At 39.1% G+C, this 66,399-nt stretch overlaps 1 protein-coding gene across 1 annotated transcript; it reads right to left on the reverse strand.

Moving 5' to 3' along the window:
* Positions 1-1,215: 1,215 nt before the first annotated feature.
* On the reverse strand, positions 1,216-27,171 carry CHODL (chondrolectin). The gene is made up of 7 exons (XM_088160698.1): positions 27,081-27,171; positions 12,272-12,584; positions 11,425-11,582; positions 7,667-7,714; positions 7,214-7,297; positions 5,809-5,911; positions 1,216-1,760 (listed from the first exon to the last, which is right to left on the reverse strand). The coding sequence occupies exons 1-7, from the start codon at positions 27,169-27,171 to the stop codon at positions 1,676-1,678; spliced, it is 882 nt and encodes a 293-aa protein (XP_088016824.1). The 3' UTR covers positions 1,216-1,675.
* Positions 27,172-66,399: the final 39,228 nt, after the last annotated feature.

Genomic DNA, 66,399 nt, shown 5'->3' on the forward strand with positions numbered 1-66,399 from the left:
TTTTCTCACTGCAAAGGAAACTGAAGTTGGGGACTGAACAAAGTTCCTACTTATTTCCTACCTTAAAATATTAGATTAATATTATAAATAAATCTATAAAACCTATAGAATATTTTAAGTAGGAACAACAATACTTAATCTGAGCTACAGGAGTTTTCTTTGAAAAGGAACCAAAACCACTACATAAGAGCAGCTTTAAGATATTTCCAAAAGTGTTTCAGCAACTAATTGCACAATAAGTATTAATGGCACTGAACTTTCAAATATTTTTTCTGGATTCAGAAAAATTGAGACACATTTGTCTCTGAAGTGATGTGGTCAACACCAGCCAGCACAGTGCAGTCAGCCCTTCAGTTCTGCTTTTCTCAGTCTCTCCCCAGCAAAGACCCAGTGGTAGTTGGGAATCTGTGTTAAAGCCAGCAAGGTTGAACTCAGACTCTTGAACTCTTGCTGCAACAGCAGTAAAATCCCTTAACTTTTTGCTCTGACACCAGATTGCCACCAACAAATCGACAGGAGTGCTGCTGCCACCACCCTGAGCTGCTCCTAATGACTGGCACAACCATTCTTAAGGCACAGAAAGCTCTTAAGGAATCAAAGAGAATGGACATTAATGATGTTAATCATAACTCTAAAAGACAGCTTTAAATGCATCACAGTTACCTCTAAATCTATCCACCAATTAATATAATTAATGTGTTTCTAGATAATAGTCTGAGTAATGTTGGAATCAATCTATGAGTGCCACTTCCAAGAAAAAGCTTTTGTCTTCTTGTTCCAACATTATATTATTCCTAAGAAACTATTAGCTATATTTAAATGACCTTTAATGTCTTTTTTATGTAGACTTACTGAAACAGTAATTTTAGTCTTAAACTCTTGCCCACCGTGATTTTTTTTCTATCAGAAAAATATTTTATTCAAGTAACAACTAATAGCTGCCTTTAAAGGACACACCATTAATGAGGTATCAATTTTCAAGTTACTTGTATTGACCTTGGGCCAATATGACAAAAAGTTATAGTCATTCCCTGGCAAAATATATTCATCCTATGATAGCAAAGGACTTTGATAAATCCTTGAATTTTGCCACATCAGGTTGATGTCACAACACGGCGGCTGTTTCTGTCAGCAACCATGTTAATATTTAATAAAATAATATTTGTTCCCAAGGTTCAAAAACTGTGTTAAGTGTGCAAATAAATACTAAACAAATATTTTGTATCAAACTTTTATGCAAAGATAAATAATTGTTACACTGTAAAATTGTCAGTTCCATTTACTGTACATTGACTACAATACAATGCATGAGAGACTAAAAGAAACAGAGGAGGAGGTTTGTTTAACTACAAACAGTCTTAAAACTGACATACATTGTGGATATTTCCCCATAAAAACTTCAAATGCTCTGTTTGTTTCATTGCTCACAACTAGCTAACTTACATCTCTTAGCAAAATAAACACATACCCTTTATTTCGCATGGCATATTTTGTTACTGAATTAACAAACATTATATAAAAATGATCTGAACATTTGCCTCAAGGGGGAGCTTACAGTTCATTCTTGTAGATCCTGTGCATTTTCAAGCCATTCCAAGCTAATGTTCTTTGACGACATTATAATACAGCCTCACTGCAAAATGTTATTTTTGCTTTGTTTTCAGTCAGTAAATCGTTATACCTCCATGCTACTGTCCTTCCTAGGCGTCTTTGAAATCCATAGTGTGGACTGGTTTGGACTGGTTTTTGTTCTTCCTTTACTGAAAAATAAGAATATAGACTATTTTCAGTGCATGTGTGCCTTTGCAGTCCTGATTCAGCTCTGTGATCAGACCTGAGTGTTTCACCCCCAGATCTCAAGGCCACATTTGGTGCTTTCACACTGTGGGTTCCCCATCCACAGTGGCACTGTTACCAAAATTACCAGACCACCCTGCTTAGCAGTGCTGCTCCCAGGAACTGCATTGAATTGGCCTGTATGGTTTTTAATTTATTTTTTTTCCAGTTCCCATCCAACCACTCCCCTTATACAGAGAAATCTTTTCAGAGAAGGACTCAGATTGACCAAGGCTGGTGGGAGCTGAGCACTTCCCTAGTCTGGGGGGGACCAGAGCACACAAACCCCCCTAAATCCATGCCCAAGGTGCAGCCCACCCACCCCAGTGGGTACCACACCCCTGCCCACCCTGGGTACACCAACAGGGTCACCGTGCACCCCTGAGCCAGCAAGCCTCTTCCCTTCAGGGCTTGACCTGACCTCTAATGACGTGATGGCACATGAATCAGACTCCTAGCAATGAATGACTGGTAGAAAGCTTCCTTAGGGCTGGTTTTCAGTCAAAGCTGTCAATAGTTGGTTTTGTGTTTGGCATTTTTTTCAATTAAAAGTAAAACTGGTTCCAAAAAGTATTGCTCTGTAATAATGCTAAAGTGCTCACTCTGATTTTTCCAGGGAGCCCTGAGGCACACTGAAAGTTTATGGCAGTGTTGCCACATGGCTACAGGTGCCACAATACACCATCTTCCCTCACTTAGATTGGCAGGTGACAGTGCACTGCAGACTACTGAAACAGGAGCCACTTCAGCTGCATTTCAATGAAAATGCTTCAATCTCTGGGCAGAATATTTCACACTAATGGGTTTTTTTTCCCGATTGAATAAGAACCAGAGGAGGAGAAGCAGCCCTACATAACTCTGTAAGGTTGAAGCCTAAGAGTCCCAACAGTCCTATACATTCAGTTTTATGCCTTTCTTGGTGTGCAAGACAGTCTGAGTTGATTTAAAATGTACTTCGAGGGTGCTGAATGCTACAGTAGTTTTCAATCCCTCCAGACTTACCTCTGAAGTCCTACAAAGTAATGCATTATGTACCTGAGCCCATTGGAGTAATTGAAAAGACTCCCTTTGGCTTCAGTGGACTTTAGATCAGGCCACAATGCTATAAACAAAGCAATTTCAGCAAATCGAGTAGTTCCAGCGCTTCCCTCTTAAAGAAACGAAGTCACTACTTCCTTCCAGATTAACCCAGCAAAAACAATCATAAATTAATGATGAGAGGCTGTGAATGGAGAGTCCTTGCCACACAGCAGGAACAATTTCTAAATACCTTGGATCAGAACTTGAGCTGTATCAAATGAGCTTATCTTCAGCAAACCTACGCTGATTTTCACAGCTGGTTCAGGAAACGGATTTTAGTGACAAAGGTAAGATGCAATAAATAGCTCGAGCATATTGGTGTTTTGACCATCAAATGCAATCATAGAAACTGAAAAATATACCAGGTAGGAATTTAAACTTTCTGCAAGGCATTCAGATGATAATGGAGATGGGTCTTTGAAGCAGTTTCTCCTTGCTTCCCTGGAAGAAATGAAAGGGAGAGCATCTAAGCATGAATGAGCTGATCATTTCTGCTAGCTACAGGGACGAGGTGCTGCTTTGCCTTATTACTACCCTTCAAGAGCCCAATGCCAGGCAAAATTAGTCATGACCTTTCAAGCTAGGCATGTCCTGGTTGGCCATGGGTTGTGGCTTTCAGAGGAAAGGTCACCATGTTGTGGAAGCCTAAAAAAGAATGAGAAGTCAGGTTCATGTGGAAAGTTGGGGATCCCTCCTTCCCCAGCAGGACAGAATCCCTTTCCTAAAGATCTACAGTGTCTAGATGATCAGTCCAAATGATTGTCTCTTTTTTTGATTTGTTTTTTGCCCAAGAACAGCAGATTTGTGATAAACTAAAATGGTTTGCAAGGGAAGTCATGAGTGGAAATTGAAAATAGATAGGAAAATATTTTTTTAAAAATGAAGGGTTTTTTTAACAGATAAAATACTGGTGATAGTATTAATTTTTGGTGATATTTTTTTTGATTGGAATGATTTTTAAAAATGGTTTAATTTCTTTAATTAAATGTTTTGATGTAACTCAAAATGGACATTCTGGGAATAAAAAAAATTAAAAAAAAAATAAAAAAAAAAAAACAAACAAACAAAAAAGTGACCCCTTGATTTTTGTATCATTTCATCTATCAAACTAATCAGCTAACAGAAAAAAAGCAATCTTTCAAGGTGAATTTCCAATATCTGTGTCATGCAATTTTGACATCTTGGAAGTTCAGATGAATTACTTCTGGATGAACTGCTATAGCATCAAAGGCCTGATCAAAGCCCACTGAAGTCAACACTACTGTTTCTATTGATTTCAGTGGGCCATGAATCTCTCATTGCTTTCCCAGGAGTATTCAAGGGCTGAAACTTTTCTCAGAAGAGAAAAACCTGCCAGAAAAGGTACAAAGCTATACCATACTTACCAAGAAATCCAGGGCCACTGTAATAAGGGTTCCAGAGTACCATTACTATATAATTGCTATTGTTATACATATTACTCTTTTACTACTCGTTTTTGCTTTGAGCTTCCAGCCTTCTGCAGCCCCGGTGGTGAGGTTTATACATAAATTTCACAGGCTCATATTTGCCTGTCATAAGGCAGGTTGGAAAGAGTATATTTTCCTTCTCTTTGTAGAAAATGCATAAAATAAAAACACAATCAAGTTTGTTATGCAGACCTCATAACATCTGTTTTTTTATGGCTACTTGTTGCAATGAGGCATGGTACTAAGGAGTACTGCAAATATACACTCACTAGTACAGACAGAAACAGTCTTCACATTTAGAGTGTTTTCTCACCTGAAATAAGTTACTGCAGCTAAAAATCATAAGGAAAAATAAAGGCTAAAAAAAAAGAGGATTTTTAAAAATGTCTTAAAACAGTGGTATCATATTCCTTTTAGTTATTCCTGCTCTTCAAGAGGGACAACAGCTTATGAATCTGCTTATTACTCTTGATATTTTACCAAAATAGCATTTTTTTATAAAATATAGAGAAAAAATATATAAAAATATATTTCAGTTTACTCTTCTGGATTATATTAACTTGAAAACACTTCCTGAACTAAAGGATGAAAATTATATTTGAAAGTTTCAGAAATAGTAGTTTAGAAAAAAAAAAAAATTATGTGCTGTCACATCTTTATGTATCTATAGCATATTTTGAGAAAAATGAAAAGTCCAAAGAATTTTAAAGCATGAAGCAAAGTGCTTTGTATTTCAGAGGTTGAAATGTTTCCTTTTTGCATAAAAGTACATCTGCTTGATATCACAGCTATGAATGGATCTATTTATTTTATGCATCCTCTTTAGCATATACATGATGTAAAAAGGATATCACACTGGAGTGTGGCTCAAAGCAAGTTTTTGCTTTTAATTTTCAATTTCTGTGCTCCATGGCCCATCTGTTGTTTGTATGTTAGGTGCAACAGTGGAACAGGATTAAGCAGCTGCTGGCCCCTAGGTCTGTCCTTGGAACAAATTTCTACTTTAGGTTAGAAAGTGAATCCTTGGGTTCACCCTTGGGTGAAACAGATCAGTCCTTGGGTTCACCCTGTATCTGTGAGGGACCCCTCTTCTATTTCCCACAGCCCAGGTACTTTATATATGGTAATCACCATGAAAGAGGTGAAGTAATAGTGCTGACAGCAGCCCTGCCCACCAAGTAGTCTGCAAAGAGACTTTCTTCAGAAACAGGTGGAGTCCCAACAGCAGCATACTTTGAGACCTGGAATTATTTCAGTATGTTGTGGAAAAGCCTGAAGGTGAATGTTCAGCAATGACAGCTGTAAACTACTTGCATTTTAATAGATGAAAAGGCACTTATTTGCATATTTAGGGACAGATGTAAGCAGTCTTTCAGTAGGAAAAGCTTGCCAATGGAAATATGAATTCTGCATTATAAAACAACTATGGATGAGTATATTTTACCTTTTATGAAGCATCTGGAAACAGCAAGTCCCAAAAGCCACCAGTATCAACAGCAGTAGTGGTATAGTGGGTATTACAACATAAATTAAATTCGGAATTATACCTACAAGACAAAAGTTCTCATTAATGTCTCCCATGTTGAAATGCTTTTAACTGTATGAGTAAAAATCTGGAGTAAAATAACAGGAATACATTAACTTACACAAAAGAAGACATACATTCCTTCTATGGGAAGAGCTCCAAAGAGAACTCAGCAGTATCAAGAAAAAAGCAACACTTGAGTTATGTGCAAAATATATCTTAAGGTATTAAATTCTGATATTTTCCAATTTTGTAACTTAAAATTCAAGTATTTTAATGGAGTACATTTCACTGCCTAATTTTTTTGCAGTCCATTTTAACTGTAGACTCGGTTGTCTTGGTATGTGGATTCCCTGCCCCTGCAGGACCACAGGAGGAATGAGCCTGGCTCTCTCATCTTCCCTTTCCCCTTAAAAGACAAATATAGCCTCTCCTTCACTAATGAGGAAAGCTAAAGGCGCTCCTCTGCAGGTCCCTGCACAGAAGGAGTGGGAAATGGTACAGGCTGAGACTCTATTATCTGTCTGCAATAGAGGATGATGTCTGCAGCTTCCAGAGGGGTACTGTTTCCCCATAACTAATGCCCATGTTTTATACTAGTACATGTTTAATGTACAACCATTACCCTATTTTGAAAATATTTTTCTCTAGCAAGAATAAATGTGAATATTCAGGTTGTGTTTGAATTTTAGGGTCTTCGCACAGTTTGTATTAAATGGTGTCCTTGATTTCAAAGTACACTTCATAAAAATAATAATTTCCCTGGAGTTACAAATAATGGAAACACCAGTTAGGAAGCTGGCCTAATCCAGACAACCAGTGGGAGAACAAAGGACCCACTTTCCATAATCCCATGGTGCAATCCTATAAAATCCAGAGCCACTCCTTACATACGTTCATTCCTCGAACTAAAACCATGCTGCAACTCTTCCTGAGCCTCGGGACTCCATTCAGAAGATAAATTGCTGAATGAAGCAGCCAGGGGCATTGCAGAACCTGGGCAGTAAGTATCCACTTCCCAAATATCATGTGTCATCTCTACTGGGAATCTCAGCAAACTACTAAACTCCTCTTAGTATGTAGTTTTCCCAAAAATAGGGTACTTGGGGGAATTATGGACAATGGTGTTTATTCTAAGTTTGGTGAGGCAAGGAAATAATTTGTTTCCACAGCAACTAAGAGGGCTAAGACTCCTGAAATTTTCAGGGCACTTGGCAGGGAAACAGACTGTTTCCTCCTATTGACAAAAATGGAAACTGAAATGTTTACTTAGTTCCACTGTTAATATTTTTAGCAGACCATTACATTCATATGAACACATTACCTGTTTCAGTAGCAATAATATGATACTGATCTTCTGGTTTGCTTGTGTCATAAGGATTTCCTGCTGGCACTGTTGGAAAAATATCTGAAAAAGAGATCAGACACTTTAAGAAAATAGTAAAAAATATGGCCATTATGTTTTTAACTAAATTAATAGTAACTACATTTTAATTTATATTGGGAAAATGAACATTTTAATGATTTGTTAAATATACATGTAAACAAGATTTTATTACAAAATTGAAATTATATATGGAAGAAGAATTACAAGCAGTGTTATTCTGAACAACAGCCATATATTTGTAGCTGTTGGTCTCTGAAGAATTCATTTCTCCTATGTTCCAGTTCTTAACTGTGCCTGTTAAATTTGAGTAATTTTGGAGGTTCTTGTATGTTATCCTTATAATTATGTGGTTAGCAGTGCAATGGAATTTAACGTGTCAAAATTTCTTACCGTATTCTGGCTCTGCTCTGTCTCCTAATTCTTTTTCTAAGACATTATCTGTTAAATCAATATTTGAAATTGATTGTTGAAGAATGAAAAATGTGTGCATAATAAAACAGATGTTTCCATTTTTTTTCATGCAGTATCACAGAAATAGATACATTTCCCCAAACAATAATTGCTTAATTCTTCACCAAAGACTCTTTACAAACTAGTGTCAAATCACCTCTAGTTTATACTTTTTGGTCCTTAGAAGAAGGCTACACTTTAGTCTAATTTCAATTCTTGGTGGCCCCTGATTTAATGGCTGATGGTTAAAGGCTAAGCCTCTGAACATCCTAACTTCTTGTGCTGAATAAAGTGCCTAACATATCCAAAGCTTCATTTGTGCAGACAATTCTAAAACACTATAAGAAATTCTCTCTATCATAAGGTTATGCTAATTTAATAGTGCTATGAGACTACAGTTTTGGGTGTCTTGATAGATGCAAACTGCTGTGAGAAATCAAAACAGCAATAAAACCTACTAGATAAAGGCAATTATTTCACCTACTCTGGTAAAAAATAGCTACATTTGGCCTTATATAAGGAAAGATGCCAAGATACCCCAAAGAACTGAGCTGTTGTCTCTTGACAGCAGAAGAGGAGATGAGTTTTTAATTTGATTGCATAATCAAACCTACAGGAGCTGGACAGGAACTAAATGTGGTTGCAATTACCAACCTATAATTAAATTTAAGATTGCTGAATGATCAATACGATCCAAAGCCAGACTGAACATTGCAACAGTAAATGCTGTCAAGGGAAGGCTTGGAAAAATAAAAGTGTCTACCAGAAATGTAGTTGGTGCTTGAGCAAGGCTGCCTAATGAACACTGTCCTGGACTTGCTGATGATACAATTAGATGCAACTTCATCAAAGTCACCTACAACCTGCTTTGGCCTGTGGCTAGGATCACACACTCTATATTAAATACAGACAGGAGAGATGTGGAAAACAACATACTCAGATAACAAACTGAAATTCAATATGCATGTGGCACTTTGGTACTCCTGGTGAAGTGGATGTATTTTGCATTGCTAAGAGCTGACAGTGAACCCTTTACAGTGATTTGAGGGGGAGAAAAGGTCGTTTGTAAGTCTCACTTGGTTTGAGATAACAAATGCAATTTTCCTAAAAACATTGTTACTTTCTTCAGGCAGTGAAAATAATGTCATATATCTATTTATATACATTTTTGCATCTACTCCTTTCCTCCATGTGACAGAAAAATACATTTCTGGAGAATAGTCTGTTTTGCTAAAGAGCACAATTCCAACAGTTTGAAAAATAAATAGCTACAATTCAGCAGTACTGTATTTTGCTGCATAACAATGTCAGTACTAATAATAATCTACCTATACATTGTTTGCCTTGTATGCCTCATTATAAACTAATAACCCATTTCTACCTAGAGAAAGAAATATAAATGTATTTTCATTGTTACTGTTATCACTTCATTTTCGGAAAATCCAAAATACCTAGCATTTTTTCAGATGGTAAAAGCAATAGAAAAAACAATTCTTTACCATGTCTCAAAAAGAACAGTAAGTAATTCGCTATTACAGAATAATTATCTAATTTAAATTTGCTTACTTTTAAAGCTACAAAATACACCTGAAACCAAACCTTTTTAGTAAAGCCTGCAAATTCTGACATAAAAATGTTGGGGTTTTAACACCATAAAGCATTTTTATTTTGCTACATTATTTCAAAATAATTCGAACAGTTCTAAAAATGATAAAATTGCATATGTTGCATTTCCTTGAAGGACCTATGATGATTACTGATCATCATAAAGTAGTGATATTCACTAAAAATTTCAGATTCAGGGATGACAGTATACCAAAAAATGGTGATACATCAATTCTGCCAAATATTTAATATTTACTTGCAATAGCAATTGCCATTACTACCCTCATTAAGAGACCAGAACGTGAAAAAGTTATGTATCCACCAGGACTAGAGGAACAAAACAGCCTGGATCTCTACAGACAGACAGGTCTCTATCAAGACAGTGATTTTTGTTTGACCAGCAGAGTAAAGAAGGTAGGAAACTACAGAATTATATAGGTCAAACAGCTGCTGAGAGTAGGATTGCATAAAATCATAGAATGGTTTAAGTTAGAAAAGACCTTAAACAATAGGTTTTTTCCAACCCCCTGCAATGGGCAAGGACACCTTCCACTAGATCATGTTGCTCAGAGCCCCATCCAGCCTGGCCTTGAACATTCCCTGGGATGGGGCAGCCACAGCTTCTCTGGGCAACCTGTCCCAGGGTCTCACCACCCTTACAGTAAAGAATTTTTCCTAGTATCTAATCTACACCTACTCTCTGTGTGAAGCCATTTCCCCTTGTCCTGTCACTCCAGACCTTTGTAAATAGTCTCTCTCCATCTGTCCTGTGGGCCCCCTTCAGGTGCTGGAAGGCCACAATCAGGTCACCCCAGAGCCTTCTCTGTTCCAGGCAGAACAATCCCAGTTCTCTCAGCCTTTGCTCACAGCAGAGCTGCTCCATCCCTCTGATGCCCTCGGTGCCTGCTCTGGGCTGGCTCCAGCAGGTCCCTGTCCTTGCTGTGCTGGAGCCCAGAGCTGGATGCAGCCCTGCAGGTGGGGTCTGAGCAGAGCGGGGCAGAGGGGCAGAATCCCCTCCCTGCCCTGCTGCCCACGGGGCTCTGGATGCAGCCCAGCACTCGGGGGGTTCTGGGCTCCCAGAGCACACAGCTGGGGCATGTCCAGCCTCTCACCCACCAGCACCCCCAAATCCTTCTCCAGGGCTGCTCTGGATCTGTTCATGCCCAGCCTGGATTGGTACCAGGGGTTACCCTGACACAGGTGCAGCACCTTGGACTTCATCTTGTCAAACATCATGAGATTCCTATAGGCCACATCTTGAGTTTTGATTAATTTATAAATAAAATAAATCCATAATTTCGTATGCATTATGACTGTTAGCTTAGTTTTGAAAAACATACCAAAAATTGTTTGAAAATTTTTGCATGATCCTGCTAAAAAACACATTTTCATTTACTTTAAGTACCGCCAAGAGCAGAAAATGTTACAGGCTCAAACTGGAAAGTTTGCTTTTCACGTTCTTTCTGGTTTTGCACCTTTTTCTAGTTTATAGTTCACTTTTCCTCTATTGACATATACAGAACTTATGTCATGTCTGAAAGTACAGCCAAATTGCCTAAGATCTGTTTTTTCTGTCACCATCTCAACTAGCATGCATCTGCTTTTCATATCTCTAAGTCTACATGCATGAATACAGAAAATTTTTCATGCTCTTCTGGACTTCATTCTTCAAGCCATAACTTTTTGAAACAACCATCACACATAAGTTGGTATAAAATGGCAGAGCTGCAACTGCAAGGACAGCACAATATTTTTTACAGGAGGACTACCTAGAAAGTAGAAAAAGTACACTTAAAACGCTGTGTGAATTTAGGGAATTAATTAAATTAAAAAAAAAAAAAAACGAGAATGCATGATAGTGAAGCTAACTTTGAAATCACTCTTATTAGATATAAACACGTTTACTTAAATGTATTAAAAATGTATTTTAATAGTTGTTATTGGCATATCACCCCTTAATGCTAGCTCAGGCACACACCAAAGGAACCAGTACCACAGGCCAAAAGATACTTGAAGATTCCCTCAAAAACCAGGAGGCAATTGTCTTTCTGAGACAGTGTCCCACTGGTGAAATATAACTTCATTTTACCTACCTGGGGCATATTTGCAGATGAAATTGTGCTTCATGTTGCATCTATCATCATTCCATTGATAGAGGTATGGCCCTCCCAGACCAGGGTTTGCAGTTGGCTGATGATACATCACCACACAGGCTTCACTTCCACAGGAAGGCTCATCTGTGTACCAATTTCTAGTTTTTGTAGATAAACGTCACCAGGATGACAAAGAAAAGAGTTTGCATCAATGACGAAGTATCAACCCAAACAGTCCCATCCACTTTAAAGACATTCTGCATTTCCCACAACTCTTCTGTGAAAGCAGCTTAAGCTCCAAGCTGCACATCTCTGAATCTTAAAATTCTGCTCAAAACACCTCTGCAGAAATAATACCCTTCTGCTCTGCCTTCCTCCCTATTATACTCTTATCTGCCCCCTTGGCTCGACTTCTGTGAGTTGCTGCTACTCTGGTCTTTGGATTCCTCAGGAAGTTAAAGGCTTTTCAAAAAGGGTAGAAACAAAACAATTTATGCTAAGCACCTCACAGTTGTTTATTTGGTGGTTGGTTCCCTGATTTGAGGTGGCCAGAGCCTTGCAGAATTTACCTGTCTGCTTTCAGACCACACCTGAAAGATTCTATGTGTGGTAGAACAACATCCAAACATCATGCAGAGGCAAACTCTGTGGGTGGGAGCAAATAAATTTGTAGACTGAAGCCACAAAATGCCAACCAGTCGTAGGATTCAAAATTCAAAACCCCAATTGCCAGCTAGCCTTCATCTGGGGAAGTCAAGGGGAGATGCTACAAACTTCATGTCTTCAATCAAGGCTTGGCTGCCTTCCCTTCCATGAAACCTTCCCAAGCAGCAGTTTCACAACTCACCTGAATGGTGATGTGCTTCCATCAGCCCACTGGTAGAGGTCGGGACAAGCACTCGACGTGGCCAGTCCATCTCCACTTCTCCACAGCCCAATCCAGAAATCACCATCAGAAACCCCAGAGCCTGATTTCGTGAGGTTCTGCAGCATGTTTTCTATCAGCTGCTGCTCAGCTTCACTTTCCAAGCTCAGTAAAGCCCCACCATCGATCTCACAAGCCTGGCGAGCCTCCTGGAAGCCCACACGTCTAGACAAGTCCTGGAAATAGGCTAATTTGTAACATGAATGCTTGAAGGCACCATAGCACACCTTCTGGCCTGAAAAACAAAAGCATGGGACTGTTCAGAGTACAATAATGGACAGCAAAGATGCAAGAAAAGAATACAGCACACATGCTGGTGGAGGATGGGAGATTTTCGTCTGAGAAGATTCAGGGTGATAACACTGGCACCACTGAAATCCTTTGTTTTGCTTTAAATTTCAAAGAGCACAGAGTTCATGAGAACTCTATGCCATCTTGTGATGGCCTGTGAAGCTCTCCAAACCACTGAAGATTCCCAATAGGTTCTAAAAAAATATTCTGTACTTCAATGACTGTACCATCTGGCCTCTCTGTTATATCTGTTTGGAGGGTATTTCCTTGACTATTTCACACTAGTGGACCAACTTCACTTCTGTCGTGTAATCAGAGCTATTAATTTTTTTAAAAAAAGTTTCAAATTCACATGTTTAGTGGCAAGAAGGAGCTAGAAATTTTTGGATCTCCTAAGTAAACCTGGAGAGGAACTCATAGTCACTCTTCACTCCATTGTGCCTAAGTACAACCTGTAAAGGTCTACGACAGGAGAGAGTCTGCTCCTTGCAGTTCTTTGTCTGACAAAGACATATGTCTGTTTCCTAAAAAGGAAAAATAATTATAATTTTCCACTACTAAGACACTCTAGCATTTATTCAAAATATACAAGATGAGGAATTAACACTCACTTATCAGCCACAAGTCTGAACTACAGTATGTTTATTTAGGGACAAGAGAAGGCTTCTAAATATAATAATCTCTTAAGCAAAAACAAAATCAAGTTTTTCCAGTATAGAAATTTATCATTGGAGAAGAAAAGTAGGAAAATTTACCTTGTTAAGAATGACTGAAGGATACTAAAGTTACAAAATCAGGCATTATCTAGACTGTTTGGAAATCAACATTATTTTACTGGAAAATTTGACAATCACACAACATGTCGAGCTAAAAGGGATCATTGAGAACCATGGAGTCCAACTCCCAGCCCTGTGAGAAACAGCCCAGGAGTCATACCATGTGTCTGAGAGTGCTGTCCAAATGTTTCTTGAGCTCTGTCAGGTTTGGTGCTGTGACCTCCCTGGGGAGCCTGTTCCAGTGCCCAGCCACTCTCTGGGTGAAGAACATTTTCCTAATATCCAACCTAAACCTCCCCTGACACAGCTTCAGGTCATTCCCTCAAGTCCTGTCACTGGTCACCAGAGAGAAGAGATCATAGCTCTCCTTTGGGCACTCTTTTTTCATATTGAGGCACCCAAAATTGCTCACAGCACTTGAGGTAAAGCCACACTGGCACAAAGTACAGTAGTTTATTGCACTATATAAGATTTGCATTTGAAATTCTTGTATTTAATCTCACTTTTGAGCAAACCCAGATATGTGACTCATATAAATAACACTTGAACAAGATTTATCCTGTTTCACCTTAAAAAAAATTAATTTGTCACTGAGAAATAACAACATCCTCACATAACTTCAGCTATATTTAAGTTTTCCCAGGCAATGTTTTTCTACACACAAAGAGCAAACATGCAGGTAAACAAAAAGCCTTAAAAGCTACAATAAAGTTCATACTTTTTGCATTAGCATTGCTTCGTTTTCATATTTAATAATAGGATACTTCCAATAGCAGATAGCACAAGGTCTAGGATAAAGACATCTCTCTATTTGCACAAAGCATAGTTTCAAGTTTTTGCAGAGGATAAGCAGATTTTATCAAAGATGCATTAATATAGGAATGGAAAAACAGGATCAGCTCTTGACTTTTAATTAAATCTAAAATAATTCTTATTTTTTAGGATCATTTCTGTTGTAGAAAGCTAAATTACAGGGGCAGTAGGGATATACTATTCTTAACTTTCCAGGGTTTCCTACAATTTTTGTAATCTTTCTAGGAAAAAAAAAACAAACTCTGAAACTTTCATTATATAATACCCATTAAAGTTCATCTGGAGAAGGACTACCAGGAAAAAAAATATCTTTTTAATCTCATTCTTACCTTGGCAGACAGACTTCTAAAAATTTAGTTGTTTATCAGTAATTAATCTACCAAAATAACACAGGAACATGAACAGTCTAAAAAAAGGACAAGCTTGTGGCGCAGATACGGAAAAAGCCAGGCTCCAAGATCAGATAGAGAGTGCCAATTTTGACTTTCTCTGATAGTGTCCTGACGACAATATATGCTCCAATTTCCTCCTGATGTTTCCCTTATTCATATAAGTTAGGAGCCTTGCTCTCAATAAATGTAGCAAGGGCCATAGTCCTAGCTGGGCAAGGGTGCTGAAGAAGCAAGGGACAGACCCTTTAAAAGAGTTGTATATGAAATTATGGGATTCTTCCTAGACTTCTTTGAACAAAAGAACTACTACTATCGAAGTAGCAAAGTGATGAGTCTAAATGTTGTAAAGTGGGAAGTGCAAGGATGAAAGCTGCATGTGAAATCCCAGCTCATTCCCTTCCTCTACAATGCTGAAATTCCAATTTTGCTAACGTGATCAATTTTCCCCAGCTCTGTCTCAGTGACAGGCCAGAGTGCACAGGGAAGGAGGAGCTGATCAGCATTCTGACCCTCACTGCTGGGTGAGTGACAGTGGCTTATTGCCAGAGTACACATGTGTACATAACAGCACAAACATCCAAAGCCTAGCACTGAATTATGCAGGACACTAATCACTTCCAAAAGTGACCACGCTTTTCCCTGTAGCTGAAGACTGGATTCAAAGTACATGCAAATTTAGGAAGAGTGTTTTGTCCACTGCCTTGCTCTTTTTATTTTCCCAGACAATCTTTGAAATAAATTCTTCCATGCTTCCTTTCATTCTGTGCACATACTTCTCCTTGACATCAAGTAGTAAGTTATGAGCAAATTCAGGTGTCAAAGTACCCCGGTCACAATTTCAGTCATGCAGGAATGTTCAACCAACTGTGATGAGCAGGCTGACCACTATGGATCATAATTCCTGCACTGCTCCTCCCTCTCATGGGAAAATAGCTAACTTTGCCTTTATAACACACAATCCACTCCCCATCTCTGCACGTTTCTCAGGTGGCTGAGGTGCTCCCCTTACTCCCTGTTCTCATGCACAGCCTCTGCTCTTCTGTGACTCTCCCAAAACCTGAGCCAAACCTTCTAGCAGAAGAAATGGATCCTTGCTGGCTACCAAACTCAGCTTTCTCAGGATGCTCACCTGCCAGTCAGCTGCTGCATGGATGGAGACTCCAGTAGAATCAGAGAATCTTTTAGGCTGGCAAAGACCTTGAAGACCACCGAGTCATAGCAAGTGCTGTTTCTGACCTGCTCCAAGGCTTGTATGCACAAGCTGTGCTGCATTCTTGTCCAACACAGAGGTTGTATCAATGCTCAGCTCCATCATCCACACCAAGGAAACCAGGTGGGGCTGTATGGAGCAGAGCGAGGAGGATGACAAGCATTTGTGATGCACAATGGAAAAGAGCTACTGCAGCCCCTAACACGTGCCCAGCTTGCCACCATCGTGCACTCAAGACCCTGTTGGAGCCATCAGAATACAGATGTGAAGGCCCAATTTCTACCCAAGGGTTTATCTGACAGGGTTTCCAAGTTAAAATCTCGAAGCTTTGTGGCAGACATTTTCTTTCCTCCCTTAAACTGACATGAATAATTTTTAAGGATACTTTTGTTATTGCAGACTTTTGGGCAGGGTTAAGTAACTCTAAAATCAAATTTTATAAAGTGAAAGAATTGAACAAATGAAAATTCGCATGAAAGCCAACTCCTAAATTACTGCTCTTTCATTTATTGCTCTCTACCTGTGGCCAGAAAAAAGAAATTTCCTCCTTACAGGCTGATCATTTCTGCAAGAATATACCTCCAGAAGCCAACAGAGAAAACAGCAAGAAACAAAGAAGTAATTGACATTAAGACCTGTAGACCCAAATAGTGTGAATTAAGTGTGTGAGGCAGAGAAGTAAGCTTTCTGAAAGAAGCTGTGAATTTCTCTTGTTCTAGTTAATTTAATCCCTGTGTTTAGGCAGTGACCTACTCGGAATCTTTTCTTTCTTCTTTTGAAGCGGACTTTGAACCGGTTCCACTACAGCAGATAAATGTGTTAATGGAAATCTGCAGTTTTGCCTTAATAGCTGGCAAATCAGTTGACATTTTAGTGCTCTTCTCGGAACACATTGAGATGTCAGGTTTTAAAGCTTCATTTTTTCTCTCTACTACTAATTTCTGAACTACAAAGCAGAAATAATTTACCACTGAAAAATGACAGAATGGACCACATTGTACAAGAGACAAGATAAGTATGGAAATACCAACTATATGCTATTTTACCTTATTCTAACATCTTCCAGCAGACTCCACAGTTAGTTCTAAAGAAACATTTTGCTATTTCAGCTGCATAAATTGAGTTCCAATTTTTCTGTCACAATTAAATAGAAACTAGATTTGTAAGCAAGACTATTAGAATGAATCGTGCTAAGATACATGCAACGTGAATAACTCTTTTTTTTCTTTTGGTCTCATCATCCCATTAGCTGATGAAAACAAGTGAACACTATTTTCTCCAGAAAGTGCTAGCTACTATTTCTATCCATATGGATCAGTTTTCATCTTTGGATGTTTCACAGAAGGTCCATAGTAGAATGTTTCGACAATAGCCTCAGAACAAAAATATTTTTAAACTAGATTACTCATTAAAATGTTTCTGCAGATAATTGTACAGGGGAAAAAATTTCCTTCAAGGAAAAAAAAAAAAAGCAAATTGCAGCCTGTTATTTCAATCAGTTATATCTCCATTATGTTTTAACAATCATGCTTCATTAAACAAATAATAGGTTTCTTGATTTCTGTCATGACAGAAGTTATAGCAAAGTGTCATTCGGAAGCAAAATTGCTGATAAAATACCCAGATCAAAGACTCCTCTCCCTAAGAGCATCAGGCTTCTTACTAAACTAAACCCCCCAGACCCATGAGGGGCACAAGGGTCATTTTAAGTGACACACCTCACTTAGCTGGAATCTTTGAAGAAGCCAGATAGAAGATAAGCTCCCTGCTGATAAATCCCATTCCTCTTCCTCTTGAGCTTTACAAGCTAACCTCTAACCCAGGTTATCCTGGATTAGCATCCATTAGCACCCACCTAGATGAGGTCAGCCACTGCATGTGCACAGCATATATGAAGAGAGACAAAAATGAATGCACAGAGCCTGATGCACTAAACTCCATTATGTTCTTGTATTTTGACTTTTTCTTCTTCCCAAGGCAATGGATTCAGCAGAAAACACAGAAGACTACTAGGTAAAAAGCAGTATGAAATATTTAACATTTACCAGAAAAGTGTGAGCCTGATGGAGACCTCTAAAAACAAAGTGACAAAAACACAATGACTTAAGTGAAAGTAATAATGATATAGCAAAATAGAAAGCTATGGTAAATAACCAGAATATTCTCTGCCTCTGTTATGAAGACTAGTCTTGGTCCTGAACTGGCATGAGCACATCCTCAGGGATGACTAACCAGCATGTTGGACACTAGGTGCAATTTGTTTTTACCTGCCCACATGTCACAGGACACTCCACACCAAGCCCCAGTGATGCACTCCAGATTGTGGCCAGTAAGAGACTAAGTGGTAATAAATTTTCCTAATCACATTTTCTTTCAAAGCTGATGCATCTTGTCAGATGGTCTTTGTATCATCCAGTCAGATTTTGACTGGGTTCAGCAGCTGGTCATATTTTGCTATATTACATTACTGCTGTTGATGTTTTACTGCATCATATTTGTGTCCATTCACCAAATATAATTCTTTTATGATTCATATTACTTTATTTTAAAAAAGCTGTGATAACATTTCATAATTACATTCTGTCTGCATTTATGATTAAAGCAAGTTTCCATCTTCTCTCCCAAAGCTTGTAACACTGAAAACACATCATTCTCTAGCTGAGTCAGTGTTCAAACTAGTGATGTTTCTCAGCTCATAGTCCCGAGCAGATTAAGGAATTTCATGTGCTCATAAATTTGACATTCAAATAAAACCTGCTGTACAGATCACATGTCAGCCTATATCTGTACTGATCTTCATGGCCATCTTTTCCATACCTTAGTTGTTACTTTTTCCTAATAACCAAACCTTCTGAGAGAAGAGAAAATCATTACTGATTTATTCTGGATTAGAGATTATGCCTAAATTGTTATCACACAGTTTTTTCTTAAGTGATTTCCCAGGGTGAAAAATCTTCAAAGGTTCCAGGTCACTTTTAACGTGAAAAAAACCTCTGTGGGCCACATTTGCCTACCCAGTAGCTGTGCTTCAGGCAGACAGTTTGCATGCATCATATCAGAGTCATGGGCAGGTCTAAGGTGGCAGATGGAGGCTGCCCTTACCTCATATGCAAAACTCATCTATCACCCATTCTTAAAATACTTCTTGTAATGGAGTATCTTTCTTGCTAAATTCTTGGGCAGGTAGAAGTTATAGATGCATTTACAGCTGCCAAATCTAAAACGATAAATAGGATTTTTTTCTATTCTCTCTCAAACACAGGCCACATAATGTACCTTTAGCCATTAACCATCCCATATCTTGTGAATCAGCAAAGATGATGCAAGAGGTCCTCAGACACCAGGCAAATAGTTGTCTCTAAGATTAACGCAACTTTTGCAAAGAAAAAATACAGGGATGATAAAGTTTTAAGTAAAATCAAATTACTGTATTATTCAGTTTATGCGGAGATTTAGTACAGCTACACAAGATGCATTTGCCCTGTCCCGATCTTTATTTTTTCTTTTGCCAGGAAAAGTGTTTTTCAGTACATTTATTGCTGAAAATAGGGTTTCACCTGTATTTTAGCCTTTAACAGTTCAGTTATTGCATTTCTAAACACCTTTGGGGACAGGGAGTAGGCTTATTTCTGAATGACAACTTCCTCAATAGACCTATAATAGCTACACCTTAAAAAAAACCAAGCAGTCAAAAAGCAGACAGTGCAAAGGAGCACCTGGCAATGCTCATTAGCATAATAGATGCTACTCATTCCTAACACCTGGATTTTGCCATAACCTGAACACAAGTGCAATTAAAATTGTATCGGAGACCTTCCCTGCACAATGCAGCAAGACTTCTGGTCACAAAAATTGGTAGTTAAGAGTACATATATGACCCCTTATGACAAATATTGATCTAAGCAGGTTATTTTTGGGGAGGTTTGTCAAAGCCTGTGTGTTCAGAGCCTGCACTGTTCTAGGTCTTGAGAGGATGCAAAAGGACTCTTTGTCCTGCAAAATATTCTTCATTGTGCTGAATAAATTGCTGGGAGAATTGTCTTTTTCGCAGCAGATTAAAAGTTTGTCTGGATTTTCAAAATCCCTGATGTGATGCTTCAAGCCTGTTCTTGATGTACTGGGAACTGGAATACCAGCCTGCATGAAAGCTGCCATCTTCACACAGTAATGATAGGCTTATTCACCCATTTCCCAAAGAAAACAACACAAATTTATTTCTTATACTTAGGTTCTCAATCCTGGTGCACAAAGGAGGTTAGTGCACCAAGGGCCATTGATAACAGGGCTGTAAAGAAGTAGCTTGATGTCTAAATCTCATTAGAAGCTAATCAACACTTCACTCTCCATAGTTACCATTGCAGGAAAACATACGATTACAATTATGTGAATCGATACAGGGTAAGTGTCTTCAACTGGAAAATTAATATCCATTTTTATGAAAATGTTTTAGTCACTGATTCAGGTCATAACTCAGCATCAAAAAAAAAAAAAAAAAATCTATAAATTATTTCCCAAAAAGTATTTTTTTCCCCCCCCAGGTCAAATCATTAAAGCCCTGACAGCTTTCCTTTCTCCTAAGTGAAACATACCTTCATTTTGGCATTGGCTCTGGTTTCAGCTATCTAACACATCATAAATTTAAAGCATGAGATCCATTTAGCTTTTCCTGTAATAACTACTTTCCTTTCTTCTGATCATGTGAACTTTACAGGTGTATATCACAGGGCTGGCCATGGCAGTCAGCCACTTCCTTCTCTAAGGGGCCAGCTCACAGCTGTGCTGTCCTGTGGGTCTACAAAAAGTGACAACGTAGCTGATAAAACAACCCCCTAAAGCTGCCAATTGCCTTCCCTTTTTTAAGGAAAAACTTGGACACAATCAGGCCAATGATAACACCCAAGTGTTGATGGCATCTATTTGAACCTACTCAAAACAAGAGGAAATACAGTGTGTTGGAAAGATCTACATATCTACAAGTCTGCTCTGGTATGTGGATTATTTTACCCAGAAATTTAAAACCTCAGAAAAACAAAAAAACAAACAAAACACCTACTTACTACTGAAGCTGTTAACAGTGGGTTTCTTTGGGGTTTTTTAAATTCTTATAAATACAGTAACACATCAGTTAATTTTTATAAACACAGTATCACAAATTTTTATATATCATAGCCTAAAGACACACTAAGTACTCCACAATTTCAGCTGTTAATTAAAAAAGCATAAACACAAACAAGACTGGCTCAGAGAAGCTATGCCTGCCCCATGCCTAGAAATTTTCAAAGTCAGGTTGGATGGGGCTCTGAGCAACCTGATCTAGTGGAAGGTGTCCCTGCCCATGGTTGGGGGCTGGAATGAGATTATCTTTAAGGTCCCTTCCAACCCAAATAATTCTGTGATTCAAATTAAGTCTACTCATCAATAGTTTTTTGTGTAGTCATGAAGCCCAGAACAGAATTCACAGAAACTTTAAAGAAATACCATGGTAGCTAAGAAACTGTTGTTAACTTGCTGTGGAACAGACATAATACACAAAAATTGCAGTCTGAATGCCTTAAGTATTTGTGCCAGCCTAAGAGAGCCGGGAATACTTTGTTTCTCCTATCCTAAACCAGTAGACATTTTCACAAATACCCAATTTTATACTCTTCAGTAGGTTCCCTCAATATGTTTTCTGCTAGGCATAAGTGTGAGAACTTTTGACAGTTTCTGCTGATGGCTTATCCCTTATTGTTGCCTCTAGAAGGAAATAGTTCATGACCCTTTGGTCATAGAATCACTGAGTATCAGTCACTTGGAAGAGACCCCCCAAGGATCATCAAGTCCAACTCCTGGCCCTGAGCAGGACCACCCCCAAGAACTCCACAATTTGCCCAAAAGTGTTGACCAACTCTTCTTGAGTTAGTTCTTCTGCCAGGTTTGGTGCTGTGACCACTTCCCTGTGGAGCCTGTTCCAGTGCCCAGACACTCTCTGGGTGAAAAACCTTTTCTTGCTATTCAACATTCATCCACCCTAAGTCAATTAAATGAAGAAAAAAGGAGGAGAGAGAAGATATACTCCTCAATTACTTTTCATAGCAAGCATCATCCATTCTCAGTAATTTTCAGCAAAATTTGCAAGTCTTTTTTCCAAGTAGGTATATTTTCATGAATTTGTTACCAAAGTATTTGCAACAGATTTAGGTAATACATATGGATGCAAATTATATTAATTTCCTCAGTTTAAGAGCTTCCTAGAGTGTAACACCCTTCATGCATTTCAGAACAGGTGTGTAGAGTGGGTTTTTTTGTGGCAGTTCCACAATTAAAAGAGAAAGCAACAAGCAAAGCCTTGTTCATTCACTTGCTCCCAAGAAAGTGGGAAAAGCCAATCCACATGGAATCCTAAAACTGGTGACAGTTCACTTAAGGCAAAAATTGAGGGGAAGTTTGAAGGGAGGAGAAATCTATTAAAGTACTCTAAAGGATAATTTGCACTAAGAAAATGCAGAGGTAAAGCATCCCTGGTTAATTCACATTACATGTAGTCCTTGAGATGCAGTGTGGGATTCATCTCACCAAACTTTAGCTCTTCCCAAAAACCTGTCCATATCTAAACAGGCTCACTGACCTCACTGGATAGACAACTGAACAAAACAAACACAGACCAGTATCTGTTAGCACAAATTTGCAATATATTCAAAATCCAAATTTAAATTAAATTAATCCCACTCTTTAAACAGCAACTTTTTCTTTCCCTCCTTATAAAGTGAGCCTAGAGTCATTAGCTGGATACTGCAGCTACATTCAGATTTGCTTAAAGCCATGCCAATTTTTTAATTAGAACTCATTATTTCTTAGGATTGCTTGGAACTGAAGGTCCCACTGCTTGTCAGTGATGGGAGTAGAGACTCAACAAGCAAGAGACTCAACTTCAACTAGTGAGTGACCACTAAGAGTATGAGATTAGAGTGTAGCAATTACTATCAAAGGATTGTTTCTTCTTACCTATTGTACATTAGCACCTACCATCTTTTCTGATCCATCAGAGATTTGCAAAGAGAAAGCCATTATGAGAATTAGTTTCATAAAAATAATGTTGTATAGAACCTTTTATGACCCAAAGCATGCTCCCTGAAAACATCTTACAATTGAGAAGCTTGATCTACAGAGGATGAGACCTGAACTACACAGTTAAAATCAAGGTACAGAACACAAGTTCAACCAGGGAAGAGACCAGACTTCATTCTCTGGGAGCAAGAAAAGCTATTTAAAAGCAAGCAGATTGTCCATACCATTCCACATGGTTTTTACCGTAGCTCCCTCCATGGTAGGTGTTTCCTCTTGGGCTCTTTAGCCAAGTGTTATTCTGGGACTTGAGTCCCATGAATCATGAGTTTAGGCTTTGCAATGCCTTTTTATTTTTGAACAAAATGCTGTGAGCAAAAATTTGTATTACTGGGAAAGCAGCATGGTGGTTTGAGACACATCACTAGGATTTTCCATGTCTCTTTCCTTATCCCTGAACAGAACTGCAACCTGGCCAACCTGCACAACTCGCACCTAGGAGAAAGATAAGCTTTACAGGGTTGACAAAGGGGGATCACCTTTAATACAGAAATCTGACTCTTGAAACTGATTTAAGTACTTGAGTATTTCTGTCCTGCTACAGAAGGACTCCTCTGCCATCAGAGGTCTCATCAAAACTGGGTTCTCATTCTACAGGGTATTGTGGAACTTCTTGGCTTGTGGCAAGGTGTCTTTAGTAGAAACATGTATTATATCCAAAACTCATCACATTCCACTTTAAGAGCCTAGCTCATTGATTTGCCCCCAAGAAGATAGTGCTCAGTACAGCTGGATAAAGAGAGGAAATGATAAAGGAGTCCATGGGAATTCAATGCCCAGCTTCTCCTGAACTTCTCCAAGTCTCAGCTTTAGTGATTACTGAGACCTCCAACAGAGCAAAAGGAACTTATACTATCTAGGCATGCCTATCCAGGAAAAGCTTTTCTAGTACAGAATTAAATTCTGGATATTTCCAACAAAAGGTCTTCAAAACACAGCTGTTGCACATGTAGATGAGATGGCAGTATTTTTATCTTCTCAAATTCTGAGCTGCAAATATATCTTGAATTTGCAGTTTACATACGCAAAAAATTCCACAACTTTACAGTAGAAGGCTTCATCTAGAGAAAACACACTTTGACAGACAAAACTCGGGTTTTATAAGCAGGCCAAGCAAAATCAATTAAATTAAATTATGCATCTTTTGAGAAAGGGTTTGTTATCTCTAGTTAATCCAGTACCCATGAAGATACTGCTTTAATTCTCTTACTTTTCAGTACTTTATGTAGGACTCAAATCTGACCATAAGCCTTGTGAACTAATATATCACTTCCTTAAAGGCATCTGAAGCAACAAAATCTATAGTTTAGGGGCAACTCTGGTAGTTTCCTGCCCCACCAAGTGTTTTTCCTCATTTAGTGTTTTATATATCCAAGTACTTATGCACCATAATAGATACATACTGCTTTAAAATACTACATCACTATTTAATCTGCTATTGATGCACAACAATAGCAAAGAGCAAAACTTTAAAAGCTGTAGAAATACAACTAGGCAAACAGCAGTCATTAAGCTATAATATCTATGATTAATACATAGGCTGTTAAATGATTAGTAATAAGATTAGCTTGCATCTCTCCCGCCCAATAGATACTTAAAGTAATTGCATCTTTGCAAACTGCATTATCATCACTTCATGTTCTTTATGATGTCATGGAGCAGCAAGGCAGACTCAGCACTTTCTCCTGAGCCTGCTTTGGGCTTTTTTCCTATAGGAATCAATTTTCTGGCAACATTAGATAGTTCAATATGGAGGCTGTGAGCACTGCTCACAAAGCCTCTGTCTAGCTATATTAAAAATTAAAAAGCATTTTGGGTCACTGTTAAAAACTTCCCAAATCAAAGATGGCAAAGAAACAACATCAAAATATGAATCGTTTGATACCAACAATAGTTTTAATTATACCCTAGGAAAACTAGCTTGCTTGGAAAAAGTATCAGAAACCCTTTACTTAAATAAATAGAATTTCAAAAAGGCAGAGAAGGCCTTTCTTTCTCTGTCCTCTTGACACTGTGATCAAAATGGTAGCAAATTTGCAATTATTGCTAGGTCTGCTGCAAATTTACTGCATTCAATGGGATTCTTTCCACAAGATCCAACCAGCACTCAAGCAGTCACAAACAGCTTAGGTGAGTGATAGGAACTGCGTATTTATTTGGAATGAGAGCAGTGAAATTTCCTACTACACCAGATTATTAATCATTACTGGTATAAATAATTAATTTATAAAGCATAAATAAACAATTTATTTTAAGAATAAGTCTGTTTAAGATATACTTATGATTTCAAACATAAGCTTGCTTAAATCCAAACTGCTGGTTCTTATACAAGAGAGAAGCAGGCTAGGTGGGAGTCAGGTGACAGCACACACTGCCCAATTATTCAGTGGTACTATTTCTTGCCTGAAATAATGTCAACTACTGCTAGTACTACACCTATCCATGTGCCAGAATCCGGGTGTGGTCCTTGAGAGAAAGAAAAGGGAGGAAAAAAGTTTTTCCAGTACATATCTGCAATCAGCATAAATAAATCAATGTGGTTGTTCTTGTCTAGGAAACCTTTATCTAGTGAATACAACTCCAACAAATAAACTAATAGCACATAAAGGATTCTCACTGTAACAGCGTTTCAAACCCTCTCCTGCATTCTACCAGACAAGAATTATCAGCATAATACTTATAATAATACAAAATGCTTCAGGTAAACATGAGGCAGAGTCTGTGTCCTCTCAAAACCCCCAAAGCCTTTTGTGTGTCTAGGAACAGTTTGACAAAGCAGTACACACATATCACACACGGCTTTAAAAGCTGGACCTCAGTTTCCTATGTAAAGACAGAAGCTGCAGCTAGAAGATTAAAGAACTGGGATTCCCCAGCCACCCATGGATTCCTGCACTGAGACTGCTAATGCCAAACACATCCCATAGATAATCTCCACTATTCCTTAAAAACAACAGTGTTACATAGCAGTCATATAAATTGTAACACTTAGAGCTTTGATGTATCATATAAACCAGAATAATTCACAGTGCAACAGAGGTAGATGAAATACTTCAGGTTGCTGTTGAGGAAAACAAGCTTTTTTTTCAAAGTGTTGGAAGTACTGCAACTTAGCTATCGTTTTCTGTTTTACCAAAAGCTCAGCAACTCATGTCAGCAGCAGCATTAGAATATGCTTCAAATAAAGCATGATCAAAATGGTCCAGTGACTATCCTCCTTCAGCAACTAAGAAAGTTATCTGAATTCAGCAATCAAATGTTTGCAACGAAAAAACAACCTACAAAAAAGTTTCGTTGATATGTTACTGTTACAGACTCTGAAACAATACTACACAGATAATCTGCATTGTTCTGGGGACAGTTTATAAAGAGACACGTTCCTACCCACACATACACACACAACTTGTTAACAAGCAGAGTGGAGTGTGTAAATCTTTGTTTCCAGGCAAACGCATGGATGCATAGGCACATGCAACACACCTCTGAGAGCCTGTCAGCTTTAGTCTGGAGGGTCTGAACCAAAGTAAGCTTAAAAGGGTTTTTTTCATTAAATTTAGCAGTTTCTGAGCATATGCACCTATATACTGCAAGCACACAGTGGGAGTCTACAGCTCTGAAATCAAACCTAAGCTCCAATGTTAGATACAGATTTCTAAACTACTGTCTTCTTTTCAGTTTTGAGAGCTATGGATGCCCCCCCACACAACAAAACTATTTGTGCGACACGCTCTTAAAAGTTTGTCCTCCTAACGCTACCGCAGACAAAGAAGAAACACCCCTGTCCAGCTGCCAACAAAACTCAGCGCACAGACGCTCCTCGGGAAGACGCTCGCTCCTCTTAAACAATTGGAACGCAGCCGGCAATCACCCATCTCTAAGAAGCCGGGGCAGGACAGGAGCTCAGGCTGCCTCGGGAGCCCGCAGCTCCCGTCCCGGCGGGATGCGCAGCTTCCAGCACCGCGCCATCCCCGCAGCATCCCCGCTCCTCCGCGGGGCAGGTGCGCCCGGGAGCCGCTCCCAGAGCCGACGTGCGGGTGGTTCGGCCAGCGGGGTCTGTCCCAGGTGTGTCCCAGGTGTGTCCCGGGTCTGTCCCGGGTCCGCCCGCGCCGCTCCCGGAGCGCTGCGCTCCCGCACCGCGCACTCACCGCTGAGGACGCGCCCGGCGAGCGCCCCGGGCCCGCACAGCACCGCGGCCGCCAGCACGGCCGCCAGCCCCAGCCCTCCTCCGGCCCCCATGGCGCTGCCCCGCTGCCGGCTGGCTCCGAGAAGCGCTCCGAGCAGGGCGATGCCGGCCGGAGAGCGAGGGACGCACACCCAACTCCGCTGCTGCCCTCCGCCAGCTCCTCACTGCCCGCCGCCCTGCCTTTATCTGCTTCCCCAACGAGGCACCGCCCCCGCACCGCCCCCAGACCCTGCCCCAGCCCCTTCCCCAAACCCTGTCCCTGCCCCAGCCCCTTCCCCAACCCCTGTCCCAGCCCCGGATCCTGTCCCTGCCCCAGCTCCAACCCCAACCCCAGCTCCTGATTCTGTCCCTGTCCCAGACCCTGCCCTAGCCCTAACCCTAACCCCAACCCCAGCCCCTGTCCCTGCCCCTGTCCCAGCTCCAGATCCTGTTCCTGTCCCAGCCCCAGCCCCAACCCCAGCTCCTGATTCTGTCCCTGTCCCAGACCCTGCCCTAACCCCAAACCCAGCCCCTGATCCTGTCCCTGTCCCAGCCCCTGTCCCAGCTCCTGATCCTATTCCCGCCCCAACCCCAGCAGCCAACCCCAGCTCCTGATTCTATCCCTGTCCTTGTCCCAGCCCCTGCCCTAACCCCAACCCCAGCCCCTGTCCCAGCCCCTGATCCTGTCCCTATCCCATCCCCAGCCCCTCCTGTCCCAGCCCCTTCTCCGGAGAAGCACCGGCACAGGTACCCGGTGTGCAGACTCTTCCCGCTCCTGGTTGCCGGTCCTTCCCAGCCTCGCTGCCGGGTCATTTAGGGTTAGTCACTGTCCCAGGGACTTGGGAGCGTGATCCAGACCCAGATCTGTCAGTGTTTCATATCTGTTAAGGGCTTTGTAGACCTTCCTGGTCTGTATCTTCCCTAGGAAGAATAGAAATGTCCTGTTGCCAGCTTGAAAATGAGGGAATATATATATAAATATACAGGTATAACTTCCAAAGCACATATACACACTAGACTATAAGTGTATATATACTGGAAAGTCCCCTTTTCTCATTACCCCAGCAGATACTGTAGTAAAATCCACATTGCTGTTACTTTGAAAATGCACTGGTAATTCCCTGGATCTCTTCGAGGACCACTTTCAAGACTTATTGGTTTATCAGAGTCACACTGGGTTTTATCTGCAAATACAGTTCATACATTTCTGAAATTAGTTGTGTACTTGATGTGTTTTGCTTTTAAACGGGATAGATCACTGCAGATGTGCTTAAGGGACATCTTGTATGCAAATTAGTAGATGGTTTGCCAGTTAATTTCATCTTTCCCAAAACTCAACGATCATATATGGCATATGGTTAAGTCATTTTCCTTTTGGATGTTTATAATCAGGTTTAGAAGTCAATACATCTCAGATTTTTATGGATTTTGAAACATTTGATGTATTCCTAGCTGCCTTAAAACTACCTGGTATCAGTTTTTTACTTAAAAAAAAAAAAAAAACCCAAACCCTTGAGTTTCATAAATACCATTGGAAAATTATTTCAAGCACTGTTGTGTTTTGCTACCAACTTTTTAGATTTAATAACAGTTATTTGTTTGTTTGACTGATACAGATTTTTTTTTCCAAGTGAATTCATTCTTCCAGGTAATAACTAATTTTTCTCTGCATCTATAGGTAAGTTGAGCTGTGATCTTACTGAAAAATACATTCTGAAACGGAGAAGTTACCTTGAATCTTCATCTGAGATTCAGCCTTTCCTTCATGTATAGCTGATGGTATGCAGAAAGAGAAAAGCACAATCCAGACCTAGGATGAATACAATGAGAATTTTAAAACATTTTTGGTAATCCATATGTTTTTAACCTTCTCCTATGTTGCAAATATGAGAGAGTTAAAGTTTCTTCAAATAATCTTGGATCTGAAATGATGTCCAGCCAAAGGAGGGGGGAAAATTTGGAAAGATGTTGCTAGTTTTCTGGAGTGTATAGTCTCCTACTGTCACAGAAATGATGTATGGATAATAAGGGACAAACCCCTCTAAACTGATGGGAATCATATGTTGAATATCACCCATAGATACTGAAAAGATCTATCTTTTTCTTACACCTTTGCAAATTTTCCTAGCTTGCCAGCCCCTACAGTCACTTTGAAATGCAGCAGTTGTATATTTGCACAGCTAAAGAAAGGCTCCAGGCATCCACACCACCTCTTTTCCAATGAAATTAGCAGGATGCAAAGGAAATGTGACAAATTCTGTCTTTAATAAATTGTGCATCACCATTCTGACATTCTTTGTGCTGGTTTATTAGCCAAAATTGTATACAGAGTGACAGCATTGTGAAGTGACTGGGCAACCTAGAATTTTGGCAAATACAGTAATTGCATTCTAACTCTGAAGCCTAACAATACATATTTCAAGATTTTGGTACCAAGAATATCAATTATATCCAGTGCATTAAAATTTTAGAACTATTTTGGTTAAATCCTAACAACTTGTATGTCCATGAAATCTCTCTTTGAAGGAGGACTGTGTTTTTTCTGGCATCATTAATTTGCCATGTTGTAAAGTTTTATTTCCTCACCTGGAGAATAAGAAATTGGAAAGAAAACAGTTTAGCTGAACATAAAGCTTTCAAAATGTTGCTGTCTTCAAATCAAGGCTTGGTACTTTTCTAAGGCAACTTTTCTTCTGAGTGAAATTATTTAATAAAAATTAAAAAATAGGTAAAATTGAGGAGCATTGCTCCAAAAAGTAAGTAAATAGGGTTTTTTTTAATAAATGTTAAATGCTTCTCATTGCTTTTGAACACTCAAAAGTCCAGATTCAGTCAATTTTAAAAGATTGCTATTACTAATTAGTATCACTAATCAATTTTCAAATAAACCTAGAAGGGAAAAATAGTTCATAAAGTTGGAATAGTTGCTCTTTGCAGCAACTTAAAGGTTCCTCTACTTTGTGATTCCCCAAAGTGGTAGTGCTCCCTACTCTGCTTTCAAGAAATGTTGTTCAAAATCTGAGTTACAGCTGTTTTCTGAGTTCATTTCTCAGCAATGAATGTTTTCTTCTTATTTTTCTCACTCTATGTAAACTCCTTCTTTCATTTGCCCATGATCTTAGTCTTTGGAGCTGTCCTGGTACACAACTTAAAGTAGGAGGAGAAAGCAGTGGCTTGTACGTGGGTAATTTATTAGATAACTTTGCTAGAACTCCACCAATCTCATATCTCATTGGCTTACAAAAATGGTTTAAGCTACTTAGCTTCTTCTGCCAAGTTTCTTGGGGCTATAATGGCATTATATTTTTAATGGGTTTTTTTATTCTGTAGTTATGGAAAAGAGTTCAGTAGTGATGTTAAAAACATTTGAGAAAATATAAGATATACTAGAGGAGGGAAGGGGATAGCAAAAATTTTAAGCTTCCTTCACCCTTTTTAGCATTAACCCAGGTACCATTCACCCATAAATTTAATGCAGGCCAAAAGGAAAAAAAGAAAAAAAAAAAAAGAGGAACAGGAGAGGAGAATGGAAGTGTACCATTATTTAGTATTCAAGTGTCTTAAAAATTTATGTCCACCCTGCACAATATGATGTGGCTTAGAAATTCCCAAACTACCTATGAATTAGTGGTTAACATAGCTGGAGCCAGTGGTCCCCCAGTTCCCATGGCAGGGTTCCCACCTCAGCCTGTCCAGCTCCCAAGCCAGCTAATTCAGCACTACCTCGAGTGTTTCTGCAGAGTGCTGCATTGCACAGCACAAAATGCCACTGTGCTGTATGTGCAATGCAGCAGGACTGACAGCTACAACAAGTTCTGCCAAGGAGGACCAAAGTAATTGAATTTCCTTCTATTATAATCCATTTAGATGTAACATATAGCAGAAGTAGCTTAAAAAAAAAAAAAAGAACAAAACAGTTTAGATCAACAAGATTTCTTAAAGGCTACAGGACTTTTTTATATATCAGCACAAGAATTTTAAGTTCACAACTTTTTTTATATTCTTTAACTGTGATATCTTGCACCTACCAAAATAACATGTTTCCCCTCACCCCTTAATGTCCCATTAAATGTAGCTCTTCAGCAAAATTTTTATGGCCACCCAACTTATTAATATCTCTTGGGCTTGGATCAAACTAATCAGTAATGGAACTCTGCATGTTAATTAAGCCTGATTCTCAAACCAGCAGCAATTCTAAGTCAGAAGCAGCTCTGTCCCAAACCGACATAATAAAATGGGTTTCAAACTGCCAAAGTGAACATTTTGACAACTTTCAAGCTTTATTATGAAAACATATTCAAGGCAAGGAGGTAAATGAAAACAACTGTTTGAAAATTTATCTTTCTGAGTAAAAGCACTGGTTCAGTGGAATTCACAGCTGAGCCAAATTTCTAGCCCTTTCTTTCTCTCAGTGGAAGCGACAAATGCATAGCAATATTCTCTTAAGACATATGCCCAGCTTCAAAGTCCAGCTGGTCTCTACTGGAGGAAGTTAAATTCTATCTTTGGATGAGAACAAGCATGTGAATATCTTTACTCGATCTGCCTTTACTTGATTTGAACGAGAACTCAAGTCCTGGTTTATTGGTGTTTGTCAAATCCACACAGAAAATTTGTGAGAGTAAAAGCATTAAAATTAGTATTCCTCTTTTACAGTGTTATCCTGTTTTCCCTGCATACCAGAAGTGACAACAGGACCTCATTTGGCTGCTGAGGTCTCTATGTATCACAGCTACTAACAGTATTTACATAAGCCTTGTACCCTTCATGAAAGATGCATTGCACGTTTCCCTCTTGCTGTGACCCTGTGATTGTTTAATCTAATTTTGTGCTTATTTTCTGCTAAAAACTTTCTCTGTTTCTTAAAACATGACTACCAGGCCAACACATCCATTCTTTCCTTCTAAACTGCTTTCAGGCATTTGAAAAGAAAATGTGATTTAAAGGAGATGTGGTGGCCAATAAAGATTGATGACTCAGGCCTGTTCAGCAGTAGAGATTACCTGACAGTCTCAGGATCTTTCCTTTCCATGTGGAACTGAGCTGTGGGTTGTGTTTTGCTGTTTCGTCTTTCCCCTGGAGGCATTTGTACCTACCAACAGAAAGGGTTCAAAGCTGTGGAAACAAAAGGAGTGTCATGTATTGTTTTGGGGTAGTGATATTTTCATGTATTGTTTGGTGTAGTGATGTTTTCTTTCTAGCACTTCACTGCAAAGCTTCTCTCTTTTCCTTGGCTCTACCAATGCTTATTCTGTTCCTCTACTCCTCACCCTGTTATCCCAATTTGATAATTCTGAGGGTGTTTCTGCAAGAATCCTGCAATGTTACCCTGTCTGAACCCTCTTCCTTCAGCAGTTGGTCTCCTGAACTCTGCTGATGCTGATAAAACTGCAGCTCATTCTTGCTCCTCCTGATAAGTGTGAACCATGTCCTGTAAGCTCCATTATGCCATGAAAGCAACTCTGCAGTGCTGTTCAGTCCTGGTCTCATAAACAGCAAGGTCCTGTTAAATCCTGATGCTGAAATATGGGATCTACCATCAAATGAAGAAGTGAGAGTACTCAGGCAGAGAGTGGGAGGGATATCTTCTCTCTCTCTTCTCTGGAGAGGACGTAGTATTTCTTAAGTAGGAGTCCTGCTTGTTCCTCTGTCTTCGTTTTTGCCGAAGTCTGAACTTTTTAACAAACTAAGCTAAAATCAGCATTTGAGTAGCAGAGAAAATAAGACCTTTTTTCACAACCTTGTCCTGTTTTCTAATGTATTCTGACAAAATTTTGCAATTTATTTGCAAAAACTCTCACCATGCTTTATGTTATGGGTTTGTGCCATATGTGTTCCTCTCTCTTCCAAGCAGGAGAAGGGGCAATGTTGATGCTGGCAGCATTACCCCAAGCTCCTTCACAGAAGGAGCTGCTTCAGTCTGTTCCTCCCAGTCAGGATAGGTCAGCTCACATCTCTTAGCCAGCCTGACTGATGGGTTTTCCCAGGGTGCAGAGAGAGTGAAAAACAGTATGTTGTGTGTTGTGTCAAAGCAGACCAAACTGTGCTCAATATCAAGCTGGATACACCCACAGTGCAATGGATATGTGTGCAGAGGTGACTTCTGACACCTCTGCTGCCTGGGTTGTGTGGACTGTGAGTTAATGGAGTCAGGACCAACTGAGGCAGAAATACAAGAGCAAAGCAAAAGAGACTCCAGAAACCCACAGGAGCAAGATTATCTCGTGTGGCTCCAGAGGCTGTTCGACTTGGATGCTAGCAGCTGATGATTCAGGTTTTGCCTGCTGCCCTTCTGGTCCACTCTTGCCAGCCATAACAATACCACTTAAAAAACCTCAAGGAGAAACATATTTCCTGGGAAAAAAATCATTATCCTTCTTGAAGAGTTGCACCAAAACTCCACGCAAGAGGCCTGACACAAGAAAGTCAGCTTACATTAGCACTGTGAAGTCATTGCTTCCTAACCTTGTGTGAACTTCCAGCCTGGCAAGGCTTATCTGCCTGGGATTGAAACAGAAGTAAGAAATCCCTGGATCTCTGGGGAGAGATGGCCTTGAAAAGGCTCGTAGCTTGAAAGTTTCATATTGCCTGCCAGCTCATGACATCATCATGTGCAGACACCAGATCTAACCAACTTCTGACACTTAAGTCCAGGTTTCCACTAAGAAAGAGCTCCATTTAGGCCTGGGAGAGGACAGCCTGGATGATGCTCTGGTGTATAACTTCTTCAACCTAAATTTGATGGGACAGAGGTCAAGACCAGAGACCCTGTGGGTGTCTGTAGTGTGACAGCAGGCTAAAGCCTCAGAACACTGAAGGATAACTATGGACTTCACATCCAGTGGCTTAGCTCTTTAATTCCTCTCTATGAGAAGGAATCATCCTAATTCTTAATCTTCACTCCTGAAGAGTAATTGTTAGGTGCTTGCTGCCCTTGCTACCTTGGTCTTCTTCATTCCCACACACACCACATTTCCTGCACAGAACAGTCTTTCAGAGCTCTGGCTTTGTTTTAACCACAAATCCTGCAAGTCAGAGGCTCCCCAAAGCTGCCCTTCACTGGAAGCATAGGAGATGCTGAGCAGATTGCTGCCCTACTCTTTCTGGTCCAGCTGCTGATGACTGGGTCCCAAGGCAGCTGTATGTCAGCCTTTCTGTCTGAGCAGTCTTAGACTTGTGTATATTAGGGATTTTTTCACATTGGAGCATTTTAAAAAGTTACAGTTTTCTGTAATGAAGATGGGTAGCTTGTATGAATACAGCTAGCACTAAACCAGTGACCTCCATGGATTTGTTGTCCTGGACAAATGGTGGGGTTTTCCAGATGCAACACTACTTACACCTCAGGGGATTGTTCCATCACAGAGCTGCCTTCCATAGGGAGCAGTACCATGGCCCCACAAGTCTGAGTATTTCAGATGGTGGTAACGGTGGCAGCGACTCCTCGCTGCTTCAGGATTTAATTCCTGGAGAGCTGGGCTTAATTCAGTTGCAGATGCCAATTGTTGCTAATTCAGCTCTGCAGCAATAAGATGGCTGATTCAGCAGGAAAGAGAATTCATTTTCTTCTAGACACATACTGGTATCTCTTTTCATGAGCTAAGCTATTTGTGATCCTCCCTACCTTGCAGAAGCAGGAGTGCCAGTTAGAGCTACTGTTCTTGCATTCCCAATGAGGTTTAATCAATGTTAGGAATGCCAGGAAGACTTAGCTTTCATGCTTCTGTCCAAAACTCAGCTTTGGCAACCGACACCAGCTAAACATGCTACTGCTCCTAAATTGTTCTGTTTTCCTCCTTTCTATCGCTTTATCCCTGTAACTCCTTGAAGTGCACTTGGGGAAGGGGGAAGTTAATCCATGTAAAATACCCTGTATCAGCTAGTTGAATGGATAACATGCATGAAATAATAAAAAATCATCCTGTCTAGAAATTCTAATCAGTAGATTTTACTTCATCTTTACAGAGAAGACTGAATAATCTCACGAGACTGCATTGTTGAATCAAAGCTTCAATTCTTTCAAAGGTTGAAGATTTTGTTCAAGGAAAGAAAATTTATGTAATCTGCATCACAAAAAAAAATCTAGAAATTAAAGACATAAAAATTCCTATACAAAAAGTTGGATTACTAAAAGCCTTGAAAAGAACATATAGCTTTATAGAAGATGGGAAGATTCTGTTCCTTAAGAACATTTGACATAGCTTATTTTTATTGCAAGAGGATATACTACCCACGATACTACTTCAAAAACAAACATCTGAGGGACTTTATCTTGAGTAAACCTAAGTAAAAACAAACACTGGAACTTCAAGAGTGCTGGCTGCACTTGGTACAACAAAAGCTCTACGTAATAAGCTTGTGCAATACATTCTCTGACTTTAAATATGTGGCATACCTTAAGGATATCTGCTCATTAAAATGATTCTTGTCAAACGCTATATCGCACAAACTGACCCATGGCTTTATGAGTTTCCAAACTTGGAATGCCTTCAGCTCTCCAGAGCTGAACATCAAATGACAGGTAGTATCTATGAGGAGATGGGATGGAAATTGCTTCATGTCCTCTTGGAGGAAATTTGCTGCAGAAAACTGATTACAATGCTTGTTATTTCTTTTGGAGTCACCAGACTGTTCTTCTGTATGTGGTGCAAACCCTTGCCTTCAGTTTTGCAAATGAGCTGTAGAACAACTCAGTTATTAGGGAATGGATACAGTGAAACTGCTGGCTTAGTATTGCCAGCAAAGCTTCCAGCGTCTGGACAGTTCCACAGGTGAGAAAATTAAGAATTACTCTTAACCTTTTTGGATCATCTTCCCAAGCAAAGGCCAGTGTTTCTGAATGTGTCTGGGTTCTCTTTTTATCAAAATACTGCTAACGACTTTAGTGAGGTAAATATACTACTTATCTAACAAGAAAAGCTAGTTACTTTTCACAGATCAGCAAAATAAAATTAAATAAGTAATAACAGTAAAGTAGAAGAATAAAGACTAAATAAAAGTTACTATGGAGTCAGCCTTTGGGGTCTATTAGCTTAGCTTTAGAAGAATCAGAACAGTAGAACTGCTCATGAGATTTTGATCTACACCTATAAGCAGCAATAGAAAACCTTTTCCTGCATCTTTGAAAGTTCACAATGCAGACAAAATATCTGTTCTTTTGGAGTTGTTGATTAATTAGGATTACTTCAGTAGGAGAAAAAGCTTGGAAACCATTTTTTTTAACATTTCGTTTCAGGGAGATGAAAATGTGTCAAGTATCAGAGAATATATATTATATAGTCATATATATATTTATATATATATGTTGGTGCATATTCTACACGTGTGTGCATATTAGAGTATAATATTCTCCACAACTGAAACAGTGATGACATCTATAAAATAATGAAGTGCTGGAAAAATGAGTTTATTTGTCACAAAATAATGCAAAAACCTACTAATTCCTATGTTCTGTACAAGCTGCTTCAGCCATAAAACTGAAAAAAAATTGTTTGGTGCATGTATCCATCTTTTTGCTGGAATTTAAAGAGTTACAGAGGCATACCTGATACAATCAGGAAAGTTAGATTGCCATATCTTCCTAGCTTAACTTTAGCCAAGTGATCAGGTTTAGCTACTTGTGCTTTTTTAAGTCTTTAGATTGTTTGCTTGGGTTGACTTGAGGTTTTCTGGGGGAAAATAAAACTAAATAAGTAATTAAAAGATTATGAGTGTGCCTACTGGGGTTGGGGGGTGGCAGGAAAGTATCTTTGCACCTGTAAATGTACAATTGCTACTTTCTTATTCCTCCATATAATTATTTTTAAAAAATATTAGTATCAGACTATTTTCCTCTTCTTTCTTTGTAGATTCTCCTTTCCCTTCTTCCTGGATTTTTGCATGAGGCCAGTCTCCTGTCTTGCACTCAAATTGAGCAATCCATCTCCAACAGAACCATACTGTTTTATGCTCGATTTTTCTTGATTTTATGTTTAAATATTTGTTATTCTTCATGTTAGAAATAAATTTCCCATCCATGGAGATAACTCCAGTACATCATGACCTCTCACTAGATGAATCTTTTCCTTTGGATGCTGCTTTACCTCCCTTTTATCCCTCTTTATTGTCCCAACTTCTACTCCACCAATGTTTGCTGCACACAATTCGTCTCTGGAGCAGGGAGCAAAATTGATTAAATCATTAAATGCAAAACATCTTAGAATTTGTGGCTGTTCCAACTGCCTAATATGCAAAACCTGAGAGTGTTTTTTAGTAAGATGGACTATGGAATTGCAGCCAAGTACTTGGATGGGGACTGTGATAGAATTAGTGGTCTTAGTTGGCTATGGGTATGTTGTGGTACTGAATTAACTCAGGAAATAATTGCTCTTGTCTAGTTGTTAAAAACATCAGAAAAAGGTGTGAGATAAATTACACATGCTGTAAGGCACTTTATTTCTAACAGTCTCCTAAGCATGTTAAGGAAATTAATATAACCACAAGGTATCTTTGAGAACTTGAAACAGCTTTGCTATAGGAATATCTGAGTGGAAATGAATTTTTACTTTTAATTTTGGTTTTCTTGTCTCTCTTTAAGTGTTCTTCCTCAGTTTTCCACCCACATGAAAATTGTTTTCTGTCTTGAAACACAGAAGCTAGGAATGAGAGGTTCTGCTGTCTGTTATAGGAACTGCATTTTAAAATTTTGAGTAAAAAAATCTGAAAAAATCTCAAAGCATCTTATTCTCATCACATGTGTCACAGACCTTGCCCTTCCTGCCTTGAGGCCCACGAGGTGCTTGCTGCTCACTTGAAATGACCCAAGACTTTGGAATCCTCTTTCCACAAATAATACAAACTCAGTATCTCCTTGGGACTTTATTGATCTTGGTTGACATGATGACGCAGAACTGTTCCCAAATAGCTCTCATATGTCCCAGGCTGCCATGACCTCTTGGAGCTATATCTGGGATGGTTTTGAGCCACATTATGTGTTCTTCTGGAGAGGGGTGGACTCCTCTGTAGCCAAGGTGAATAAACTCATGGACAAAATTTTGTTTAAAAAATAATACTAATAGTTAAAAAGTATTGCTGATAAAAAGTGGGCAAATATCATTGCCCTACTGCTGCTTCTTGGAGTGTACCTACACTGCCATCCTCCAGGGGTATGAAGGAAAAAGGAGTAAAAGAGTGAAATATGAGAAATTAGCTTAAGGAGAATATCCTCTATTTTAAAAGGCTCAAAAAGCTCCTCATTGACTTTTCAAACTAATTTGCAGAAATCAGGAAACACAAGGACACTAAATTCACTTTTGCACCTTCTTGACTTCTGAATAACCTGTACAGTAGCATTTCTGATGATTCAGTACTCCTCTGTTTTTTTGATCTGACCATGTACAGCACAGAAAAATAATCAAGAGGGTCTGCTTCCATCTTCAGCCCTTTATTAAGCTAAATATTTTCACAGTTCTAGTACAAGCTGGCAAAAGTTACTTAGGAAAAAATCTTAATTTTGGTTAAAATCTATTTGAGTTACAAGTTCAAGAGGTTTCCTTTCTGTGTTATGAAAAAGAAAATTGATTTTATAGGAATAAATCTTTGTTGGAAGCATTAATCTGTGAAAGCATAATGGTTAAAATCCTCCACAAATTAAATCCAGAGGAAACTATTATGTAGAAAATATCTGATAAAATAATTTTTTTCCTCATGATTCCAACTACAATGAACCTGGAAGCTGATTGTCAAATTCTCATTTTAGAAAAACAACAAAAACTTTGTTTTTCTTCATATTTCTTCATTCTGTGGTATTGACTGAAGTTGCCCTTTTCACATTGCTATTTTCCCGTTAATACTTTCCACTTTATGACAAACTAGGTATTCCACATTGGAGCTTTCTACAGCTAGAGTCAAGGCTTCAGAGAACCCCAATGGGAACAAGAAGCTTGACAAACAAATTTTAAAAAAACAAAAAAAAAACGCAAAAAACCAAATGTATTGTGATAGTGTGTCAAAATAACCCTTTGCAGTTTAGCATACTTTCTTCAAGAGATAGACTTCTCACTCGGTTATGAGATCATCACACGTGGCCCATATTCCATAATTTATATTTCATCAAGTTTTCAGATTTCAGATCTACTTGCTCATCCATGAAAATCAATATAACTTCTGTATCCATTTATTAAGCTGTGGTGGAAAGGACATGAATCATCAGTGGCTAACTTTACTTTGTTCGATATGATACAGCATTAACTTAATAGCCTCTGAAGATCACATTTAGCTCTATCCCAGCGCTGTGGCAACCACTTTTCCTTTAACAATGATTTGTATGCCTAAGCCCATTCCAATGCTGTTAATGTGTTTCAGGCATTCAGAGCTGTAGAGCTCTTCAGGTGTGCAGTATTCATGTGTATCACTGCAGATGCAAGGTGCAAAACAAAAGTGGCAAAGGAATATAAATGTTGGTTTACTTCAAGACTTGGTATTTTGACAAAGAATATAATTCTCTAAATGTCACCTTGATGCCATAGAATCCTATTGAATCATAGAATGGTTGGAAGGGACCTAAAAAAACCTGCCATGGTCAGGGACACCTTCCACTGGACCAGGATCCTCAGAGCCCCATCCAACCTGGCCTTGGACACTGCCAGGGATGGGACAGCCATAGATCTCTGTGCCAGGGCCTCACCACCCTCAGAGCAAAGAACTTCTTCCTAATGTCTCATCTAAACCTACTCTCTATTGGTGTGAAGCCATTTTCCCTTGTCCTGTCACTCAGACCCTTGTAAATAGTCTCTCTCCATCCTTTTTGTAAGCTACCTTCAGATACCATAAGGCTGCAGTGAGGTCACCCCAAAGTCTGCTCTTTTCCACATGGCATTAAGGTCTGCCCAATCTCTTCAACCAGGACGCTAAGGAATGCCATGGATTCCAGAGCCTTGTAGTGTTCAGAATTTTGTAGTGTTTAAGTACCTCAGATACCCCTCTGATTCACTGATAAACTTGAGAAGCTCAGTGAGGCTGTTGTAATAAAAAGGACTTGAGTCATCACTGGCTCACTTTTAGAGTTTAGAGAGATTGGACTAAGAGAAAACCCTTCAGCACTGACCTCGGCACTAAATTTAAATTAATTTTGGGTGTGCTAGTAACTTCTTGATGAAAGCTGCTCGTGTTTGTGCACTAACAAAATCTGAAGTTTTCCACTTCCTTTGTGGTGGGACAGACCAGGCAAAAGTGCAGTATCAAAAAGCTGGACAAGATGAACATAAAACACAGTTTTATAGTCTGTAAGTGCAACTATCAGGTTACTTCTGTTGTGGATGCTGAGAAATGTTTACCAAACAGCAAACAAGTTGCTAAAGACACACTTTCACATGCCTTTTTATTAACTTTGGATTATTTGAGGCAAGGGAATTGGATCAAAACTGTCTCAAGTATTTCGCAAAGGACTGTGTTGAAGACCAGACTATGTTGGGACTGGGCACTGAGCACACCTGACTCGTGATGTCATGAAGCCAGTTAATGCTGTTTCCCATTTCACTGGTCCCAGACCCATCCTGTAGCTGTTTAACATCCTCTGCACACGCTGACATAACACTGATAGTTGCAGGGGAAATCAGATCTGATGAGGGAGAAGAACCTCACACAGAAGCACACACTGCACCCTGGACACCTCCTCACCTGAGAGCTGTGCTGCCCATTTGCTATATGCAAGTTTCTTCCCCTATAACTGCTGGAAATAATAACATGTGGATGGCATCCTTGAAAATTATATCTTAATGAGCACTCTGCTTTTTAAGACATACTTCCTGAATAGTATTATGTGAACATTAATTAATTCTGGTAGGCTCAGAACAGGATTATGAAACTACTGGCTAGTCCATCTAATCAATTTATTGCATCAAAACACCAAATAAAGAAACAGAAATAGGGAAAAAATATTCTGGCCACAGACTAGGTTTTCTTGTGCTGTGAATAAAAATATCAATTCCCTAAAGAGGAAGAGAATTATACTGTAAGTCTGCTGTAGCACTCATGGTACCAGAGCTAATTTAATAATCATTACTCACGTCATCTTTGTGAAATAGAGGATGAGAACAAAGGTGAACTAAATGGTCATAAAAAGTACTGGAGTTAGGGAAGGTGCTTTTCTGGAACACAGACTTCTCTGCATGCTGTGGATTTAATTTTGACAATTTAAATAGACTTGATCAGAGAGCAGAATTTTCCCTCTGGAGGAATAGTCTAATTTTTTTTACCTGCAAGCCCTAAAATGAAATGTAAATGAGAAGACTCGAGACCGATAATTACAGTAAGAGCATGGCAAATGTATAAATATAGAGGTTTGTGATCATTTCAGATCTGATCAGTAATGCCTTACTTCAAGTTCATAATGAAAGCAAAGTATTTGACCTGAAACTGAATGCTGCAGTGGAGTCACCTACTAAGAAAATCAAAACAAGTGAAGTTTTTCGTCCCAGAATGACCATTTCTGAGCCTCTACTCTTGCCAGTGGCCAATTACAGGTGACAGCAGCATGATAAAGACTAATCACAAAGACAGCTGCAGGAAGGTGGGAAGGACAAATCCTGTATTAAACTGAAATGACACTGAGATTGATAAGTAGCATGTGTAGCTCTCTTCTGGAAGACTTTGAGCCTTAGGTTTGTTTCTAAGAGAACGCAGCCAGGAGCTTAAGGGTTGAAATGAGGCTTAAGAATGGTTCTCAGAGATGTGTGCTTCAGCTCTTCAGGAGCTGCCCAGCACAGGGCAGAGTGGCCCATTGCTGGTCAGACTCTACATTATCTGCAGTGAAGGGTTCCCTGGAAATGCAGCACATGCTGAGGTCCCAAGGGTTTGTTATATATCTTTGTTGTGCTCAGCTGAAAGATTTTGACCTCCTCTTTATTGTTTTACATTTGGTCAGAGATGCTGCCCAAAGCTCCTGTTTCATTTCAACCCACCATAATTACTAAAAATGGCTTGCGTTGGAGGGGACTTCAAAAATCATCTTGTTCCAACCCCCCTGCTGTGACTAGAGACAGCTTTTACCAGACTGGATTGCTCAGAGCCCATTCCAACCTGGCCTTGAACTCTTCCAGGGATGGGGCAGCCACTGCATCTCTGGGCAATCTGTGCCAGCACCTTGCCATCCTCACAGTAAAGATTTTTTTTCCTCTAATATTTAGCCTAAACCTAATCTCTTTAAGTTTTAAAACATTCCTCTTTGTCCTCTCCAATGATAAGAAAGGGTGGTTTTGTCACTGTGGCCAAGCTTTTCTAGCTTTTTCAGCCTCCTGGAATGTATCTAGAAGTACTTCAGATCCCAATCAGCAAAGTAAAGTTGACAATACTGTTTTTATACCAGTTATCATTATTTTCTTTTAAAAGGACCATCTGCTTTGAGGCAGGCAGGATTTCCTTCTGGATCATCCTACCAAAGGTGGTAATAGCAATGATCAGAGCTTCTGGGCAGCTGAGCAGCACAAATAATAATGATGAGCACAAATCATTCCAGCAAAGAGCTGATGGGTATCTGCTTGCATAGAGGATCTTTTTGCTTCTGTTTTATCAGTGGTGTTTTGTCTGTATTGTCTTTGCCAAGGCATTGTGCTTCACTGCTGTAGTCAAAGCAGAACATCAGAGCAGAACACTTTCTGTTGACAAATTTCTTCTGCAAATTAGTCAGCCTCATTTCTCCTCGAAGAGAAAAAGGTCTCCTTTCTTCTGCCTTTTGGGTAATTCTGAGCTGTGTCACTGAACATCATCAGGCAATAAGAAATCTTGATGACCTCTTCAGCTGGTAGATAAAGCAGTAAAAATAGTTCTGTTTTTCTATTTTCTTCAATATTACAAAATCTCAGTATTTAATATTCATAAGTTAGATGCTAAATATTTACACATTAGTCACTGCAGTATCTAAACTTTTACCATAATGCTAACCAATGAAAAGAATTTTATTTTTTAAAATAATTATACAGTGTAGTTACAGACTGTGTGTAGCATGTCATTGCACAAATAAGCTCAATCTGAAAAAAATGTCGGGTTCAGAAGAACCAGATATGATAACAGCAAAAATTACATTCGGTACTAAAAGAGGTGTGGTGTTAAACACTCCAGGAAAAAACCTGATGAATGAGCACAGATCACAGTCAAAGTACACAAAATTGATGTAGCTCTGAAATTGTCAGAAAAGTGATTAGGGAAAAAGACTTCTGATTTTGCTTTATCTGAGTGTTCCTGTTACACCTCTAAATGGAACAGGTGTTCCCAGGTATATGGTTTCTTATTTCTTTCTTTCCTGCTGTTGTGCAGATCCAAAAAGAGAATTATTTACACCTGGTTGTCAGTTCTTTTGCCATAACATATTTACCTTTATATGTGCAATCTCCTCATCTCTTACACCTTCTGCAAAATTGCACAGATTGAAGCCCTTATTAAGGACAAGACTAGTGCCAGTTTGAGCAGGGGTGAAATTAGGCCACCAGAGACCTCATTTCTACTGGAAAATGCATGAGCTGGGAGGAAAAAGTAGCTTGGCTTTCAGATTTAAGCATGCTCTGACAGAACTGCTAGTAATAAAATCCAAACAAAACACTGTTTTGCATGTGAACTGAGCAAATGTAATCTGAAAGTCACCGATTCACAGCGTACCCAGAGTCCTGGAATCAGTGTGGTGTGGCAGGACCATATGGCCTGTCTGAGAGAAGCTGTGTGCAATACCCAAGTCTCACATACCCTTCCTTATCTTAAAGAAAACTCTAAGAGTTTCTGCTGGTTTTGGCTGGGGTGGAGTTAGTTTTCCCCACAGAGGCTGGTGTGGGGCTGTGTTTTGGATTTGTGCTGAACACAGAGCTGATAATATGAAGATATTTTTGTTGTTGCTGAGCAGAGCTTGCACAGAGCCAAGGCCTTTTTTGCTTTTCATACTGCCATGCAGTTTACTTCACAAATATACATGTGTGCCTGTTCATCTGCCTATTTTTTAGTGTGCTCATAATGCCCACTACAGATGGTATTTTGTTCCCATGGATGGCTTGATGGTTCCGTCAAAATTTTTGACAGAAGCCAGCCTGAAGGTTGTCTAGCCAACCACTCAGCCCACACACTGAGAGATAAGTCCACCAAATGGATCCCTTTGCTGTCTGGGTTTTTCAAATTACCAGCAAAACATCTGAAAAAAAAAAAAAAAAAAAAAAAAAAGAGTGAAACCTTCCTGCCAATTGTATTAGGTAGCCAAAGGACCACTCCATTAAGGTAAGGTTCTGGCCTGAGCACAGATCATTCTGGCTTATGCTGAGCCATCCAGAAGAGCAGGAGAAGAAACACAGCTTAAGTGGCTGTGGATATCTATTTTACTTTTATAGCTCTCCTCCAGGTCATTATTTTATGTAATCATATAGTTTTAGTGAGTCTGGAGCTATTAGGATATAGAGGTCTTCTTTACAGATTTTCTGTAGGAACCCTTTTAAAAATACAGATTTTTTTAAGAATTATTTTTGAAGGAAAAATTGATAAAATGTATTTTCTATTTAATTCAAAGGAGCAATTCTATAGGGGTGAGGTTAAAACGGGCTAAGGCATCCTAAGATATTTAAACCCGACATTTATTAGAGCATAAAAACACATTTTTATTGGTTCACTGCTGAATTTACAACTACAGTTAAGAATATTACCTTACAGTATATTTCAAAAATTCTATTTTCTGTAACATACTAGCTACCACAGCTGGTAAAAAGTTTTTCTGATATATGTACATTACTTTATTGACTTGCACTTTGCTCCATGATAGATTTATTCCTTTAAGTGACACCGAAAGTAATAAATATAAAACTTCAGATGAAAAACACTTTTATTGGCATACTGGAGAGAGAAAGTAAAAGCAGTGTATAAAAGCTTGGCACAAGTGGTCTGCATTTGTGAAATGAGGCCAAATTAATGAAGGAAACCAGTTAAAATGGAGCTTCAGCATGTTGTTCATTTTCCAAGAGTTAAAAAAAAAGAAACACTGAAGGCCTGGTTGTGAATTTTTTCTCTGCAGTGCATGCAGTAGTACGTTTTATTGTCTTATGGAAAATTGAGGGGTTTTCCCTGATTCCAAAAATATCCCACTGCACTCCTTGCCACAGCTCCTTATTACTGTGGGTCCTGCTCAGAAGTGGGCTATGGAGATGAAATTCGCTGTCAGAGTTCATCATGCTGTGTAGGAGGGCTGGAAATAAACGCACCACATTTCTATTGCAATTTAGGTCCGTTCAGGTTACCAGCACAGGGGTAGAGGTCGGGTCTTGTGTGCACAGTGAGAAGCTCAAGATCTCTCTTGCCCTGAGGAGGTGTCAGCTCTTTTCACATCCCGTAAGAAATGCACTCACAGTGCAAATAACTGTTCATTAGTAGCCAAAAAAACGGGGGATAGTAATTATAAAAACTTATTCCTGGTGCTGGGAACCCCGAGATGATGCAGTATGAGAAGGATTTATGGTCAGGGAACAGCTTGCAGCACAGAACCCAGCCACAGTGAGGTTCACCACCTCAAAGATCCCTGGAATTCTGACAGAGCCTTGGTCAAAATGCAGATTTCGCAGTCAGTGACAGCAGTCAGGACTGGAATATGCACTTAGGTTTGAAGAGTCGATTGGACATGCAGTTTAATATTCTCATTAATAAAGCTGCAGTTCCTGAACAGGTGCATAGAATATTCCAGTGGAACAAGACGATATTCCATACATTTACTCGAGATTGATACACTTTGACTGCAGGTACAGCTACAAACTGTAATTGACTGTACAGATATTGACTAAATAGCAGTCACATGACATCCACAATACAGAGGCATTCACTTAGATTAACCATTATGGAGATCACAGAGTCTTGTGATATTCTTCCAGGCTAAGCAGTGCAGTTTGAGCTTTCTTACTGAGATCTGAAATAAAGACAAACTACTGTGCATAGACTAGAAGACTGGCAGGTTTCTGGAAAATTCAATTGTCAATTAAAGTTAACATAATAAAAATAATAATGTTACATTTTTCAGTTTCCAGCCATTAGTGATTTAGAATAATGAACTTCAAATCCCATTTTATCTGGGAATATCTATTTCAATGAAACCTATATTATTTGTCAAACCCATGAAGTGTCTTGAATTTCTGTTTTAAACTTGATTGCTCTCTCCATGCCCTACACACTGTGCTTATTTAACTCCTGCCTTCCCTCACTGTTTAAGAAGTCTGCTGTGGAAGTCCCCTGAAGCCAGAAGAGGAGGACCATGGTAGAGATCCACCTGCAGCCTGGAGAGGTCCATGATAGAGGAGAGACCCACCTGCAGCCCATGAGGACCCCAAGTCTATGAAGAAAGCAGGTGCTTTTCTAAAATTTGCTTTTATTTCTAATTACCCTACTCTAATTTGATTGGTAATAAATTAAATTGATTTCCCTAAGTCGAGTCTGTTTTGCCCATGACATTAATTAGAGAGTGATTTCTCCCTGTCTAGACCCCAAAATTTATTCTGTCCTTATTCTCTCTCCTGTGCAGTTGATGAGAGGAGTGACAAAATGGCTTTGGTGGGTACCTGGCAGCCAGCCAAGGTCCAGCCACCACAGAATCAGTCAGTCAAAGGTTTCAGGTGGAAAAACAGCTTTTGGCAAACCAACATGCCCTGGCCAAAATGGATAGACAAACAATTTCTGGAGACCAATATAGACTCAACATTCCTGGTGTGCAGTTCTCTGCACTTCTGTTTCTGTTTCATTCCTCTTCCAGCAGCCAGGCATGTGACACGAGAGTGATGGTCAAGAGCGAAGTGTAGATCTTTTGTGACAATAAACTTTTGGAATCAAATACAAATGGTCCTGTTTAACAGAATAATAAAAATAAGTATATTCAAAATCTGTATCCTTTCTTTTAGGAGATCAAATCAGATCAATTCAGAAACCACAGAAAACTCTCATCCTGTTTAGTATTTACTAGCAAAGGCAGTAATTAATGCAGTTCTTTATCCTAGGTTTAAGGCTGGGGGATTTTTGCTAACTTGAGATTTCTCTGGCCACTCAGAAGGGTGCCACCTTCGGTCATCTGAAATAAAGGTGTTTGCAGCATTTTTCACTGTGAAACTTTGGCTGCATAAATTTATTAGTGTTATTTTTCAGTTTCTACATGGTTAATTAAACCATGCCAAATTTCCTGCTTTAGTGAGGTATTATCTATGAGGTTTCATATCAGTCTGTTTTTAAGCTCATTTAGGTATCTCTGCTTCCATAAAACTTATGCATATGTGTACATTGTTGAATAGACCTAACAGAATGTAAGAATCCAGATCAAATAAATAATAGAAACTATTTCTACACATTCCAACAAACTAATTTCATTTATTTTTTCATTTTAACATTTTATTTTCCTTCAAAATTGCAAAGAACCAGCAGCTTTGGACTGGAAGAACCCCTGTAGATCAGTCAATGTGATTTGGTGATAATCTCATGTAACTCTTCCCATAGCCTTGCAAATCAGCCTGATTTGCTAATTCACAGTATGTGTTTGCAGTGGTACAGCTAATGCTTTCTCTTTTTTTAGCTAAACGTAGTGAAGTGATGACAATTATCAATCGTCATTGGTGATGGCAATTGGCAATTTTCTATTAGTGGATGAAGCTTATTTAAGTAAGAAGCATTGAAATAGCAGACTGCTCTTTCACTGGTTACTTCATTTAATCCTGATTTAGACAGAATAGTGAAAATTATAATTTTGTTGTGTGCATAAGATCTTTTATGACAGTTTGAACTGTGCTGTTCAGCTATTTCTGATTAAAATCACTCAGATTTGAGATTCCATGTTGTTGAGATAGAACACCCAGATATCCTGGCACTCAGAAGCGTTCTTCTCTTATTGAATCTTTTGTAAACTCCCAATTTAGGCTAAACCACTCTTGATGCACCAATCAGTGTCAGTGGGAGAGTAAAGTTCATTATTACTGAGGCAGTGCAGCACTCTAACAGTACCTCTCCTTTGGAAGGTCCTGGCTCATGGGAAGATCATAATCACAGAATGGTCTGGTTTGGAAGGAACATTAAAGATAATTTAGTTCCACCCCCTTGCTATGGGCAGGGACACCTTCCTAGATCAGGTTGCCCAAAGCACTGTCACACCTTGAATACTTCAAAGGACGGGTCATCCTCCCCGTGAAGAATTTTTTTTTTAATATCTGCTTCCTATAGCCTTAAGCAAATAACCTTTTCAGATGGGAATACATTGATCAGGGAACCTTTTCAGTTTTAACACCTCTGAGCACACCTGTATTTCCATTATTCTTAATTGATTTTCCTCCCACTAATATGTCATTGCTTGTGGTCTGTCCAAACGTAAGTCCATAGTTCTGATGGACATGTAATGCTGACTGCTATATATAGTTATGGGAATAGGACATGCTGAAGAGCTGTAGCCAGAGTCAGCAGTTAGCATATCTGCAATGAGGAAGGCAGGAATTTATGTTTATGGAATTGGAATTAAGCTTTGCAGGTGCCAACCCATAGAAGTTCACTGAAACTTCATGGCCAACAGCCACGGAAATTAAATATCTGCTGAATAGGGTGTTAAATTAGCAGGGCTGCTGAAGCAGGCTTGCTGATACAACGTTGTCATATTTTAGTGTCAGAACTGTTTTGTGCATGTTTCTGACAAAATAATAATAAAAAAAAAAAGATTAATTTCGCATGACAGATCTCTTGTTCAAAGGGAGCAGGGTGATTAAGCTGTTAATACAGTTTTCCATTATTCCTATACAAGTATTCAAAGAGTATTTCTTTAAATACAGCTCGACGTTATGTGGCAAAGGTTGAGGCACCTGTGCAGCAGTGAATGAAGGCTATCTAAATATGAATGGCTAATTATCAGGGAACAGGAAAACACTAGTTTTCTTTCATGACTGAGATGGCTTCATCCTATTCAGAATAATCTGTTGGGAAAATAATTAGCATAAAGAAGATGGAGTTTTGATAAATAACTTTGATGTTCATAATTATAGTAATTTTTCGTACAATTTCTTTCCTTTATGCTCATGTTTTATTTCAGTTTTTTCTTTCAGTCATAAAAGTTGATATTAAATTTTAAAGCAAACCTATCTCACTGTAGACAGACTCCTTAGGAAAGACTCTTATCTTTGTATGATAACAGTGGACTTAGCACGAATTTGCTATTGGGATTTCTTTCCGTTTCTCTGAATTTCCCTACCATAATAAATCACACAGATTAATGTGTCTGGAAGGAAGTAGAATTATTAAATTTATCAAGGCATTAAAGGAAACCTTTTTCACTTTGTTTGTATAATATTTGATATTTGTAACTTTATTCTAGACAAAAATTCAACCTCTGAAGTGTTGAGCAGAGTGGAAATACTTGGATCATTGTGCCATCTGAACAATTTCCTGGCTTAGCTCCAGATTCTAAAGGAGTACTGGCTGTCAGAGGGCTCTGAAGGTTGCCAGCTTGAACAGTGCTTGTTGTTGTGCTTAGTGGAGTAAAAAGATTCTTATTCTGCCCTAGCTTTCTTTAAGGCTCTATAAAACATCTCAGTGTGCTGAGAAATATAATTTCTTACAAAATATTTCTTTACACAAAATGAAAAAAATCACTTTAGACATTAGTAATGCTTTTCAGATCTATTTAAAGATGGCTCTATAGAATAATTGCTACACCTCCCCTCTCGTTTGCTCTCTAAGGAATTAACTACTGGGTACTCCTAGCAGCTAATTTGCTGATAAATTGCTCATATTGTTCTTCCTATCATGGAATAGTACTGAACGATTATTTCTCTCCTTTTTCATTTTTTCCAGTGTTTGTGTGCATGTATTTTTTAGTAGGAATGCTAGACATTTGGAGCGCTTGTTCTCCGAAACCCTGTTTAAAAACACCATGTTGTTGTGAATGCTTTTTTCTCCACCAACTCTATTATTTAAAAAAGTCTATCAGCTTTCTCATAGCATATGTAGTTAAATTCTCTCCCTGTCTGCTCACAGCTCAGCCATCAGGCCAGTTATGCTACGAGAAGATGCATGGAAGACAGGAATGTTAAAGCATTAATTGTTGCATGTGTCCCATTGAAATGCAGGGATACTTTAGTGCAATAAAATGGTTTTTGTGCAGCTGTGACACAGCAGCGAGTGAAGATGAAGTCAGGGATAACTTGACCAGCATAAGTCCATGGAAACATCCAAAGATGATGACAGAGCTGGTCAAGGTCCTTGCAAAGCTCCTGTCATATTTGAAAGGGCATGGAAGTCACAGGGATACCTCTGATGAATGGGGGAAGGAAAATGTCACACTCATTTCAGAACATGGCCAAGTAATCCATCTAGGGAACTGCAGGCTGGTCAGCTGCACTACAGTCCCATGAAGGAATCTACTTTGGAATGTATTTTTCTGTATACAGAGCAGAATGTGGTGATGGGGAACAGTCATGGATTTACAGAGGGTAAATAATGCCTAACCAGTCTGATTACCTTCTAAGAAATAATGCCTTGGTCTGTGAATTAGGGAAGAGTAGCAAATATAGAATCATAGAATAGCCTGGGTTGGAAGGAACCTTAAAGATCATTTGCTTCCAGTTTCCCTGGATGGGCAGGGACACCTTCCACTGGACCAGGTTGCTCAGAGGCCCATTCAGCCTGACCCTGAACAATTCCAGGGATGGGGCATGCACAGCTTCTCTGGGCAACTTGTGCAAGCCTCACCACTCTCACAGGGAAGAATTGTTTCCTAAAATCTAATGTAAACCTTCTCTCTGACAGTTTGAATCCATTCCCCCTTGTCCTGTACCTCCAGACCCTTGTAAATAGTCTCTCTTGCTCTTCCTTGTATGTTCCCTTCAGAAACTGGAAGGCCACAATCAGGTCTCCCTAAACCTTCTGTTTTCCAGGCTGAACAATCCCAATTTTCTCAGCCTTTCCTCACAGGAGAGGTGCTCAATAAAATACCATTTACATTGTCTTTGCCAAAGCTTTTGACACTTTCCTCCACAATGCTTTTGTGTTCAAATCGCAGTTTTATGGCCCAGATGGTCTTCCAAAACTGACTTGATGGTTCAGCTGAGAGAGCAATGCAGTTATTCCTACCCCAATCGTAGGCTATTAACAAGTGGAATATTGATGAGGATTATCCTGGGATAATATATCTGTCCTGTTTGACCAGTACCTGATGCCTGAGGACAGGTAAACAATGGAGCAGGTTGTCCAGAGAGACTTCACAGACCCCAGCTCTGAGGTTTTCAAGACCTCCCTGGACAAAGCTCTGAGCCACCTGCATGACCTTGTAGCTGACATTGCTTTGAGCAGAAGGGTGAATAACAGACCTCCAGAGGCCCTTTCCAAACTGTGAACTTAACTATGGGGTTTGAGATGGCTGGAATCACTGGCTGAATGATCTGTTAATAGGTGAATTCCATTAAATTCTGCTTTTCTGTGATCTTGATTTGGTTTTATTATTTGCAAATTGCATATTTCTCTAGAATATGGTAGAAATAATGAAAAGGATAGAAAGGCACGTGGCAAAAGCACTGATCCAGTCTCAAAAAGTTGATTTGATTCCAGTTGTTTTTGTTTTTGTTTTTTTTTTTTGATTACTTAGTGCTTTGGACATCATGGATTAAGGAAAACAAACCCATGTATTTGGCTCCTTGAAGCCAGATTCCTTAACCCTGTACACTTTGCCTTCCAGAGACACACAGACATTTTCCTTCACATCAGGATAAAAGGAATTGCTGCCAAACCATCACCAGAATCCTATGATAAAAATTAATACCATTCAAATAAAATCGATGCCCTTAATAATCGAACACATTCCTTTTCTTTTTTTTTTTTTTTTTTAATTTTCATCCAATTTAAGCCCAGTACTAGTACTATGCAGTGCCTTCTTAGGGACTTGCTACTACCTACTCTCTCTTCCCACTTTACTGACTCTGTAATTTTTTGGGTCCTTTAAAATAGGAATGTTCCTCTATTTCTATTAAAAATGCAGTTTTAACTTGAGGTGTACTTGCTCAGAATAATTTTCCTGAACATTGAGTTCTAGTTTGGTATTTTTGATGTGTTTGAGACCTCTGTACAGGAATGCTTTGATAGCACAGCTGTTTCCTACTAGTTCCAGATTCTGGACCATGGGGATAAAGTGAAAAGTCTGGAGAATATCATCAGGGAAGTAGCTTTTATTTCAGGGTCTGTTTAGCAAGAAGTAATAAGAGGGGTTCACACATGTTTTCCTGAAAATTATTTCCCAGTTTTATTTGTGTTTGTGAGAGGATGAAATAGCAAAATAAAGCAGATTTTATCTGCTTACAATTTGAGCAATTGCAATTGACGATTCAGTATTTTTTGTTACAAAAATTAGTCAGAAATCATGAGCCACACTATTGTGTAATTCAAAATGAAATTATTTATTTGACACCAGTGCAAAAGAAATGCCATGAAAGGAGTGAAGATTAAAAATTTTCCTTGTTTTCATCAGTTGTGATGAAAAATATAAATGTATGATGAAATAACCGTAGGGCACAGTAAAGGTGTATTCAAAGCTTCCAATTAGTGAGTCTGGCAATGAAATTAAAGAAGTAATGATGAGACAAAATGTTTGAAATGTTGGCTAGGTGATACCAATGAGACAATTAGAAACTGGTGTGGCAAAGGGATTCAAGCCTTCACCAAAAGCTGTTTTACCAGTGATGTGAATCTGTTTTATTTCTATCCTCAAGTTAATACAATCCATTGCCTCCAACAACAGCATCAGCAATTGCCACACAGCTGGGGCCAGTGTGCAGGCACACAATGCTGTGCTTGTCAGGAAATCCACAGGCAGAAAAGGGACTTCTCTTGTCTCTGTTCATCCCATCTGTCAGATTCCTTATCCTTTCTCAGTATCCTAGCACTTAATTCTCCTACATAATTCCTCCTTCTTCCCTTGTGTTATCTCCATATCCATGTGTCCATTTTTGTCTCCTTCTCTCTGCATATAAATCCCCAGTTCACCTAAGACATTTACACAATCACTACTTTAACACCTCATTTATCCGTTGTCCTGATTTTGGTATTTTAACATTTCTCCATCAGAATTACCTCTGTCATTCAATTCCTTCTCCTCCTCTGCACGTTGTCATGATGCTTGTTTTCACCAGGAACAGCTTGACATTTAAAATAAAAGCATTAAAGTCCTTTTACCCACATTGTTCAATTTTATTAGTGCTTGGATTTTTGAGCATTTTTATACACGCTTTCTAAATGTCATTGTATATGTAATTTCTCTTAAATTACTTTGATAGCCCAAGATGCCCATGGTCTTCTGTTTGAAAGAAAAGTGAAGAAATAAGAAGGTTGAATAGTGTAATTAGCTGTGGAGATTTGACCCTAACTGGACATCAGGTGCCCACCAAAGCCATTCTGTCACTCCCCTCTTCAGCTGGACAGAGGAGCAAAAAAACAGCAAAAGGGTCATGGGTCAAGCTAAGGACAGGGAGTGTCACCCACCTGTTGCCAACAGGGGAAAAACAGACTTAACTTGGGGAAAAGGGTTTCATTTTTTTATCAATCAAATCATAGCAGGACAATAAGGAGTAAATTCCAAGCAGCCCTCCACCCTTCCCAGGCTTAACTTTTTCCTGATTCTCCACATCTTCTCCCTGTGCAGCACAGGGGGAAAGGGAATGGGGGTTGTGGTCGGTTCAGCACACATTATCTCTGATTTTCTTTCAAATATTTTAGGGCCAGGTAGGAAAAAAATACATGCAAATTATTTGCACAATTTTCAAAAACAAAAAAACTTACGCAGCAAATCAGAGTCTGTAGTATTTCAGGTCTAGATTTATCCTTCAGGTATTTTTTGTTGGTACAAAACACCAGCACATGACTCTGGAACAGATGTTTCTGGAATAAAGAGAGTGGGTTTAAAGCAAAGCACCAGCGCAGACATAAACACACATAGGCAGGAGAGACACTGTCCTTGATGAGGAGGTTTAGAGGGGATTACCAATCGCGAATATTCTCAATTATCCATGCCGAATTTTTGATGTATTAAACCTCTGCACAATGCAACCAATGCTTTAGTCTTGCAGTGAGCCATTATTTGTTCAGATAGAAAAAGAGATTATTCTGCCATGAGTATGAATGGAGATAATTTGTCATGCTAAGACATCATTGCTACTCAATCCTTAATATATCTACTCTGAAAAAAAAGGGGTTTGAATTATCAAAAAAAACCCGCTGTATCAGATAATTCTGATAAAACTGAGAGAACTCTTCCCTTCAAAGCAGCAGTATCTTTCAGTCTAAACATCCCCCAAAAAGCCACTCCATTTTGCTGTGTTTATCTTAGATTACTGTCACAGCCTGAATGCCATACCTGCTTGGTTATTTGTGCTGGTGGATGTCTTTTTTCCTTTGTGAGTGTCCTTTTCTGAGAGAACCTCAGAATGCTTATATCTGAAACTTAGGGAGGCTCATTTAGGTAATGAGCCTTTTCTATTTATGTATATGTATATTCTGTTTGTTTCAAACCAGAGCAAGATATCATATTCAAATTGTACCACAAGTCAAATTCATGTTGCTCTAATTCGAACAATCCACAAATGACATCAGCCAGGCAAAACTGGTGGTGTGAACTCCAAATTTGTATTATATACTTTGCCTCAGAAAATCTGTTGAGACACTCTCACAGTGACTTGTTCCCAAACAGAAACAGCAAAGGCACTCAGAGGTGCAGTTCAGATTTGACTCTACAGAGAATCATAACTATCATTCAAAGAAATTCTGAATACCACGTTGTCAGACTCAATGATCAACTCAAAATTCATGATTTATTGTTTGTCTCTCTTCCCTGATACAAAATAGGGAATCTATTGATTTTTTTGAAGCCAATTTTTATTGTGGTGCAAGGCATCACAATTGCTATTAACTATAATATTGTATGAGCAGTGAAATAGTCAGTGCTATTAGTTAATGTGCAAGCAAATATCGACCAGTCATTTTGAACAATAAATATAATGGTACGAGACATGAGTGTTTGTTCAGCATTTATTCTGACAATCCAACAACTGAAGAAACTCTCAGAGTTGGAATCTAGCTACCATTTAAAATTTTGCAGTGGTTTCTATTCATCTAGATTTGGAAAAACTGGCTGTGATCCAAAGGTCTGATGACTTTAGAAGAAAATCAATGGTATGTAAATAGCTATTGAATTGTCCTAGACTAAGCAAAGCAGCTCAAAGATTTAAACAAAAGGAGGGGTTTTAATTCAAAGAACAAATAGTTTGCTATTATATGTAGTGTTTGTATCAGTGGGGATTTTTTGTTTTGTTAGGAAAAAGTAATGAGATACTGAGTGACAGGCACATACATAACAGTATAGCTACCAGGAACCTCGTGACAAGAGGAGGAATATTTTAATTTTTGCATGTGAGAGCACTTTTGCAACAATCTCTCTGCCGTGCCTCAGTGCAGCACTGAGTCTCTCTCCTGGTGCCCCTTGGCTTCTGTAGAGCTGCATTCCCTTGTCTTGGGAAGGCTGCACTTCTCAGGCTGCACCCCACTGACGTCACAAAGATTAATGCAGTTTGTTACCCAATAAATATGATTCTGTATCTGCTACTGAAAGGTCACAGGCCCTGGGCTGGGCTAACTTTGCCAGGTGTCTCATGGTCAAGTCAATGGGAATGGTTCACAAGAATAAAAAAAGGTTTAAATTTACAATGCAAAAAGGAAATTAATATTTCTCAGACCAAATTATTATATAGCTGGTGCATCTTTAATACTAGAGGAATTGTTTATTTGGTGAGTTCTTTTCAAGCATCGGTAATGCCCCTTTTCAGAAATGAATATTGGAATCAGACTGCTCCTGGAGACCTGCAGAAAAGTGAGAAATATTTGCTATCTATTTTGTGTAGGGCAGGATGTGGTGAAGTGAAACAGAAGAGTAGCTGACCTCTTTATTGAAAACTAAATGATTTTTCTGTTAACATTAGCCTATACCACTAAAAGATGAAAGATTTATTATCGAATTACTAGGAAACACAAAGAATACAATTAAGATCTGAATCTGTGGCTGCATGTTTTTAATTCTTCATCACAGGCAGGTCTTTCATAAATCACTCATCTTTTATGAAATACATTATGAGAAAATGCGTAATGTTCATTTTCTCAAAACGGGAATTAGAAGGAAGTCAATTATTTCAACAGACTATATTATTTTAAAAAACTGTTTTCCATCAGTTTTGTCAGTTTGTCAGTACAGAATAGTCATACTCAGTGTAGCTGCCCTTCATTTTTTTTAAAATTAAGAATATTACATTGTCACCCAGGAAGTGTCTTACACTTGTCACTGCTGGGAGATGTCCCAGGGATGAGTCCCAGGGGTGTCTGGACTGCTCTGGGGCTGAGCTGTGTTCCCAGAGTGCCCTTGCCCAGCTCCTGCTGTGGGAATGCTGCCAGGGAAGGGGCTGGCAGCCCCAGGCAGTCCCTGTGCAATCCTGGGGGACTCTGGGGCAGCTTTCAGTCCTTCCCTGGCAGCAGGGGCTAGGGAGAAATCTGAGGGGAGAAGCTGTGGAATGAAGTGGAATGAGACACAAAGTTTAGGACACTACCACAGGCAAGGGGTCAATGCTAGGAAGGTGGTTTTGTATATGTAATGACTTTGTATTATTCATAAGGTTTTTTGGGTGTTTTTTTCATTAAATAATTTGGATTACTTGACTGTGAAAATGCTAATTGGACAAGCATACTGCATACTGCCTATTCCCATAGCAGTATTTGGAGTGTTAGAGTATTTACCACAGTGTCTCAATTTAGAGACAAATTTAGAAGACAGTCTGGAATGAGTTGTCTCCTCTAAAAGGGTTCCCACAACCCTTTTCTACAAAGTCCAAATGAATGCTACTGCAAGAAAATGGAAAACAAAAAAAAACAAAAAAATAACAGTTTATTGACAAACAGAATACGCATAAAGTATGGCCAAAAAAAATAAATAAATGCTAGATATTAAACTGTCAGATCTTACTCCTACACACAAACTGGAACAAAAACCCAAAATGCCAGGGAAAAAATACCAGCTCATGCCATGCCATAGAAGACGGTGGGGATCTCTCTCAGGAAAACAAACAAACAGGAGCTTCACACAGCAGTTTGGACAAAAAGATGAAAACCCCTGGCACTGGCCTCCTCTCCAGCAGCAGATGAAGCAGGTGAGCTTGGTGTGCTCTCTGTCCTGGCTCCCGAGGTTTCCCGAGGTTTTTCTGGTTTTTCCCGAGGTTTGGGGCTGAGGTGGAGCAGCCCCTCTCTCCTGACCGACCCCCCTCCCTCAGGTCCCCCATTCTCTCTCTGGTCTCAGACTAAACAAGCTGTCCAGTTCACCTTGAAAGATTCCCAAAGGATTGCTGCTGCAGCGTCTCCAAGGCCAGGGGAAGGAAAAACTTCTCACCTGGGCTAACAAAGCTGAGCTAGCCAGGCAAAATCCAGACTGCACCACACCCTGGACACCTGGGGAGTGAGGCTTTGGAAAAATCCCACCGATGAGCCCAAGGCTCATCCCTCCCCTGGATCCACCTCAAAGACACAGCAACCATTTGGGGGCACAGAGCAGAGGCTCAGGGAATAAATACACTGTCACCATAAAGCACCCCAAGACATACAGATAATACATTTAATTTATGTTAGATGCTAATTATTATAACTAAAAATTAATTTGCTTAAAAAACTACGCTAGAAAGTGCACAAGTAATTAACTTTTCCCCTTGTATGATGAATAGTTAAAGCAACCTTGTCCCTCAGTTAATCTGTGCACTAAGGACTCTTCAGACATAATTTGCTGCCTGTTCTCGTTTCATGTGGACTGCAGCAAACCATATTTCTGTTCAGCATCTCACTGACTCTAGGGCAATATCCTTGTTAAATGCTCAAGAAACAGGAAAACTCCTGCATAGCTTACCACCCAAGGCACAGAGCCAGTAACTTAACAGTGGTTTTAGGAGTGGGGAATTAAACCTTGGCACTTCAAGGCTCAGGGTTCAGGTACCTACTGTCACTAACAGCAAAGCTCATCTGTAATGTTACTCATTCCTAAAAATATGAGTGACCACAACACTGATTAGGAGCTATGGAGAGCAACAGGAACAGCTATAGGATCTTGCTTTCAGATTGCTGGCTGCTCAGGGGAACTCATGGTCTGGAATTGTATCTGGTAATTTACAAGCTCAAGATCTGTCTTTAGGATCTCAGATGTGAAGGTTCATGTCCAAAGATTCATCTGTCTCTGGGCAGCAGGGTTTTGTGCACTCAACAGGAGTAGGTTTTGTAGTTAATGCTCTACAGACCTGCAAAACACATCTTGCGTGCACAGAAGGGTTAAATCGGTGTTGATAAAGGATCACTCTGACAAGATCTGTGGTGGCTGTGCAAGACTTCAGAGCTGACAGAGTCCAACTCCACAGCTCCCACAGCCACTCCTGTTTTTCACCATCTCTCTCTCCCAATGGCACAGAAAAGAGGGGATATTTTCCTTCTCTTCCCCCTCACAGGGAGAGGGGCTCTGGCAGGGAAGAGAGCAGATTCCACAGCAATCACTGTCTCTTTAGCACCACCAAAGATTGGAGAAACATCTGCAAGATAAAGGGTGTCAGAGGTGATTTTTTTTTACAGGATTCACAAGCAGAGATGAAGGTGGCACACTAGCAGAAAGTATTTGCTAATAAAATATACTTCTCTTTTGGCTTGAAAGCTTTTAAGTGGAACAGATGGCAGCACTATCAACATAATGTAAGATAAGGGACATTGGCTCATACTGGAATACTACTGACCTGCTTGATAATATTTATGCACTTGGAGATTTTTTTCTTTCATTTTTAATAACTTGATTCCCTTTATCAGGCAAGAGTTACTTCCAAAGAGGCACTGTTTTTGTCTGTAAGTCATCTGGAAACTATTCAAATATCGTAAAGGTTATTAAATGACTGCCCTTATTTCCAGAGTGATATGCTTCAAACCATAAGATCCCTTCACAGCTGAAGCAATCATGAACCTTTTCTTACAGAGAGAGTGGATTTTCAATAGAGAATTATTGGAATAGTTTTCTAAAATCAGGTGAAAGCAGGTTGACAGAGTTGGGAAAATCCAGTCAGTGCAGCCATGGATTCATGTACTTTGCCTCCTTGGTTTCAGTACTCATCACTCAAGCAGCCACAAATAAAAACCAGTCATCTAAATTTTGGAGGATTTCGGTCCTCACTGGAAGTGGAAGCCACCATTTTTTTAAAAACCAGAATTATTACTGTGTATCTGAAACAGTGGAGCACATGGACTAGTACTAACTAGATGTAAAATATTAGACTGCAGGAACAGTCCTACTTGACCTCTAGTTAATACACATTGCCAAACTATTGTTTGAATTATAATTGTTAAGTTTGGGTTTTCCAATTAACCTCTCTTGCTCATAGTGATTGATGGAGGACTGTAAGATCTTCAAATTTTGACAAGTAAATCAAATATCTTTGCTACAGAATCCAATCCAGAATCTAAACTTATTAGCTTTTTAAGATATCTCGCCAGTAGGAAATTATTTAATCTATTTATTTTAATTCTTTTGCCTGTAGGTCATCTCTCTATGTCTTGGAAATAACATTTGACAAGGACTTCAAGATTATATTGTTAAGATTATAATAATAATTAGATCCATTTGCAACATTTCCTAGTCATATTATAATATAACAGTACTGTGGAAGAACTATTCAGTGTTTGGAAGAAAGAGTCTGATTGTTGTCTTGTGGACAGTGCAGATTCTCAGGTTGTGTAAATCAACATTGCTTCCAAGAGCCAAATATCTTGGCTTCTATGCTTTAAAGGTACTTTGTTCACAAGGTTATTTCAGAAGCATTGGTGATGGTAATTTTTTTCCCTGGCAATTATCAGTTTTTCCATTTGCAGATTTTCTTTCCTCCATCCTGTTTTCATTGAAATTGAAATGAAGGAGGGTTTTTCACATCAGCATTAGTTTGGTGACTTGATAAATGATGCTTAGTTAGCATAAATTTTACTGACAAGAGGAGAGGCCTTTTAATTCTGTGTTGTCCCAGGATAAATGGTGTAGATCTTTCATAAGTAGTAGTGATTTTTAATTTCTTGGGTAAAGTAATAGGTGTTAGACATTATTTCCAGTTATTTCCTATATATTGATGTGAGTTCTGTGTTAGAATGTCCTGCCTGAGATCTGGCTGGTAGGGTTTGCTTCGTATTTATACACTCAAAGTGAAATCTTCCACAAGAAGTGGTAATTCCAATCACTGAACTTTGGTTCCTTCTGTCCCAACTAAACTCACTGTCAAATTTCTCTCCCTCTAAACCTTTTATGTCCATAACTTTTCTGCTGACAGATCTGTTATTAGCTGTTAGCCTCCTGTGCAAATATCATGTTTCTTGTCTCTCAGTTCACAGGCCTTTGCAGCTTTTACTCTGCTTACAATTTCACTTAGGCATTGCTGCAGGTACACCTGTTCCCTATATTCCTTTCTTCCTGAAAATCATGTATGTCTTTTTTCGTTCTTTCTAAAGAGCCACCTGTTCTCCAAGGTGACAGGGTGGCTGTTTTGCCCCAGTCCTCCATTCTTCCCTGATTTGCTCATTTGCTTCACAGTATCTGAATTTCTCTGGCACATTCATTCCCCTCCTCAGACACACTGATCTGCTCTTTGCTCAATCAGGGGAGTCTTTTCTCCTTTATGCAGGAAAAATCTTTAGTGATGAGCAATATTTGACCTAACATCAGGAGTCTTAAAGACCATTTTTTTTTCCCCACAGGTGGTATTAAATTAATCCTAATCCCACAGTATGTTTTTACAGTATCAGGCTTCCAAAATTATGAGCTGAGCCTGCCTAACAAACAAGTCGTGATATTGATTGAAAAAACAGTATGTGACATGACAGCCACAACAGTGTATTAATACTGATGAATTGTGTAGACTGCAGAAAATACAATTTCTTAAAGGGAGGAGGTAAGATTTCCTTCTGCATTTTTGCCATGGATGGGAACATTTACATGGTTTTTGTTCTATCCAAGGCCTGAACCTGGGAAGATGTGCTGAACACAACAGGACTGCTGTGAGCAGGAGCTCACTGGGATGGAGTGTGGGTATAATCCTGTGTTGTACAGTATGAATCCTGTTTGGAAAAGGGTGATTTTGACTCTGACATGGATTTCCACATGAGCAGCAGAATGTTTCAAACACTCTTTTCACAAACTGAAGCTCTGCAATAAACTATAGAGGGTAATGTCACTGTCAAGAGCAGGTTGCAAGAATATATTATAAATGAAAGTGTTAGCTGGGTTTGGCATAGTAGCCTTTATTCTCTCCAATGGAATAGTAATTACTTCACCCAGAATTGTGTAAGATATCAGTACTTTAAGACTGAGTAGATGTTTGCTGCTCCTTTTGGCAGTGTTTGGTGCAGAAATGGGGCCATTTCTGGAGCACTATCATATGCAGCACCATCAGCCTCCCTGTGGATCAGACAAGAACCAAGATGTTAATGTTGTTAAGGCACACTTTCAAGCTGCTGGAATATTCTGGATAGCTTAACATGCCAAAGTAAACAACATCTGAAACAAAAATGTAATGAACTCTAACCGCCCCCAAAGGACTTTTAAGTGCTTTTAATTTTCAGCAGTTTCTTTCAACTGTTGGCCTCTGAAACTCAGTGTTGCTCCAAATAAAGAATGGCCTCAGTTAATGACAAACACTTTTCATTTAACTAAGTTGTCTTCAGATAATCATCCTAGTTCTTTGACCTCTTACGTGAGAGGCAATTTCTGACACTGTTTCAAATCCATTTATCACTTTGTGCTTGCAAAATTTTAGTTATAGGACTAAGTCTGTAAATTTATCAAACTGTAGGTCAAATATAAGTTCCTCATCCTCAGCTGATGGAAAAACTGATGGATTGTTAGTCTCTTTTTCTGTTTCTACTTTTTTGGTTTTTGTTAGGTTTGTTTTGGTTTGGTTTTTTGCCTGTGTGATTTGCAAGCTGTAAAAATCACCACCATTTCCATGTACACACTTGATGTGCAATGTTGTTACTCCATCACTTCAGGAGTTGACTGTCAATGCTTTTTGGTGCCTGGTCTTTATGAAGTGGAGGCCAGGTCACTTTGCTAATTATTAGGGATAAACAGGCAAAGCCAGCCAGACAATATGTAATACAGTATTAATAATAAAGTTTGTAAAAATAATCATAATAAATGATGTAAATTTGAACAAGTTTTCTAGTTTTGACTAGTCTTTCTAATGAATGTATTACAGTAACCATGGTGTAGACCAGAACTCTTTCCAGATTGTGTTTTTCTCTCATTTAATCCTCGACAGTCCATAGGAAATGTGCTGCCTGGAATGACTACTAACCTGACTCATTTTCATAGACATTTCTCTGTAATGTCCCTAAGACTTCTAATATGTCTTTTGTCTTCTTTCCACAGGGAAAAATGCTGGAAGTATCATTCATCCACCCTTGTGGATGCAAGAATAAGGTCGTTGGGTTCACGGATCAAGATGATGATGTGTGTTTTGAGTCTCTTGAGATACTTGTCATGTTGAAATGCACTTAGCAAAATGCCTCACACTGAACAAGAGAAAAAGCAAGTTGCAGTCTTTGGACAGCAGGTATGATTTGGATGAAGAACCTTTGCACTGTGCTCTCTGTCTCCCTTTTCCCCCTTACATTGACTGGGTTGGTGGGTGGGCAGCTAAAAGCAGGCAAAAACAGTCACTGTGATCCCATTTTCCACCATTCCCAGCTGACTTCTAAATAGTTTCCTAGAATTGCCTGAGCAGAGATCAATAAAGCTTCTTTAAAAATAAGCACAGATTTCTATTGGCATTTCTGTCTAAGAAATTGCAGAGAAATGCAAAGGAAACTTTAACAGCCCTGAGGTCTAAAACAAACAAGAAGTATTGGAAACCAAGAGTGACAGCATAGTTTGGTTTGTTGTGTTTTTTCTTCCCAGTTAATGAAAGGAAGAGGGGAACTGTGCATTGGAAGACATCCAGAAGAAGGATGATACATGCTGTCTGTAGGGCAGGTTATGGAGGCAGACATTGTTTCCTGGATCATGCAGCCTGGGAACATGGTGCTTGTCCTTCCCATGACTATCCATCTAACATTCCCGTTTAATGGAAACCTGAGTAAGTGAGGTCTCCTTGCACTATAAATGACATTGCAGCTTTGCAAACACTTTTCCAGTTATGCAGATCCAGGCAGTATCTGCCTAATTACAGGCAGTGGCCCTGTTCCTCCACTTTTCTTCAAGCTATGAATGCACTGGAATAAGTTTTTGCAAGTGTTTGGGTCAAAAATGTGGTCAGGGCATTTGTGTGCCTTGTGGTAGATCAAGGTTCACTTCCTGGCAATATGACATACTTTCACTGAATGCAAGTCCTATTACTGCATTCATAAAACCTTTGATGATGGCAGATATCTTCGATATTGCCACTCTATAATGATGTGTAAGTATGCAATAAGATTTTGGTCTTTTGTGATTCCTACCATGCTTGTAGAAGGGCAAGAGATTGCAGGAGTAGGATAAAAGGCACCATGAATCTCTATCTACACTTCCTATCCCTTCTTTCCTGCAGATGTAAGGAGCTCAGCTTGAGTGCCTACACCACTCTTTTCAGCTTTACAAATTCCCAAATGAATGAACATGTTAACTAAAGCCTTGGGCATCTCTATCTCAAAGAAAAGTGTTGAAGTTTGTAATTTAAAATCTATCTCCTTTCTTCACACAATGTGGTTGAACACTGTGAGACTAGAGACAGAAAGTACATTTTGTCTGTGCTTGACTTTGAGAGAGCTTTATGCTGAAAGTTTTGTTACTTTTTTTTTTTTTAATGTCTCAAAGCCTGGTTAACCTGCTAATTACATTTTTTAGTGAACCTGGTTAATTACATAGTTAACATCACCTGGTTACAACATTGTTATTATAACAACATCATTATTATTGTAACAATGTTGTGTATAAGAGGGGAAGCTATTCTGGGGGAGAATGGGGAAAGAAGCAGAAGATTTATTCAAAGGAAATCAGGACTCTCCACCACAATCTCTGTGATTTCATGAGAAGAATTGTCTATCTGATAAATTGGAAGAGAGTATAATCATGTACCTTTTATTGTACTGTATCTTTGGGATGTCACAGGACTGCTATCTCCTGTAAGAGCCACACAAGAAATTGTACCTTCCATTGTGTCTAGTCAGGAAGCAATCAGTGTCAGTGAAGCTACCGACAAAACAGGGCATTTCTGTTTCCTAAGCAAGGATATTCTAAGGCACACTCTAATGAAACGCCTTGCCTGTCCTCAGTTATGCATTGCAGATGGGCTATTGCTGTGGGAAAAGAGCAGCATAAAGCAAAATATGATACTACAAACAAATGATGGGAAAAATAGTAATGGGAAATTGAACTTTTCATTCACCTTATGAGTAGAAGCATTTTTGCACAATGGGACACCTGGTATTCTGTCAGAGTGAATTAGCAAATCAGTATTGGTGGAACTGGAGAGAAAGAATAGGAAACTGCATGTTTTATTTGCATTCTGCCAAAGGTGATTAGAATAGCATGTCCTATGCTAATGACTTAAGCAGAAACAGAATATACTCTTTATAAAGTGAACAAATTCTTGACTTCCTAACTGAATAGGTTTTATGAGCTCTAGCATAAATAATACAAAAAACAGTATTGTTTACTTTTGCATCATTTATTTAGTATTTTCACGGAATCTTCTCATGCATCAGTTATAAGAATTTCAGTATTCTGCTTTTCATAAATGTTTCTGCTGATTCCCACAAGTCCTAATTTCTCTGTCTTTCAGCAGAGATGGGGATAGCAATTCCATGCACTGAAGAAGAGGCTGGCAATTTGACAGAAATTCAAATGACAGGAGGTGGGATCGTTTCCATCCTCCAGCAGAGCCAGAAGCAATGTAGCTGGATCAGTCAAACAGTGAGCCATAGGTCCTCAGTCCATCCAAGACCACAGCAGTATGGCAGGATGCTTAGGGAAGCATGTGCCTCTGGATAACATCAGTCTGCAAAAGATTATTATCCCTGTCCCATTTGGTATCAATTAATAGGTTTTCTGAACTCTTCTATGCTCAGTATAGATGTCCCTGTAAATCTTTGGAAGCACAAAGTCCATTGGCCTCCTTTTCAGCTCTTCAGCTTAGTAAAGCTGAATTTTAATTACACATTTAAACACATCTTTAGAAACCTTATGGTGTTCATATATGATAAGTTCACTTGGCTTAATACTTGATAACAGACAATACCCAAGTATGGAAACCAAAGACTAGATTTTTAGTCTCATTGTACTATTATAGAATCTTTGCTTTTTAGCTAAGGAAGCCACAGGTGAAAATAATATAGCTATGGGATGAATTAATCAAATACTGGCTTAACAGAGTTTGATTAATTTAAAGCTTAACACTTTAAAGTAAAAGTATGGTTATTAAAAACAATTCAAGTAAGACATAGGCCAAAGCTGCATTTAAACATTGCAGATCCATTTAGATTTCATGGAGTCTTGTGATCAGCTCATTCCAAGGTATTTACTGGCATTAATTTTCAGTCTTTATCTATTTTGACACATCAATTTTATTTAATTGAAGTATATATTTTGTATCTATATTCTGAGTTAATCAGAATATATTTTTGCAGTAGTCCAAGGTAATTGTCATTTTCAGATGTGTTTATTGCTATGTTTCTGTTTGAAAGCAAAATGTAAGACAATCATCCATTTTAGTCTAGCAAAGAAAATTGAAGGAACCCGGCTCATTTAGTCCCTCTCTGAGTGGCCAACAGAAATTACATTCTCTATATAAACGATTTCACAGCACAAGAAAAAGAGGCTTCATCTTCAATTTTTCATAAAAGTTCTCTGTGGACTATAATTAATTGATTTGAAAAGCATCTTTGTAAGGTAAGGATGAGCTAGTACTCCTACAATTATAATTTCTTTTTGCCGGGCAGATATTTCTACTCATCCAGACTTTTTATCAACCACTTCAAACCATCTAGACCACATGCTCATCTATTGCCTCTTCCCCCAAGCAAGATCCTGTCTTTCTTCTTCTTTTAATCACACCTTCCTCATCCACAACCCTATCACATCCAATTCTCATCACATCCACTCAACTAGATTATGTAGTTCAGAGTGGCTTTCTACATAATGGGAGTGGAATTCTTCTTAAAATTTCAGTATCTGTACCCGAACAATCCAAGAGATTTAAATTCTATCCCTGAATTTATCTTGAGTTTAATTTTTGAACACTAAT

This window comes from Sturnus vulgaris, chromosome 2, assembly GCF_052056855.1.
Source record: "Sturnus vulgaris isolate bStuVul1 chromosome 2, bStuVul1.hap1, whole genome shotgun sequence".
Lineage (NCBI taxonomy): Eukaryota > Metazoa > Chordata > Aves > Passeriformes > Sturnidae > Sturnus > Sturnus vulgaris.

What these genes read in the sequence shown, in the direction of transcription:
- CHODL (XM_088160698.1), bottom strand. Translation starts at nt 27,171, where the DNA reads ATGGGGGCCGGAGGAGGGCTGGGGCTGGCGGCCGTGCTGGCGGCCGCG. An exon ending in GGAAGCACATCACCATTCAG is followed by an intron (nt 11,583 to 12,271) that starts GTGAGTTGTGAA and finishes TACAAAAACTAG; the next exon opens with AAATTGGTACACAGATGAGC. An exon ending in CAGAGCAGAGCCAGAATACG is followed by an intron (nt 7,298 to 7,666) that starts GTAAGAAATTTT and finishes TCTCTTTTTCAG; the next exon opens with ATATTTTTCCAACAGTGCCA.